The sequence below is a fragment of the Malus domestica genome, chromosome 03 (assembly GCF_042453785.1).
Source record: "Malus domestica chromosome 03, GDT2T_hap1".
In the NCBI taxonomy this organism is placed as follows: domain Eukaryota; kingdom Viridiplantae; phylum Streptophyta; class Magnoliopsida; order Rosales; family Rosaceae; genus Malus; species Malus domestica.
This window is the reverse complement of record NC_091663.1, coordinates 3,637,579-3,705,512: the sequence shown is the minus strand read 5'-3', so window position 1 is coordinate 3,705,512 and position 67,934 is coordinate 3,637,579. Positions and strand designations below refer to the sequence as shown.

General features: G+C 36.6%; 10 protein-coding genes across 20 annotated transcripts; 4 read left to right on the top strand and 6 right to left on the bottom strand.

Moving 5' to 3' along the window:
- Window positions 1–1,896: 1,896 nt before the first annotated feature.
- LOC103417807 (cytochrome P450 714C2-like) lies at window positions 1,897–4,529 on the bottom strand. Its single transcript, XM_070818805.1, has 5 exons — window positions 4,156–4,529; window positions 3,585–3,811; window positions 3,176–3,423; window positions 2,625–2,979; window positions 1,897–2,325 (listed from the first exon to the last, which is right to left on the bottom strand). Exons 1-5 carry the CDS (start codon window positions 4,439–4,441, stop codon window positions 1,900–1,902), a joined length of 1,542 nt encoding a protein of 513 aa, XP_070674906.1. The 5' UTR covers window positions 4,442–4,529; the 3' UTR covers window positions 1,897–1,899.
- A 2,732-nt stretch (window positions 4,530–7,261) lies between these two features.
- Window positions 7,262–12,690, bottom strand: LOC103417797 (cytochrome P450 714C2-like). Its single transcript, XM_008355956.4, has 5 exons — window positions 12,157–12,690; window positions 9,829–10,055; window positions 9,478–9,728; window positions 8,596–8,950; window positions 7,262–8,124 (listed from the first exon to the last, which is right to left on the bottom strand). Exons 1-5 carry the CDS (start codon window positions 12,443–12,445, stop codon window positions 7,699–7,701), a joined length of 1,548 nt encoding a protein of 515 aa, XP_008354178.1. The 5' UTR covers window positions 12,446–12,690; the 3' UTR covers window positions 7,262–7,698.
- A 14,174-nt stretch (window positions 12,691–26,864) lies between these two features.
- LOC103427085 (reticulon-like protein B4) lies at window positions 26,865–29,520 on the top strand. Its single transcript, XM_070818803.1, has 5 exons — window positions 26,865–27,237; window positions 27,333–27,513; window positions 27,815–27,956; window positions 28,057–28,126; window positions 28,640–29,520. Exons 1-5 carry the CDS (start codon window positions 27,066–27,068, stop codon window positions 28,813–28,815), a joined length of 741 nt encoding a protein of 246 aa, XP_070674904.1. The 5' UTR covers window positions 26,865–27,065; the 3' UTR covers window positions 28,816–29,520.
- LOC103427086 (protein YCF54, chloroplastic-like) lies at window positions 29,052–31,064 on the bottom strand. Its single transcript, XM_008365153.4, has 3 exons — window positions 30,591–31,064; window positions 30,261–30,493; window positions 29,052–29,520 (listed from the first exon to the last, which is right to left on the bottom strand). Exons 1-3 carry the CDS (start codon window positions 30,840–30,842, stop codon window positions 29,325–29,327), a joined length of 681 nt encoding a protein of 226 aa, XP_008363375.3. The 5' UTR covers window positions 30,843–31,064; the 3' UTR covers window positions 29,052–29,324.
- An 816-nt stretch (window positions 31,065–31,880) lies between these two features.
- LOC114823872 (bifunctional bis(5'-adenosyl)-triphosphatase/adenylylsulfatase FHIT) lies at window positions 31,881–34,010 on the top strand. The gene is made up of 4 exons (XM_070818804.1): window positions 31,881–32,016; window positions 32,859–33,004; window positions 33,453–33,551; window positions 33,647–34,010. Exons 1-4 carry the CDS (start codon window positions 31,905–31,907, stop codon window positions 33,758–33,760), a joined length of 471 nt encoding a protein of 156 aa, XP_070674905.1. The 5' UTR covers window positions 31,881–31,904; the 3' UTR covers window positions 33,761–34,010.
- Window positions 34,011–34,672: 662 nt separating this feature from the next.
- On the top strand, window positions 34,673–42,408 carry LOC103417767 (uncharacterized). The gene is made up of 20 exons (XM_008355928.4): window positions 34,673–34,794; window positions 34,897–35,009; window positions 35,093–35,168; window positions 35,297–35,439; window positions 35,738–35,824; window positions 36,244–36,327; window positions 36,888–37,095; window positions 37,280–37,365; window positions 37,513–37,744; window positions 37,828–37,951; window positions 38,374–38,510; window positions 39,060–39,168; window positions 39,378–39,420; window positions 39,635–39,806; window positions 39,919–39,989; window positions 40,123–40,216; window positions 41,028–41,243; window positions 41,351–41,560; window positions 41,729–42,121; window positions 42,214–42,408. The coding sequence occupies exons 1-20, from the start codon at window positions 34,777–34,779 to the stop codon at window positions 42,337–42,339; spliced, it is 2,742 nt and encodes a 913-aa protein (XP_008354150.3). The 5' UTR covers window positions 34,673–34,776; the 3' UTR covers window positions 42,340–42,408.
- Window positions 42,409–42,908: 500 nt separating this feature from the next.
- LOC103417785 (calcium uniporter protein 6, mitochondrial-like) lies at window positions 42,909–46,966 on the bottom strand. The gene is made up of 2 exons (XM_008355946.4): window positions 44,497–46,966; window positions 42,909–43,539 (listed from the first exon to the last, which is right to left on the bottom strand). Exons 1-2 carry the CDS (start codon window positions 44,974–44,976, stop codon window positions 43,054–43,056), a joined length of 966 nt encoding a protein of 321 aa, XP_008354168.3. The 5' UTR covers window positions 44,977–46,966; the 3' UTR covers window positions 42,909–43,053.
- Window positions 43,458–51,211, bottom strand: LOC103417774 (uncharacterized). 5 transcript variants are annotated; one of them, XR_003771937.2, is made up of 10 exons: window positions 50,890–51,048; window positions 50,372–50,515; window positions 49,661–49,749; window positions 49,396–49,534; window positions 48,600–48,674; window positions 48,207–48,328; window positions 48,050–48,125; window positions 47,831–47,890; window positions 47,540–47,728; window positions 43,458–43,539 (listed from the first exon to the last, which is right to left on the bottom strand). XR_003771937.2 is itself a non-coding variant. In XM_029099534.2 (10 exons), the coding sequence occupies exons 3-10, from the start codon at window positions 50,483–50,485 to the stop codon at window positions 47,591–47,593; spliced, it is 813 nt and encodes a 270-aa protein (XP_028955367.2). In that variant the 5' UTR covers window positions 50,486–50,515; window positions 50,890–50,953; window positions 51,069–51,203; the 3' UTR covers window positions 47,427–47,590. The 5 variants fall into 5 exon arrangements, 4 of the variants coding, with proteins under 4 accessions (XP_028955367.2, XP_028955366.2, XP_028955368.2 ...); XM_029099534.2 differs by lacking the exon at window positions 43,458–43,539 and adding an exon at window positions 51,069–51,203 and having other exon boundaries at window positions 47,427–47,728; window positions 50,890–50,953; XM_029099533.2 differs by lacking the exon at window positions 43,458–43,539 and adding an exon at window positions 51,069–51,172 and having other exon boundaries at window positions 47,427–47,728; window positions 50,890–50,950.
- A 2,766-nt stretch (window positions 51,212–53,977) lies between these two features.
- LOC103417731 (CBS domain-containing protein CBSX3, mitochondrial-like) lies at window positions 53,978–57,018 on the bottom strand. 7 transcript variants are annotated; one of them, XM_008355890.4, is made up of 7 exons: window positions 56,880–57,018; window positions 56,152–56,195; window positions 55,630–55,902; window positions 55,446–55,527; window positions 54,791–54,864; window positions 54,590–54,650; window positions 53,978–54,475 (listed from the first exon to the last, which is right to left on the bottom strand). In XM_008355890.4, the coding sequence occupies exons 3-7, from the start codon at window positions 55,891–55,893 to the stop codon at window positions 54,333–54,335; spliced, it is 624 nt and encodes a 207-aa protein (XP_008354112.1). In that variant the 5' UTR covers window positions 55,894–55,902; window positions 56,152–56,195; window positions 56,880–57,018; the 3' UTR covers window positions 53,978–54,332. The 7 variants fall into 7 exon arrangements, with proteins under 7 accessions (XP_008354112.1, XP_008354121.1, XP_028955364.1 ...); XM_008355899.4 differs by having other exon boundaries at window positions 55,630–55,898; window positions 56,880–56,998; XM_029099531.2 differs by having other exon boundaries at window positions 56,032–56,195; window positions 56,880–56,987.
- A 4,022-nt stretch (window positions 57,019–61,040) lies between these two features.
- On the top strand, window positions 61,041–65,363 carry LOC103417757 (probable protein phosphatase 2C 6). The gene is made up of 5 exons (XM_008355920.4): window positions 61,041–61,617; window positions 62,460–62,849; window positions 63,914–64,031; window positions 64,129–64,352; window positions 64,429–65,363. Exons 1-5 carry the CDS (start codon window positions 61,336–61,338, stop codon window positions 65,041–65,043), a joined length of 1,629 nt encoding a protein of 542 aa, XP_008354142.3. The 5' UTR covers window positions 61,041–61,335; the 3' UTR covers window positions 65,044–65,363.
- Window positions 65,364–67,934: the final 2,571 nt, after the last annotated feature.

Here is a 67,934-nt window from a genome sequence, read left to right as displayed (position 1 = left end):
TTTCTATACATTGGGGGAGCATTTTTGCTCACCACCATAAACTATGGTATATGCTCACCATACACCTAATAAATTGACACGTGTCGTTTCACTTAATCTTGGTTAATTTTTTTTTTTCAAAATTGAAAAACTAACATTTAATGTGAAAGTTAACTAGAGTTAAGTGAAATGACACGTGTCAATTAATTGGGTGTATAGTGAGCATACACCATAGTTTACAGTGGTGAACAAAAATGCTCCCATACATTGGTATCACACTTAGTCAAATTACCGTGAAAACCTGCTTCACCGCTTTAGTTATAATTTTTGTTATCATGAAAGGAAATGTTATTAACTAGTGTTTGTACCATACTTGACCAATCCCGAAATTACTGAGCACCGGTCAACGTTATACAGTCAAGGACCCAAAAAAGTTTCCTTCCAACCAGGAGGCCAATCACAGCGCGACACGTGTCAACATCAGAAGCCAATCACAACACGACACGTGTCTATGTCAGAATGAAACTAGAAACTCTCTTCTATAAATAGAGATCATTCTCTCACAATATTTTCTAATGTCATTTGTACTAAATCATTCACTAGTACTCATTAAAGGAGAGCTTGAACCTATGTACTTGTGTAAATCCTTCACAATTAATGAGAACTTCTCTACTCCGCAGACGTAGCCAATCTGGGTGAACCACATACATCTTGTGTTTGCCTCCCTGTCCCTATCCATTTACATATTTATCCACACTAGTGACCGGAGCAATCTAGCGAAGGTCACAAACTTAACATTTTCTGTTATACCAAAGTCCTCACTGATTTTGTGCATCAACAACTAGCATTGTATGAATTGCAGGTTAATTACTTTGTTCCTTTTATGGATCAAGAATGTAAAAGGTATGGATCTGGCAATTTTTTTTTTTACGAATTGAAGGATATAAAAGGCATGGTTCAGCGAGTTGTATTGGAAGATGCAAGACCCAGAATTTTATCTCAGAAGAATAAATTAAAAGGAAAACTAATGAAAATGGGTTGAAAACTTTGAGTTTTAACGATAAAGATAAAATAAAGAGTAAAGTAAATAGTATCATGATTGACTTTTTAGTGTAAAAATATGGTTTTTCGTTAAAGTGAACAGTACCAGAGCTTTTCGTTAAAGTTCCCTAAATTAAAAGATAAGGAAAAGTATTCATGCATTAGTGTTTAATATTGGTCAAATAGTACATGAATTGTGTGGCATGTATGCTGGAAGAGAGACACAATGGAATTTGGGGATGCAAGGATTGTGGAAAAACTGAAGCTAGCATTGCTAGTTCTTAAACCATTGAGCAAAAGAGGGGGACTTTAGTAATTAAAGATATATTAATATTTTCATATCAACTTTTGTTATAATTATCAACAACTTAAAACGATAGTTATAATTCTATACATAGACCGTATTTTGATTATTTTTCCAAATTTCTCCTGCTATTTCCATGATAACTACTTATAATCAAGCATTAAGATCATTTGGGCATGATAGCTTTTGGGAGAGACCAAAGAGAATACAAGTTCAGACTGGATTTGGCAACTTTGATATGTTGCAGGTGGGTTATCTCTGATATTATGAAAACCAAACATGTTATCATAGAGGACAAACATAGCTCTTTTTAATTGACGGGAGATAGAAGAAAAGAGAACGTGTTATTATGAAATTTCAGTATATAGTTACAAACAGTACAACTCTGACCCTCTCAAAACGGAGAGCCTTATTTGCTTAGGGTTGCCTTTTTTTAGTTACAAGCAGTACAAATAAACAAGCCGAATTGGAACCAGCGATATAAATAAAAAGCTTACAAGTGAACAAACTAAACTAGAGAGCAGGGAACCCAACTAACCCCTCTTGTTTTCCAGCAAAATTTTAGCTGCTCCTTGTCATAACTTCTTCACCAAGAGATCAACACCATGTTCTGGCTCTACGACCAATCTAAGAGTAGGCGCATGGCGGTACTTGGGAGAAAGCGAGAAGGAGAAGTTGGATACTATGAGAGCTATCAGAACCTTGAGTTCAACCATGGCAAAGTTCTGTCCGACACACACTCGAGGACCAACTCCGAATGGCATGTACAAGTGTGGAAGCTTGCAAGCGCCTGTGATCCCATTTGCAAACCTGTTGGGGTTGAACGCACAGGAATCTGATCCCCATAATTCCGGATCAGTGTGCAATGTTATCAACATTATCCAAAGATTGATACCCTTTGGAATCTGAATGTCCCCGAACCTCATGTCCTTGAAAGCCTCCCTTGACACCACACTAACCGGGGGATATAGGCGCAATGATTCATGAATCACCATTGTTAGCTGCACACATCATTCAAACAGTCAAGTTTATGGTAACTGATACGTGCAACCCAAAAATTTAAATGTAAATGTGATTTAAAGACTGGGCGTTGTATACTACTATGCAAGACTTTAATAACCGACTTGAGGTTATCTAAAAACATGCAGTTTTCGAACTTGGAAAATTCTAGACGTTGATCATGTAAAACGTATATCTTAATCAGGGAGTTAGATAGTACTATGTCTTAATAATAAAACATGGGTAGTGCTATTCACACACCCATTTTCACCTCCCACACACCTTTATTAAGATCATATACCTGTTTCATGTTGCGAACCATTTCAGCATCTGGAATGTGTCCCTGGCAAACTTGAAGGGCCTCTGCTCTCACACGTTCTTGCCATTCTTGGTTCGAAGCCAACAGCATGAGGCACCATGTGGCTGAAACTGCTGTGGTTTCATACCCGGCCAAGTTTATGTTCTTGCAGTTATCAACGATAAAGCGGTCTGTTGCCTCTTGGCTAAGGTTACTGTTTTTGGCACCCCCAAGAATAATTTGCAATAAGTCTTTCTCATATTCTGCTGCCCGTCTTTCCTTCACTACCTGCAGTATCAAAGAGTTAGCCTCCTTTTCTAAGGTCCAAACTTCACTATTGCTCTTCGTGGGAAGGTGCCTGCAACAAGATTACGGGTAAACAAGTATTGATTTTTAGAATAATGGTGCATGTAACATCTCCACAACGGGGATGCCATGACAGTAAAGCAAATCAACTATTGTTATGTGGGAATGTTAAAACGTATGGTAGCACATGATTTGGGATGCCACCACAACGGCATCCCAGTTGCAGGTACGTTTTCCCAATGGAGTACCTCATTCCAGGAATTCCGACCAGAAAAGCTTTCCTGCCCATAGCCTCCTGGAGTTGCTTTAGTTTCTGAAATATCTCCTCCCCTTTGGAATAGTTGCTTCCAAAACAAGCTCTTGAGATAGCATCGCCAGAGAAACTTCCCATGTAGCTATCTATTTTTATGTCAGAAATTCCTCCCTCTACCTCGTTTCTACTGTTCCACGAATTTATCAGAGTAACTGTAGACTCCGTAATTAAGTTAATCATTCCCTGCAAGGTGACCGTATATAACTACAATCAAAACAAAGAAGGTGGCCTAGAGATTTTTTCTTTCGACCATGTTTTGATTTCAAATATGATACCAAAGGACCGCCACTAGAAATAGTACTACACCCTTGATCGTTAAATAACGACTGCTTAAGAGCATATACCTTAACTTTCTCCATGTATAGTTCAGGAGCAATGATTTTTCGCTGATGCACCCACGAGGAGCCATTTGAGGTTAAAATACCTTGACCAAGCAAAGGACCGCGCTCTTTAAATTGATACGTTGGTTTCCCCAAGTCCAAGGATGTGCATGTTGTAATGTCCCTCACTGCATCAGGTTGGTGCACACATAATATCTGTGTGTTTCCAAGTGCAAACACAAATACTTCACCTGTAGAAAATTTTCCACTACCCTTTAGCAGACATAAACTTCATCATTGAGAAGAAAGCAACTTAATTTTGAATCCTAATGTCCATAAAATCTGAATATATAATTATATATGCATATACCACATAGCTACATCAAGTACATCTCAAATTACTTTTGTAGGCAACCTAAAAGTCTCACGTCATAAAAAAGAAAAAATTTGCAGGGGCTTATAAGGGGTTAGGCTACTCCTAATATTGCTTATGATTGAACCTCGACTTCCCTCACCATGGAAGTTGTCCTCATGTGTTGAGGAGGATCATGACACAAACATAATACTAAATGTATAATTATATGTGTATAGTTACCATATAGCTTCCTCCACTTCTCAATAAATGGAAAGAGAAGAGCAGCACAGTTGTGAGAGGTCGGGCGTTCACCGTTGTTATTGCTAGAGCCTCGAGCCTTCTTTATTTCCAAAATATTTCCCAGGAGAATAGTAGGTAGAGGTCCATTGTTTCCTTGCTTGGTTAACAAGGATCGAAGCCTCTTTGGCTTCGCAACAAGCCCGTTGTAGAGACGTGCCACCAATCCTATAAACCCTAGCAACACAAGGGACAGTAACACTTTTGCATCAAATTGGAGGAGCTGCATTGATGCAATTAGACTTGTTCGTACAGCTGGGAAACCGTTGCAGACTTTTTGGAATTTTGACAAGGAAGAGAAGAATAAAAAAAATATAAACTTTGAAATTCAGACTTGCTTCTATTTGTCTGATGATTTGGTTGTTGTTTCTTGGAACTCAGAGATCGACTCTATGTTTAGAGTCTAGGCTTGCTTTCAACTCCACACCATTTTACATTTCAACACTCTCTCTCATACATGGAGAAAGCAAATGGCTGAAGATATTTTCCAAAACACTACGTGGCTTCGCTGCTAAAATCAAATAGCTGAAAATAAGACACTACTTGACTGTGTTGAAAGTTCAATCGTCACCCCTACTGATATCCAATCACATTTCAAATACGTGTTGAAGTAATTAAACTTGTAATTACAATATGAAAATGTATCCAAATGTTATTGAATTTCAGTGGCTAATGAACTTTCAGCAGCCCTACTGATATCCAATCACATTTCAAATACGTACCCAAATAATTAAAATTATAATTACAAAATGAATACGTATCCAAATATTATTAAATTTCAATGGTTAGTGAAGTTTTATCATTCAAGTGTTATCCTTTTTCAAACACACTCTTCTTTCAGACGGCTCCTTTGCTTAGAGGTGATTAACTCTCTCTCTTCTCAACTAAAGCTGGCAAATGTGGCCTCTTCTACACCAAGCATTTGTCATGGGGACGATACTTGCCTACTCACCAGTGAGGACCAATACACTGACATGACCATGTGGTCTAATCAAACAACCAAACAAACATCTCTAAGATTGCTCTTGTAACCAAACAACCAGTCTCTCCTCTGTTCCTCTGTCCTCCTCAGCCCATGCCGCAGATCTCATGTACATCAAATCCAACTCGAATTTCTCAATCAATCTCTCTCCTCCATCAAACTGAACTTGGCGCCGCTTACTCTCCTTGCCGCCATGGTTGCGTCGGGAAAAAGGCGGTCGATTTGTGGCGGATTCGACGGAAGAGAGATGAAGGAGGAGGATAGGTGGATGCGGTCGACGGAGGTGTTTGGTTACGAAGATTGTAATACTTTGAAAAATAACATAAACAGGTGTCAAATTTTTATTGGTGGTCAGTGAAATTGCTTACTGACTAATCAGTAGTCAAGTATTCGTATCTGAACAATGACCGCCTTAGATAAAACAAGCCTCCTCGTTTTCGAAGATTGAAAGAGAAATGTCTATTTTACGTAATTTTATTTTTACATTGTTGAGAGATTATTTTCGCAACTTAATTCGTTACATTTTAGTCAAAAATGAGCACTCGCACTCCTAAACTATAAAACATAGTCAATAAATTTTTAATAGCAAATTTCATAAAATAAAAACCTCACACGTTTGTTGTGAGCCATTTTTTCTGCCTTGAGGCATCCATGTTCGTCGGTTTTCTTTTCTTCACAAAGCCTGGCAACAACTCTTTTACAAGGAGAAACTTATGTATCTGGACACTAAATTATGTTCTAGTTGATTACAAAATACTACCATAAAAAGTGGCGGAGTGGATAGAGTGGGTTGAACTTGGTAGGAGGAGAAAACTTTTGAGCGACAATCACGACATCATGTAGTGTTACGGTCATGTGTAATTAACATAATCCAAAATAAATTCCAAGTAAACAACTGAATTGGGAAAGTTATAAAACTATATACAAAGCTTAACTAACAGCGGCACAGTGGTTGAGACGAATTTCAAATCCATATTTCACATGGCATGTCCTGGGTTCAATAGTTAGGGGGAGGCTGAAATGTCTCTGCAAGTATTTTCGGCCCCAAAAAGGTTGACTATCGTGACGAAGCCACTACCTGATCCTTAAAAAAAAAAAAAAATTCAACATTAGCAAAACTTTCAGTTGTCATTTGCAGGGGCGTGACCCTCCATCAGTTCACAGTTACTTCAACCTTCTTCTCTTCAGTTTGTTGTATTGATATTTTGTTGTTTGGTATGTGAGTTGGTTATCTTTTTATTGTTTGGTGATTGTTTATGTATAGATGTGTATTTTGAGGGGTAAAGCTGACTACGTCCCCCCAATCGTGTATGTTTTGTTTATTAATAAAATTCACTTGTACCGTCGAATTTTCTTTAAAATTTTAAATCTGATTAGGCTTGTAATGTTCCCTGGTGTGTGCGAGTAATGAGGAATTTATAAGAACGGCAAATAGTAGTGAAGCTTTTAGTTGCCATATTTGTTTCCCGGTGTATGTCATGTGAACACTGAACAATAGTAGTATGAGGAATTATAATAAGATGCCAAATGTCGTAGTGAAAACGCTCATATGTGTTTTAGTTGAAAACACTTTTATCAGAAGCATGTCAAATAATTAATTAGAAATCAAAGTTATATCATGAATTAACTCACTATGAAGCTTTTGCTTTCATCGGCACTAAAATATGCTTCTGTAATTCATAAACTCTTTTGACTTAATTTGTCAAAGCGTTTTTTATTATCTCAACTCTTTATTAAAATACTTTCAAACAAACCATATACCAAGGTATAAAATATCGATGATATCGGAAATATCGTTAGTAAAAAAAAAACGGAAATTTCGATGGAAATATCGGGATATTATCGATATCGATAAAAATTGAATAAAAACCACGGAAATTGTAAGAAAAACTTGAAAATTTTTATTGAAACTTTGCAGGGTGTTTATTTAGTCAATTATCTATTAGTTTATCACAAAAAAAAAAATGGAAGGAAATGCATTGCATGATGGATTTAACTGATTTAAGTTGATTATATAGCGAGCTGGCAAACATTGTGAGTGTAGAAAATATGTAGTAATTAATGAAAGAAGTTTAAACACACCATAATCATTTGTATATAATAAATTAGTACAATATTTTACACTTTATACATTGCATGGTAAGATACATAAATGACTTAGTACCACATAGAGTTCCTATCAAGGTCTAAAATATCGATGATATCGGAAATATCGGTAGTTCAAAAACACGAAAATTTCGATGAAAATATCGGGATAATATCGATATTTTAGACCTTGCCCTATACACAGTAGCCAAAATATAAAGGCAACATAAAATACTTTATCCCAAATTCCTATCGAAATTTGAAATCGAACTTTTACATAGCTTGAAAGTTAAAACTAGCCCCCACCATCTGGGCTAACCGATCATGGATATATTATTTGGGAAAACAAATACAGGCTTAAACAAGTGAGCAAACTAAAACCTAAAAGAAATAATAAGTTGCTCATAATCTTTTTAAGTTCACAGCTTCCTCACTAGGAGATCGACTCCATGCTCAGGCTCTATAACCAATCTAAGAGCAGGTCCATGTCTGTACTTGGGAGAGAGTGAGAAGGAGAAGTTGGAAACTAAGAGAGCTATCAGAATCTTGAGTTCAACCATGGCCAAGTTCTGTCCAAGACACACTCGGGGTCCCATCCCAAATGGCATGTACACGTGTGGAAGCTTGCAAGCGCCTGTAATCCCATTTGCAAACCTATCTGGGTTGAACACATAGGCATCTGGGCCCCATATTTCTGGATCAGTGTGTAGGGTTGCCACTGTGGTCCAAACATTGACACCCTTTGGGATGTTAATGTCCCCAAATTTCATGTCCTTAAAGGCCTCCCTTGACACCACGGTAACTGGAGGATATAGGCGCAGTGATTCATGAATCACCATAGTTAGCTGCACAGGTTTAAATGTGTTAATCTAATTTACATGGCAACACTAAGTAGTGCATATATATTGACTACACATATAGTTAAAGATAATCACCATTGTGAGCTGTACAAGGTTAAAAAGTTAATCAAGCCAATATAGTCATGATTCACAAACTAACAGCTAACAAAAATTCCATAATATGTCACATATTGAGTATAGATAGTTAACTAATAATTATTAATTACTCCTCAAAACTGATTACAAGAAAAGGGGCACTAGTTACAAATCACAAGATAGCTGATACAAAATACGTGACAAAAGTACAAAAGTGTGACTTGTTCTGTAGTAGCACACTTTTAGTATTAGCTACTTCAGCAACAACTACGTGTTTTCTTAGTGGTTGTTTCTCATTTTTCCATAAGTGCTTATATGATACACACACACACACACACTCACACACACACATATATATCTTAATCATGTGAAACGCCATACCTGTTTCATCTTAGGAATCATATCATTATCCGGAATACAGCCTTGGCAAACTTGAAGGGCCTCTGTTCTCACACTTTCTTGCCATTTTGGGTTTGAAGCCAACAACATGAGGCACCACGTGGCGGAAACCGCCGTGGTTTCATAGCCGGCCAAGTATATGTTTTTGCAGTTATCAACAATGAATCGATCTGTAGCCTCTTGGCTGAGGTCACTGTTTATAGCACCCTCAAGAATCATTTGCAACAGGTCTTTCTCATATCCTGCTGCCTGCCTTTCCTTCACTACTCGAAGTATTAAAGTGCTGGCCTCCTTTTCCAATGCCCAAGCTTCCCTGTTGCTCTTTGTGGGAAGAAGTCTTCAAAAATATAGCAATTATTTAAGACTATGGGGATCTAAAGGTACTAATTTAAGATCAATATAATGTTACACGTATAGCAATGCTTAAGGGGTCTGAGTTAGCACTTTAACACAATGCTTAGGGTGACTACATCTAGGACTTTTGACGAAGGCCTCGTTTTGTATTGGTTTTTTCACCAAAAGATGTTTAGATTATTTAAACAATAATGGTCTCCAAACAACAATTCTGCTTTCATAAGAAGCGGAACTGAGTCTTTAATATACCTTATCAATTCCCATAACACTGTAATTAGGTTTTTAAAAAGACATTGTCTACCCTTGTCTTGTATAAAGCTATAGCTACCTTCGTTAGAAGTAAGGGCTAACGAATTGAATATTATATTATGAGAAAAATTGAAACTCGGGTATAATTATGTAAATACTATTTGTTTGTTCAATGACAAAACTCTACTTTCCAAACTAATAACACTTCAATTTGCTCTAATAAATATAATTATGTAAATAAAAAAACCTTAGGCGAAGTACCTCATCCCAGGAACTCCGGTGGAAAAGACTTTCTTGGACATAGCCTCCTGGAGATTTCTTAGTTTATGAAATATCTCTTCTCCTTTGGAATAGTTGCTTCCAAAACAAGCTCTTGAGATAACATCACCAGAGAAGCTTCTCATGTAGCTATCAATTTTTATCTCAGCAATTCCTCCTTCGGCTGTTTCAATCTTACTGTTCCAAGAATTTACCAGGGTAGTTGTAGACTCTGTGATTAGGTTAATCATTCCCTGCACGATCAGTTACCACAATTCAATCACAAGGTAACGATCATCTCTGCATGGTGATATTAATTTTCCATGAGTATTATATAATTATATATAGAAATACCTTGACTTTGTCCATGTATAGTTCAGGAGCAATCACTTTGCGTTGGTGAACCCATGAGGGGCCATTTGAGGTTAAAATACCTTGACCTAGCAGAGGACCTCGCTCTTTAAATTGATATGTTGGCTTCCCCAAGTCTAAGGACGTGCATGTTGTTATCTCTCGCACTGCATCTGGTTGGTTCACACACAATATTTGTGTGTTGCCAAGTGCAAACGCAAATACTTCACCTGCGAATAATTAATTTAACATAAAGTGAGACAGAAATAGACAAGTGTAGAAAATGGATGTGAACAAATCATTTCCCAGTAAAGAAAGTAATTAACTGTATGCATGTTAAAGCCTTTGGCCCAAGAAGGTCTCTTTCCCAAAGCGAAAAGTTTACATATTCCTAGCTAGTGAAAAGTTTTTTACACAGTTGTCTAGTTCTGTTCTCTTAACTGAGATTTTGTAACGAGAAATGTCAAGGGCTCTCAAAAGTGGTTCTCTATGGACTCTATAACACCTCACAGTTTAATGTTAAGAGTAAACTGTCATTTAACCCCCTGAACTATCACGTGAGTTTCAATTTCCCCCCTGAACTATTTTTTCAGCCAATTGACCCCTTAAACTATGTTAAAGTGGCCAATTAACCCCCTACCGTTAAGTATCTTTAACTCCATCCAATTTTCTGTTAGAAAGTGTCATGTGCTTGGCACATGACCACCTTTTTACATTTTATGTCTAAATCTTTACAAAGAAAACATATAAAACAAATATTAAAAAAAAAATACATACAAACCCTAAACTTAATCATTCAAAATAATAGAAAAGGTAAGGCTTTTTATATTAACACTCCACAAAATGTTGAATGCACCCCATATTAAAATTTAATATTAAATGACTTATTTACTCCACTATGCAATGACAATTTTGACCTTATTAGGTTTTAAAAAAATATATATAAATACACTCCAAATCACTTTTAACGTAGTATTTATCTTCTCAACTATCAAAACCCTCTCATCCTCCATTGTTGAACAAAATCCTAACCAATGAAACTACAAACATGTTGATTGAGAAAAATTGTTTTTGACGAATGAAACACGAAATTGATGTTTCTGAAACGTCACATGAGGTAAGACTTCACATTTTTCATTGTTTTAGTGATTTCGATGACATCGATAATTATTTAATCTTGCGTTTGCTGCATTATTTAAACTTATATATTCATATTCATATTCATATTCATATTCATCTTTTAGGGTTCATATTGAAAAATAATGCAGCAAACGCAAAATTAAATAATTATCGATGTCATCAAAATCACTAAAACAATGAAAAATGTGAAGTCTTACCTCATGTGAAGCTTCAGAAACATCGATTTCGTGTTTCATTCATCAAAAACAATTTTTCTCAATCAACATGTTTGTATTTTCATTGGTTAGGATTTTGTTCAACAATGGAGGATGAGAGGGTTTTGATAGTTGAGAAGATAAATACTACGTTAAAAGTGATTTGGAGTGTATTTATATATTTTTTTTTAAAACCTAATAAGGTCAAAATTGTCATTGCATAGTGGAGTAAATAAGTCATTTAATATTAAATTTTAATATGGGGTGCATTCAACATTTTGTGGAGTGTTAATATAAAAAGCCTTACCTTTTCTATTATTTTGAATGATTAAGTTTAGGGTTTGTATGTATTTTTTTTTTAATATTTGTTTTATATGTTTTCTTTGTAAAGATTTAGACATAAAATGTAAAAAGGTGGTCATGTGCCAAGCACATGACACTTTCTAAAAGAAAATTGGATGGAGTTAAAGATACTTAACGGTAGGGGGTTAATTGGCCACTTTAACATAGTTTAGGGGGTCAATTGGCTGAAAAAATAGTTCAGGGGGGAAATTGAAACTCACGTGATAGTTCAGGGGGTTAAATGACAGTTTACTCTAATGTTAATTTATATATCAACAACTATAAAATATTGTGACAAAAATATAAGATGGTAGAGAGTTCCTTTAGCATTTCTTGTAAGTAACATAATGTATGTACGGATATTTTACTAAAAAATGCATGTATGTATGTTGTGTATGCATATGAAGAAAAACACTTTCCTGTCCCGGAGATGGTATGTATCCATTTATTTTTGAAACGTAATGAGTAAGATAGAGACAAAAGGGATATATACATCCTTTACATGTAAATGTTCCTTGTATATATATGTTGAGGAGATCTTGGTCATAAACATGGTATACTCTATATAAATTTACGTATGCTAAACATGGTATGCTCTATATAAATTTACGTATGCTAAAAATGGTATACTCTATATAAATTTACGTATGCATACCATATTGCTTCCTCCACTTCTCAAAAAATGGAAAGACAAGAGCAGCGCAATTGTGAGAGCTGGGGATTAGTCCACTGGTAGAATTGCTGGAGCCTCGAGCCTTCTTTATCTCCATAATATTTCCCAGAAGAAGAGTTGGTGGAGGTCCATTGATGCCTTGCTTAGTTAGCAAGGACCTCAGCCTCTTCGGCTTCGCAACAAGCCCATCATACAACCGCACAAACAACCCTACAAACCCTAGAAACACAAGGGACATCAACATTTTCGCATCAAACTGAAGAAGCTCCATAAGCAAACCTGCCCTAATTCTCTGAACTCTCACATGCAATAGGAGACTTTTGGTAATTTTATTTTCTTGGTAGTTAGCAGATTGCCCATATGTATAGTGTTATGCTAGCTGATCACTGTGTGTAGTCCCGTATCAAAGTGGGAACTTAAAATTTTTTTGTCAGAGGAAAAATTCAAGGTTACGGCAGCCGATCCTGTGGGTTCTACTCGAAACTTAGATCGAGTATGTATGTTCAAACTTGGGATAAAATTCATATATATACACATGCATTTATTTATAGATACCACATTTGCAAAGGCGGATGCACACTGGGACCTAGGTGGTCCCCGTGTTCAGAAAATATACATGTTAAGGTCTTCCGATGACCTTCCGAATGTTTTGTACGGGTCCTTTTGTACCTACCAAGTGTTTGATGTAATACCTGCTAAGCATATCTCGATAGATTGCGCGGACTACACTTGACAGGTTGCGTAGACAACACTCGATAAATTTTCTCGATATCGCTCATCAAATGTTTGAGGAAATGCCTCAGTGAATAAACTAAAACTGTTTTTGCATGCTTTGTGCTTTGTTTCTATCTAAAAAACTTGGACCTTTAACATTGGGACCGCCCAAGATTCAAATCCTAAATCCGCCATTGCACATTTGTACCACCTATCTAATAAAAATAGAACCAAGATGTGTTGGTGCATGAGGCAAATGGCACATGCCAAATCTTCAATTCCGTTCAGATCATATATACAAAACATAGATTTTAATCAAAGTGTTAGGCATCTCCACTTAATGTTGGTTGCAAATAGGTACCCATTCACAAAAATGATGGGACCTTTTTTCTTAGTTATACGGCTTTGTCTTTGATTTCATGTATTGAACCTCACCATACTATGTTACAGATTACAGTACTATACCTGACTTTGATCATCTGTGGCCAGCTAGGTTGAGACTTTTGTGTATATATTAGTACATGGGTGTTGTGAAAGGACATAGACAGTCAAGGGTTCCCATGGAACTGCCAATTATGTATTGACATGTTATCACTAGCTTGCCTCCATGACCTCAAAGCCAAAAAGATTTTAATAACTAGCGCAGGCAATTTTGAAATTTTTATGAAGTGTTCATATATTACTTGAATGAAATCAGTTTTACCTTCAAAAAAAAAAAAATTGAAACTTCTAAAATACCAAAACATATCCCCCTTTTCTTTAAATTTTTGTAGAAGGCAATTTAATTATAAAGGGACAAAATTGTAAATTTCAAATCAAAATTACCTCACCTGCTTCTTCAGATGAAACATGTATATATTTTTTAGAGAAATGCTAAGGACTCTCTCAAAGTGGGACTCTCTATGGATTATCTACCACCTCATGGTTTAATGTTATTTCTCGTGCCAACATTATAAAACATTGTGCAAAAAACATGAGGTGACAGATAGTCTATAAGGAGTCCCACTTCTTATGGAGTCTCCTTAACATTTGTATATTTTTTATTAACTAGTTATGACATGTAAAATTTTTTTGTGGTCCCTGTGGTGACACGCGACTTGTGACCCTTATGATGAAAAAGTTATTAATTAAACTCATGTGGTGAGCCCTATTAGCAATTGAGGTCCAAATCCAAAGTTCCTTTAGTCTTCCGTTAAATAAAATCATGTGACTATCACCTGTGGATCGGTCAAAATTAAGTTTATTTATTTTGAAAAATAAAAAGACAAAAACGTGAATTAAAATAAAATTACAAATAAAAGAAACTTGTAAAGATAAAAAAACCCAACAGTTCCCATATCTCATCTCATAGCTCCTAGCCACCGCCATAGCCACTAGTGGGCCTCCTCCACCGTCACTAACCATCACCCAATTTAATAGCACACGTATCTCAACCTATATAATGCAGAAAAATCACATATGCACAAGAATAATTAACTTAGAGAGTTAAAGACAATGGGTGAAATGCAGTATATAGGCATTCAGACAGGTGAAAGGCATCGTAAAATTAAAGACAATGAGTGAAAGGCATTGCAGAAAATTCAATCTTCAGGTCTGCCCTCTGCATATGAACTTCAAGAGCGTAAGAAACTTAAAGAATTAAAATTCAAAAAAGATTAAGGAAAAAATTGAAAGGTTGTGTATTGGCCAACTAGGGCATGCATAAAACCACATTACCAATTAAAGACAAAACTGAAAGGCATTTATGCATTCAAACTGGTACAAATTGATACAAGAATGAAAATTCAAGTAAGAGTAAGATTCTAACTCATGATCAAAGACGTGTTGGCATTGAAAAAAAAAACAAATGGTATATTAGAAGTATTAGGATTTCCAAACGAAATTAAATCATACCTAAGAAATTAGGTGTGACTTCACCTTCACCTCTTCTCCTAGCCATTGACGTGGTTTTATAGGTTTAGTTTCAGTCTTCGCGTTCAAGCTTTTTTATGTTTTATTTTCTGTAAAATCTAATTTCAGTTAAACCCTAAATTATACTAGATATCCATTGAATAAGATGTAATTTGGATTGAAATGACGAAGTTGACCCTTCATGTGATAGTCACGTGAGTTTATTTAACGGAAGACTAATGAAAATTTGAATTTGGATCTCAATTGCTAACAAGGCCCACTATAAAGGTTTAATTAAAAGCTTTTCATCACGAGAGTCACATCAAAAGTGGCGTGTCACCACAGAGATTACGAAAAAAAAATTTGACCTTTCATTCAATTATATGAACTTATTGAAGTCACTGCACATAAAACAGCAATCGCCACAGAAGAATGTTACTACTTTTCCGTAGGTGGATGTTAATTAGGACTGGAAACGGTGCCTAATAGTCAAAAAGTCGGTTGAAGTGATATTAGCCACGGTACTTTTGTCTACGCTTTAGTAAGGGAGCAATAGTACGGTTTGAGTATTGTCGTTCTTTTCACCAGCTCGTCATGTCTAAATCATTATCTAATTTTTGCAATGTTCAGCTGACAGTGGTGATTCATGAATCGCTGCACCTTCATCCCCTGACTACCGTGGTATCAAGAGAGGCTTTCGCGGACATGAAATTTGGGGACATTATGTTTGGACCGCTAACACAACATACTGATCCGGGAATTTGGGGACCAGATTCAACCCGTAGAGATTTGCGAATGGAATTGCAGGTGCTTGCAAGCTTCCTCAGTTGTACATGTCGTTCGGGGTCGGACCACTAATGTGTATTAGACAAAATTTGCTATTGCTGAACTGGAGGTTCTCATATCTCTCATATTGTCCAAGTTTTTCTTCTCGCTTTCTCCAAACACAAACCTTCTCTTAGATTGGTTATAGAAGCAGAACATGGCATTCGTCTTTTGTTCAGGAAGCTATAAAGAGAACAATGTCTCATCAATTTCTTTTTATGGAAAAAGAAAAAGCAAAAGCAAATATTGCTATTTTTTTTAACAAACGATATTATGTACATTAAGAAGATGAGAGAGTAGACTAAGCCTCACAATGAACTAATAATAATGTGGTTCAAATTCGCCTTTGACAAGAATCGAACCTAAGACTTCTCACTTACAAGCAAAGAAAAATATCAGTAGACCGTAGTACTAAGTAATAGATATTGCTCGTTTAGCTTGTATTGTTTGTGCCCCTTTGTAATAATGTAACATTACTATAGATACTGCTAGTCTCTTCTTTTTATTTATTTAACATTGGATATGTCCGTGTGTTTGCAACATATGAGCTAATTTCTTAAACCTTAAGAACAATTAATATTGACACCCCTCTGTAAGGTTAGCATATAGTGTTACTATTACTACGATCTAACGGTGTTCATTGAGTAATAGGCCTAGATCACATCAACACACATTTTCATACATTTATTGGCCATCACAGTTCATAATTTGCGTAATTCTTTGTAATTATATTGGTGTTGATTTTTGTTCAAAAAAAAATTATTCGTGTTGATTTTGTTTATTTTCAACATGGTTGATATCGACTTTTTATTTTATCCGGACTTTTTGTTGTTCCTTTGGCAGCTTGGGGTTTGTTGGTTAGCTGATAGGGTTTGGCAGCTTTTTTTTCTGGTTTGTGGCCCCCCCCCCCCGGGGGGCGGTGGTTATGGAGGTTGCTGCAGTCGGTCCTGTAGGTTCCACTCAAAACTTAGCTCAAGTACGTATGTTCAAACTTGGGAATAAAAAGTCATATTTTGGTATAGCACTCCACGAGCAGAGAATTAATAACTACGTGCTCTCTCGTTCTCTTTCAATATTTCTAGTTTCTAGTAGACTTTTTTTATCGTATTTTTTGTTCAATTCGAAACTATGTCAGAAAAGAGAAGAGCATTCTACTTATCCTTATTGAAGTGTTCTAAAATTTATTTATATTAAAATACATGTATTTATTTATGGGAACTTTAACAAAAAGCACCCGGTACTGTTCACTTTAACGAAAAACCACATTTTTACACTAAAAAATCAATCATGGTACTATTCACTTTACCCTTTATTTTGTCCTTATCATTAAAACTCAAAGTTTTCAAGCCATTTTCATTAGTTTTCCTTTTATTTATAGATACAACATTTGTACTATCTCTTTAATTAAAATAGAACCTATGAAATTTGTCAGAAAAGAAAGGAGCATTCCACTTATCCTTATTGTAGTGTTCTAAAATTTATTTATATTAAAATACATGCATTTATTTATAGATATCACATTTGTACTATCTCTTTAATAAAAGGGAAAATTAGGTTCACATCCTTCTTTTTGTTACTCCATTGATTAAAATCATATTCATTTTCAATTTTTAATCAAGGTCCTTGGGTATTAATAACATCATTAATTATTTGAATAATAAAATATTTTTATTTTTAAATATATTCCTTTAGTGTTAAAAATGTTACAATTAGTATATTTATATTTATGGCTAAATTTTTTATCGTATATTTTTATTTTTAGTTTGTACCTATTTTTAATTTGCAAATGTTTTTTAATTTGTACCAATTTTCTTTTTATTTTTAATTTGTACCCATATATTAGTTTCTTTTTGTGCCATATTTTTTAAAGTTTTATTTGTGTTTGTACCCATGTGTATACCGTCACGTGACATTGTATATTTAATCAATGATAGAAAAATTACATATGGAATATTTATGTTTTATGCCTAAACTTTATATCATATATTTATATTTTTAGTTTGTACCCACTTTTAATTTACAACATTTTTTAAAAATTTGTAGTATTTTCTTTTTAGTTTTATTTTGTACCTATGTATTAATTTCTTTTAGCGCCTATATTTTTTTAAAATTCATTTGTACTCATAATTTTTTAATCTTTTATATGTACCCTAATTTATTTATAATGTACTCATTCTTCTTTATTAATGTACCACTTTGTTATATGTGAAATGTACCAATTTTTTTAACATTATGGATACCTTCTTTTGCCATTTATTATTTCTTATTTTTACATAGTTTTTATCCATTTATTCAATGAAAATGTTTGAATTTTTTAATTGTAACCGTTTCTAATAGTATTATAATGAGGGATTTTAAATTTATAGGATTATAAATCTCATAAAATATCAAACAATTTGTTGATGCACAAAACCAGAGGTCTTGGAACAACGTAAGTCCGACCGTGAATCTGCAAGTAATGTAAATAACACAAGATGTATCGTGGTTCACCCCAAGGTTTGGGCTACGTCCACACTGATTATTGTATTTCTGAGGGAGCGAGAACCTCTGTAATGTGAGAGGGGATGTGAGATGATGAAGGAGCTTATGGCCTAAGAATTGGCCTCTCCTCATTGTGAGGGTGATGAGTCATTTTATAGAATAAGGGCTCATCACTTATTACATATTTGCCTCTTCCTTTATTACATAATTACATTTAAGTCCTCTGCGTATTTGTACGAGATCTAAATACAGAGGCCCTAAATATGGTATAAACAGTAGTCCCCCAAGTCTTCAGTCAAGAGAGTCTTTTGGCTGGAAACTTGAAATTCAGTCCATGTGTGGGCCGAAGTAACTAGATGTTGTCTTGAACTGATGCTCAATATGAGGCGGTGCTCAACCTGAAATGATGCTCAACTAGAAGTAGCACATGTTGCGAGGCTGCTCGGCTCGTGGCTTATGTTGCCTTGGTTAGCTCGGCTTGTGGCGTTGAAGGTGAGGGAGTCTTTTTTATAGAATAAGGGTTCGCTCCTCAATATATGAATGATGGGCTAGAGTTAATGCTCTCTAATGATGGTGAGGGAGTTCCTTTTATAGAATAAGGACTCGCTCCTTAATACATAAGTGATGGGCTAGAATCCCCCAAGTATTTTTCATGAGTGCTCTCTAATGAAAGTGAGGGAGTCCCTTTTATAAAATAAGGGCTCGTTCCTTAATGCATAAGTGATGGGCTAAGTTCCCCAAGTATTTTTCATGAGGCCCAATTGAGGCCCAATATATGGTACATAATGTAGTCCCCCAAGTCTTCGGTCAATAAAGTCTGTTGGCTGGAGACTTCAAATTGAATCCATGTATGAGCCGAAGTGGTGGTTGTTCAGAGGCGGTATTTGTATACCCTGCATTGAAACTTTGTAGGTGAAGCTTTGAAGCTAGAGCTCTGTAAATGAAGCTTTCAAAGCTAGAGCTTTTGTAAATGAAGCTTTTGAAGCTGTAGCTCTGTAAATGGAGCTTTTGAAGCTAAAGCTTTTGTAAATGAAGCTTTTGAAGCTAGAGCTCTGTAAATGAAGCATTTGAAGCTAGAGCTTTGTAAATGAAGCTTTTGAAGCTGATTGGCATGAGTGATGCTCATGAATGTTTATGTTGATTGATATAAGTGATGTTCATGGATGTTGACATGAGTGATGCTCATGGATGTTGACATGAGTGATGCTCATGAATGTTGACATGAGTGATGCTCATGAATGTTTATGTATGATTGATATGAGTAATGCTCATGAATGTTTATGTATGATTGACATGAGTAATGCTCATGTATAATTTGGGAGTACTAGACGTACTCTTAATCACCTGGTTGGTAGTAATAGCGGCAGGTTGCCGAATAATTTTGGAGTACTGTGCGTACTTTTGATCACCTGGTTGGTGGTAATAGCGGTAGGTTGCCGAATAATTGTGAAGTACTGGCGTACTTTTGATCACCTGGTTGGTGATAATAGAGGGCCTGGCTCTTATGGGCATATGGGCCTTCGCCATCCACACAACATTCCAGCCTATAATTTTGGGCTTTGCCGTTTTTTTTTTTTACCTTCTGATGGGGTTTATACAGATGTCTCCGAAAGATAAGAAAAATAAATCACATCATACATCTGCCAAGAAAAGTAAATCACATCATTCTGGTGGGGTGTTTATTCCTTGCTTTTGCTTTCTCTTTTCTCTTTTGGCTGATGGCAGACAACGTTTCTGTATTGGTTAAGGAAGTGCGCAGACAATTATCAACTATTACAGCTGGGTTTCTTGGGTCATCCTCGGGAATTTTTCTTTCAGCCTTGCCGACAAGATTTGCACCGACATAAGCAGCTTTGGTATATATGCCTCCTCATTTTTCTTTTTCTGCTGTTTGAACACAAGCTGTAAAAAATCCCATCATAATGTTTTTCTTTCTTTTCCTGTAGCTTTACTGGTTGCTTTTGTTTTTTTGCTTTCTGCTTTTGATCATTCCAGATTAGCGTAACATGTGAGGAGGCGCACTGCACTGGATTCCTTCTCCCTGCAGAACTTGGAAAAAGGATGCAAGTAGCGTGCACACTGTTTGAATGTAGCAACCATGGACTTCCCCTTAGCAGTTCTCCTATCCACCTCGCTGGTTGGGAGATGTCTGGCACCTCGTTTATTGGTGGGAACAAACAAAATAACAAGTACCCGAGAAGAGCACTAATTAGTTCCTGCATGAGCAACACGATTCCTGCTTCTTGTGAATCCAATAGACGAAGGCCAGTTTTGACTCCACCTCCTTGATCCTACCATTTCGTCGTTCTTTTACAAAAGTCAAGGTAGTGAAACCAGAGTTCAAGATCGCCAGTGAAACTCGTGACAGCAAGCCTATAAATGTCAAGAATCCTCATGACACCAGCAAGGTCTGAAACCGACTTCCTCTTCCTCTTCTTCTTCTTTGTCTCCGTTTTACTGTTGGCTTCTCCACCTCAGCTGGATCTGGCTGCAGCCCTGAAAAAGAAAATAAGATTTTTCTAGATGGGTATATGTTTCCAGTGGGCTAAACACTTGGCGGCAGAAAGCTCACGGAGCTCTGACCCGAGTGTATATGCGGGTGTGTGGAACCCGAATCGGATCTTGTATTACCCGGTTTGAAACTGCGGGTGTTTCCGACGGATCGGACGCTTTCGACGGCGGTAGGACTGCTCTCGCTAGAGCTAGATAACTCATCGGAGTGGTTGTTAGGGGCTGAATTGGCCCTTCTGGTAACTTGGTTGGGCCCATTTCGGCCGGAAACCGATCCTGGGAAGCTAGAGCTACTACTTGTAGGAGTGGCGATGTCGCCGCTCTGGCGAGTCCGAAGAGGTGAAACGGGCGAACCTGGATCGAGTTCTCGAAAATTGGGCTTGTTGGCTTTGCAACTCAGCGAGTCACGGAATCGATGAGTCGAGGTCGAGCTGCTCCGAAATGGGCTTCACGGAATCGTCGTCTTCCTCAGCAATGTATGGGTGTGAAGCTGCTCTGAAAAGAAGAAGAACGAACAGTGAAGCTTTGCAGAAACAGACGCTGAAAACTCCAGAAGCAGCAGAAGAAGAATAAGAGGTTCTGATGGGGATCTCGTGATATAAAAGAAGCCGAGATGGGGATCTCGTGATATAAAAGAAGGAAGCAAAGAATGAATGTGAATGCTATCCTTTGAGAGAGAGATCTAAGAATTGTGAAGCTTGTTCGTAACTGTTGCCGTGATGGGGAGGTGTTGGGTTCTTGGTTTCTGCAGATTAACGGTGGTGAGATTTAATGAAAAAATGAAAGAAAACCGACATAGTTTTTTATGTCGTTTCCCACAGACGGCACCAAATGTTGATGCACAAAACCGGAGGTCTTGGAACAACGTAAGTCCGACCGTGAATCTACAAGTAATGTAAATAACACAAGATGTATCGTGATTCACCCCAAGGTTTAGGCTACGTCCACACTGATTATTGTATTTCTGAGGGAGCGAGAACCTCTGTAATGTGAGGGGATGTGAGAGGATGAGGGAGCTTATGGCCTAAGAATTGGCCTCTCCTCATTGTGAGGGTGAGGAGTAAGGGTGGGCAAACGGGTAGAGGAACCGCGGATAGGGGCAGGTAATGTAGGTTCGAGGCGGGTACGGGTCGAGTCTTTTTTTTTTTGGGAACAAACGGGGCGGGGCGGGGCGGGGTGGGCCATGGTTATTTACGGGGCGAGCCGGTTCCTAAACCTTAGAAAAATGGGGCCCCGGACCGGCCCATTTCTAATTATAATCAACGATCGAGATTGAATGATAACCTATCATTCAATCTGAACCGTTAATTTGTAACCTAGGTTTCCAAAATCCAAATCAGTTTCGGACTCTCAGTAACTCTCGAATCTCGATCTCTCCAACACTCTCTAACCCTTTCAGCTCTCTCGAATCCGCGGCGCCACTCCTCTGTCCACCTTCTCCGACACGACTCCGGCCAGCCACAAGCAAACCACACACACAGACAAGCACACACACCTTGCTACTCACTCTCTCACTCCCCACGCCCCACCTCTCCAGTCTCCACCGTCACTCCCTCGAGCCTCGACTCCCTCGACGGCTACTGTCTACCATCGGCGTAACCAAGACTTTCTGGGGTGGGAAAGTCTTTCTGAGGTGGGAAAGTCGAACATGCTTTCCAGGTTCACCAAGAACAAGTTTAATTTGGAGTCCAAGTCTACCATCGGTGTCGAGTTCGCCACCAGGAACGAGTTTATATTTTTAGTTTTTCTGATTTGGGTTTGATTTGATTATCTAGCTGATTACTTGGAAATATTTGATATATATAATATCTTGGTTTGAGTTTTGATTGAATTGTCTGCGCAGCTCAATTGTTCATTGCTGTCGGTTTTGAATTTTCTGGGATTCGGTGGAGATTTCATTCCATGAGGGTCTGCTGCTCTGCACGTTCAGGGTAATTTTGTGGGGATACTGTTTTCTATGTAATGCTAATTACTAATGCCAGGTGATATTATTGATTGCAATGAAAACTTTGATAATGCCATATCGATTTTGATTCTTAATACGAGTGTTATTTCAGTTTGTGTTTTCTGCATTCGGTTTTGTATGTCAAGTGTTATGATTATTTCAAAGAACACCGATTCTATCACTTGCAATTTTGTAGATGGCTAATGAAATACTGGCCTACGATTCTATCACTTGCAATTATGTGCAATTGCTGCAATATTGCTACAATCTGTGCAATTGCCAGCATTGCTGCAATCTGTGCAAATGTGCAATTGCTACAATATATCTTTATCTTTATGTAATATCTTTATGCAATCTGTGCAAATGTGCAAATGTGCAATTGTCAATAGTGATACAGGTAGAGAGCAAACAAAACGATAAACAACAAATTAAGCAGACAATATGATGAGCAACTTGCTGGAGCAAATTAAACAAAACGATAATTGTTTTTTCCCCAACAAAAAAAAAAAGGGAACCGTAGACCCGGCCCAGACCGGCCCGTTTGAAACGGGCCGGGTTCGGTTCAATTCCTGTAATGAAATATGATGTACCCGGCCTAGCCCGGCCCGTTTCGTTTAAGCTCCGGTTCCTTCAAAATTAGGCATGGCCCGGCCCGGCCCGTGCCCAGGCCTAGTGAGGAGTCCTTTTATAGAATAAGAGATCATCACTTATTACATATTTGCCCCTTCCTTTATTACATAATTACATTTAAGTCCCCTGTGTATTTGTACGAGATCTAAATACGGAGGCCCTAAATATGGTATAAACACAATTAATATCAAAACTATAAAAATATAAATATTAATAGTAATATAATGAGGTGTACAAAGTCAAGGGACTTTGATCAAACTTTGAATACTATTAAGGTTTTAATCAAAGAATGTTAAGGATTAGGGACCGCATCCAAAGTATCCCTTAATAAAAATAGAACCTAAATTTGTTGGTGCATGAAGCAAATGTAACATGCCAAATCTTCAATCTCGTTCAGATCGTATATACAAAACATAGATTTTAGTCAAAGTGTTAGGCATCTCCACTTAATGTTGGTTGCAAATATGTACCCTATTGTTCACACAAATGATGGGTCCTTAATTCTTAGTTATACGACTTTGTCTTTGATTTCATGTATTGAACCTCACTATACGTCGTATACGATATTCCAGATTCCAGTACCATAGCCGACTTGTGATCATCTGTGGTGAGGTTGACACTTTGTGTATATATTAGCACATGTGTGCTGTGAAGGGAGATAGACAGTCAAGGGCTCCCATGAAACTGCCAATTATGTATTGACATGTTATCACTTGCCTCCATGACCACAAAGCCAAAATGATTTTGATATACCTCCCGCAGGCATTTTCAAAATGTTTATAAAGCGTTCATATATAAAGTGAGAAAGCACAGGGTGAAACTTTTATAATACCAAAAAAATATCCTTTTTTTTTCTTTAAATTTTTAAAGAATGCAATTTAATTACAATGGGATAAATTTTTAAAATTCAAATCAAAATGATTACTTGCTTCTGGAGATGAAGGTATATATTTTTTAGAGAAATGCTAAGAAGACTTTCTTAAAGTGTGACTCATTATGACCTCTCTATTACCTCACAGTTTAACGTTAATACTTGTACCAACATTGTATGACATTGTGTCACAAACATGAACGGCAGAGAGTCCATACTAGGAAATCTAGTACACTAGGAGTCTCAAGTCAAATTAAATAGTTTGATGAGCACAAGTCGATCGCAACAAAAAAATGAAATACATAATCAACTCAAAAACTTGTTACTGCATCAAAACATCACACTATCAAGTTTCCTTCCAACCTTTTTCAATAGAACATAACTAAGTCACTCAATCTCTATTGAAGGCATTACACTATTTGATCAACTTCAAATAAAAACTAAATTCATAGTTTAAAAATTAGATTACCTAAAATTCCAATCTTCTAAATTGTGAGATAATTAATTTACAAATCTATTGAGACAGTGATGTGAAGATGGAGTTGTAGGGGAAGGCTCAAAGAAATACCAAACCCTAGGCCCTAGGCCTCAATAGAATGTTTGAAAAAAAAAAAAGGCTTCAATAGAATAGCTTACTTTCTTAATTTTTTTTATGTGTAATTTTATTTTTGTTAAATGATGAAAGGATTAGAATTATAGAATGGATGGACTAAACTAGGATTGACAATTTATTGCATGACCGGTTAACCCAACATAAATGACACGAAAAATAATAAGTTTTGGGTCAATCTGTTAACGAGTTGAGTAGTTATGGGGTCACTCGTTAATGTGTCAAGTTATTATCAGGTCACCCGTTAATAACCCAATAAGATGCTGTTTGTCTAATCTAGACATTAGGCAAAACAATTTTTGTATGACTCGTTAACCCAACATGAACGCGACTCGTTAATGAAACGGGCTTGTTAAGAACCAGTTAAGATTACGAATTTGACACAACACGACTCGTTAAGATAATTAGTAGGACAAAAAATGATACGAACACAACAAACATGCTCGTTTGCCAGGCCTAAACTGAACGGATGAAAAAGAAATATAAAATAAGGAGAAACAACAGCGTTGGTGGGATCAAACTCCTGCCCAAAACATAAACTCAAACTCGTGCCCAGAACATAAACTCAAACTCGTGCCCAGAACATAAACTAGCTTCAAGTTCACCAATACGGTAACAATAATTTTGTTAAAGCTCTTAAATTTTTATTATTTATCATAACCTTACACATAAGGCACAACATTTTCGGGGCCCTTCCACTTGGAAGCCCTAGACGGTCACCCTGTGTTAAGGGCCGGACCACGAGTATTGGACAGAACTTTGCTATGGCTGAACTCAAGGTTCTCATATCTCTCATATTGTCCATGTTATCCTTCTCGCTTTCTCCAAATTACATACACACACCTTCTCTTGGATTGGTTATAGAGGCAAAACATGGAGTTCGTCTTTTGTTCAGGAAGCTGTAAAGAGAACAATGTCTCATCATTTTCTTTATATGGAAAAAGAAAAAACAGATATCGTTCTTTTTAGCTTGTACTGTCTGTTCTCTTTTGGAATAATTAATATAACATTACTATAGATACTGCTCGTTCTCTTCTTTTTATTTATTTATTGCAATTGGACATGTCGATGTGTTTGCAAAATATGAGTCGCTAATTTCTTGAAACTCAAGAACAATTAATATAGACACCCCTAACTCATATCATAAGTGTCACTATTATTACGGTCTACTTGTATTTACATATTTACTATTTTTTTTTAATTATAACTTTATAAATGAAAAGTTTTAAGTTTTAATCACTTGAATGACGAGTTTGATACCTGAATATTATGATTAGCCCCATTAATTGTATGGTTGAGTCCAAATCCCCTTTGGTGTAGAATATCGTTGAATCAAGATTAAATGTAAAAAAACTATATGGTCTAGGAAGAATAATTTATAACAATTTATCATTTATACAAACTATATTGGGAGAGATATTTGAGCAAACATTGAGTTTTAGAACAAATACTTTCAATCAATTCAGTTATAGGCCTCTAATTACTTTATAACAATGTCTTAAAACTAGTGGTCATTGCAGATCACATCAACACAGAATAAATGCGTGACACATTTTCATACATTTATTGGCCATCACATTTTCATACATTCATTGGGGATCTTTTTAGTATAATAGGCCTCTCTGCATTTAAAGAGGTAGGTGTCTCGCATACAATTATTATCGAAGAATTATTTTATTCTACAGTTTAATATATAAAAAAATGATGGGTTTCTGATTTTCAAATTAGTGGTTCTATTACTTCATCTTGCAAGGCTTTGGTAAATGATGTCCCAATTGTTGTTTTATCTTTACGTTTCTATTATCAATAACACAAATTTACACGAGGGACCAGGGGGATCTTTTTAGTATAATAGGCCTCTCTACATTCAGATAGGTAGGTGTCTCGCATACAACTATTATTGAAGAATTATTTTGTTCTACAGTTTAATATATAAAAAAATGTAACTACAAAGAAATTTTTAGCCCAAATATATGATATTCTTAGAGCAATACTATCCACACACCCGTTTTTACTTCTCACAAACTTTCTCAATTTTTGACTATCATATAGAATGAACCGAAGAAGATCAATGATAAAAAAAATTAACAAGAGAGTATCAGAAATAAAAATAGGCCAGTGTGAATAACACCATCGTATTCTTATTCTTTCACCCGAACTTCAATTGCCCCTTTCCAGAAACACGTGGCCACAAGACAAGAGGTGTTGTGGAGGGTAGAGAAACATGCACCACGCCAGAAGATCAAAGCCTTCCTGTTCCTCATATTTAAGTTGGGATTCAGAAGAAAGAATGAGTGGAATGGAGGTTGTTTGACGTGATTTTTGCATGCAATTCGTAATCTGTTTTGTTGGTGACATGCATTGCAGGTTACGTGATTAAGAGAGTGCATACAAACATCAAACGTACACATAAAATGTTGGATCCGGTGGACGTGGATATTGCAGATTCTGATTTTCTCACCAACCAATCAGATCCAGGTGACTCTTCCGACTCCGACAGTGATAATTACTGCTTGGCTTTTACATGCAAGAACCGATTGTTTGGTCGCCAGAAGCCTCTTCATGTTGTCCTCGGCGCTGGTGTATGTACGTAAACTGTAATTGGAATTTTTTTCTTCTTATGCTTGCTGTGAATTTCATGCTTCTATTAACCTTAAAGTGAAATTAATTAATTCTTTCAGCTGCTGATATTATACTTTGGAGAAATAAGCAGATCTCAGCCTACATTTTTATGGGTGCAACACTCACTTGGCTTCTCTTTGAGAGATTAGGTTATAATTTGGTTGTGTTTCTTTGCCACGCTTCATTGCTTTCCTTGACAGCCTTGTTCTTGTGGTCCAACTTTGGTTCTTTCATCCATGTGTGAGCTCCTGAATTTTGCCTAATTTTATTTTTGTTTAGGCTAATATGCACAAAAAAACAAACGGTTAGTTACAAATTATAAAAAATAGGGCTCGGAAGACACTGAACACACAATACGCCGTACATTAATCATGTTTTAATGCCCCTTATTATATATTTAGGGTTCCTCTAATTTTATTATTTTATTAAGAATTTATAAGCGCCTTAGCGGTTCTTCTATCTGTCCGTATTTCCCTTTTTTTAATTGGTTTTTTCATGTGTCTGTGTTATGATTTCTGGATAGAATATGATGATGAAACAGGTCTGCACCAGAAATTCCAGAGATTGTAGTACCACAGCACCTGTTTATGAGGACTGCTATTTCCTTAACAACTACATATAATCAAGCGTTAAGATCATTTGGGCATGTAGTTTTTGGGAGAGACATAAGAGATTTCCTCGCGGTACCGACATTTTTTCATACCCCTCTAGGTTTTGTTTATGCTGCAAGAATAGTAGGTTTTGATTGAACATAAAACTCTAACGTGATGGACTCGTTTGCAGGTGGCGTCGACTTTGTGGGTTCTCTCTGTCATCGGAAGCTGGTGCACTTTCTTAAGCTTCCTTTACTTAGGTTTGCATCAGCTCCAACTGTTTCGTCTCTGCCATGAAGTTTTTAGTAGTCCTTGGCAATCTCTATGATCAACATTTACAAACGTTGATGTTGTTTGCAATGTTTACATGAGATTCCTCTTTCTTATTCTTAAACAAGTTCCCAAGAGGCCTTTGTTGATCCACGATTTATGTTTCGACTAATTATTATAAATAACATCTTGTTCTTGCATCGAAAACTATAAATGTTGACTAATCTACTAACATTGCATTTTGTAAAAAGAAATGGTTGCTTTTGTTAAGTTGTATAATTCCATTGTGATTGTACATGCATAATTTTTACCCGAGTGTTTATTCATCATCGTTGCTTCTCTCGTTTATATGCTTACTTTTTATCAACGGAGGAAGGGGGAACATAACTTGCGACTTTTCTGACTTTGTGAAAGAAGTATCATTCGACTAAAAGCTAATTGATCGTTGTCTGCTAATTATGTTATCAAGATGGGTACTGAATTTTTCGTTTTGGTTGGTGCAGTGTTTGTCATACTGATGATAGTGCCGACGTTGTACGATAATCTTGAGGATAGCGTGGACAGCATTGCAGAGAATGCACTGATTGAAATAAAGAAGCAGTATGCAGTGTTGGATGAAACAGTCCTTCAGAAACTCAGAAAGAAAGTAATTTCTAACAAGAACAGAAAGCAACCCTAATTATTTGCCTGCCTGCCTATTTTTGAAGTTCTGCTGGACTCTTCCTCTTCATATAGTCGGTACAGTTCATATTCCGTTCTTGCTGGTTTCGTTCCCTCGGGTTTTTTCTGATCAAGGCTGTAATGAAGATGTGGAAAATATGTTGCTTTCTATGCGTTTCACTAGTAGTCTTGTTTAATTAGTTTTCCTCGAGGAGTATTGATCAAGAAAAGTAATCATTCATCTTCCTTGCTCGATTGAAGAAAATGTATTCGTTCATATTTCGGTTTTCTGATGTGAATGCAATGTCGAAAGCTATTACATTAATCGCGCATGACACAAGCAAATTTCTTCATCCTTTCGGACAGACAACTTCTTCAATACTCTCTCTTCACACATTAATGGGCAACTACGAAAGTTTATTACATGAGGTGCTGACCTTGCAAAACTTCACATTACCTACATGCATCAACTTCAGCTCTAGTTAGTAACAGATGACGAAATCCACGTTGAGAACGGAAAAAAGTGATTTACGCTTTGCTCTCCTCTTTCGTTCTTGGCGGCAAGAAAGGCCCCCACCACCCGGATTCATACTTGGAATAAGGTGCTACCCATTTCTGTGGCTTCTCAAACTCGATAGTGGTTGGATTGGAGGCTAACGCTTCTTTTAGACTCTCGGCTTCAAAACTTTCTGCTAACACTCTGTCCAGTCTCAGCTTCATAAACCTGCAGCCGCAAAACATGATCAGATTCAGAGACATGCTACCATTGTAAGGGTCGCAACTTTCATATTTCTACTTCTGTACAAACACAAGAAGATATTTCTTATATCGAAACATCAGGTCATGTAGTTCTTTTAGCTGAGGAGTTGTTGTTAGCATATCTAATGGTGTAAGCATACGCTTCAATCGTGTAGAATCTCATATTTACATGGTTGTTAGCTTGGTCGACAATGTAATCCTTCTCAAGAACTTCAACTTTCGAGGATTATTGGTTTTCTAAAATCATATCGTAGCTCTAGTTGCAGGAGATGCTGGATTCAAACATCACTCTAAACCCCCCTTCCACCACTTATTTCTAAACTTAAAAGATGCAAGGTGAAGATGCACATGTATGAATATCTACATCCGCATCTCCACACGCGCAGGATAAGGCTGCAAACTAGAGACAGTGTTAGCTAGATACACAATTCTCGACTCATCTTCAACAACTTAAAACTTTCGGATTCTTGCAGTTTTCAGCGTTCTACCATAATGATCGATCGAGTCTAGAATCTTAGCATCATCAAACATTGTCACAAGAGAATTGGACACTAATACACAACAGAAATTCCCAATTGATTCAACCTCTGATTCTGCTACATCACTACTTAACTAACAAAACATATGAAGCTCGAAACAAAACAGCAGTCAGAAAACAACAAATTGAAACCGAGCACGTTCGCAATAAAAAACAGGGAAACTTACGTAATCCAAGGACCGTTAGTCGAAACCAGAGCCACGGCAGGCCTTCCTAATCTCTTAGTAATGTTAGGAAACTTATCCAAGAACTTAGGCTCGATCACAAGCCAAAAGTCCTGCTCTTTGTTCTTCTCTCCATAGTATCGAAGCCTCTCACACAACTGCTCCTGGAAATGCTCTTCGTCATCGAGCATAAACTTTGCATTTGCAACCACGAAATAGTACCTGCTCGGCTTTTCCTGCATTCAGAAACAAAAAATTTCAAAATTTACAGTCTTGGATGAGAAAATGAAAATTAAAAGGAAAACTTTTTATGGGTTGAAGAGAGAATTGGACCTTGTCAGCGGAGTCGGAGGAGCTGAGCTGGTCGGATTCAACGGCGGCAACGAATGTACGGACGGAGGAGGAGGATTTGAGGGTGGTTTTGGGATTGAAGGAGAAGAAGTGACCGCAGCTGGAATTGGCCGAGAAAGGAAGAGCTAAAGATTTGGGCTTTGGGTTTTGGATATGGGAAATGGCGGTGTTTGATTTCGGTTTCACGACGGCGGCAGCCCAGCATGCCTGACTGAGAGTTGTCACGGCTGACATTTCTCCTTCTGGTTCTTCTTCTTCAACCGTGTCTTCCTTCCTTCGATATAACAAGCAGGGCCAGCCTTATCTAGTGTAATCTACATTACTTATCTTTTTCATGATACAAATACATATTATATATGTTTTTTACTTTCAAGAAAATTAGACATAGGAAGCAACTTATATGACATAGAGACACCACTATTGTAGTGTTTCGTCTTAATAATATAATATCGTGCGAACAAAAAAACATAGGCCCAAAGGGAAAGTCGAAACCTAAAACGAAAATGGTGATGCTATCCACATAATCATTTTTACTTCACACACTTTTTATTAATTTCTGTTCATTGATTTTCTCCAATCATTTGATCCGACACAGAATTTGAAGGCTCTAAGCGAGCCTTCAAAGTGGGGTCCTAGAATAAAATAGTGTGTTTATGATTTAGTGTTTGTTTGGGAAATACGACAAACGCGAAAGAGTTTAGCCATTCAAGTTCAGTGTATGGCAATCTATAGTACGATAAAAGTAGTAAACAATTTTATTTTTAACTGTTTTAAGTCAATAAGAACATATTTGAGTCACTTAACGTTTTGCCTTTTACCAAACGGAAAATTCTGATTCTTGAGATTCTAACATTCGAGGAATATTACTATACAAATGGGGGTGTGCTATCCACACACATTATTTTGCTTCCCACACACTCCTTGTTAATTTATGTTTATTGATCATTTTTAATTCGTCCGATCCGATGGCCGAAAACTAAAAAATGTAGGAGAAGTAAAAAGAAATTTGTGGATATCAGATCCCTACAAATACTGTAATTGGCAAGTTATTAAAAAAAAAAGAAAAAAAAAAGAAATAGCATTAGCTCACCTCAAAAAGCTAAAATTCTGTTCCCAACAGTGGCTTCCACCGTCAGATCTCTCATTACACGATCGTCCTCCGTCGCCAGAGCCGCCTTCCTTCGTCCTTCCTCCTTCTCCACCCCCGCAAAGAAACCACCAATTCCAGCCCTTTCCTTTTCCTTAACCTCCGCCGCCGGCACTATTCATTATAGTTTGTTTATAAAACGCAGACAGATGGCTTCGGAGAGCTTCAAGTTCGGGCCGTACAATATCGACAGTAGGGAAGTGTTCTACTCCACCAAGCTATCCTACGCCCTGGTTAACCTGCGCCCTCTTGTTCCTGGTACTTTTCTCTTACTCTTAACACTGAATAATCAAAGCATGAAAATTGGATGTAGAAATTGCAAATTTGATGACCCAACTCTCCTTTTTCTTTGCAGGTCATATCCTTTTATTTGCTTTGGATATGAATTTTGTTTTGAGATCGGTGAATAAATGCATTTTTAATTTGTTATATAAGAAAAAAAAAAGTTAGGAAATTTTCTGTTTTAGTAACAATAGCCTTAGTGGGTTAAATAGTTAGTTGTTATGGGAAAGAGAATCAATGGGGATCGAACCAGCACCAGTTGCATAGGTATGATTGTTGTTCGCCGCTACGGTAAAGAGCTATCTGCGGGAAATTTCCTTGTTTTAGTGCCCTTTTTCTTGCTTGGAGAATTAAGGCAGTATATGAGTTTTATTACTGATTGATTGGATCATGCTAGTGAGTAATGAATATGGATGTCAAAGGAAAGGGGTGTTGGTTTTTCGTTCTGGACTCGAAAAGGAAGAGTCTTTTATCCAGCTTGATTTTGGGTCCGAAAGGATTTTCTGTGGCACCAAAATGTAAGCAGCAGATAGTAGATTCAGCTGGTTGCAATGCTTGAGTCTTAAGAACATGCTACTAAGTGCATCCCTTTTTATTAGTAGATATTGATTATTGACTGGTCTCTTTCGGACCACGGCTCTGTATATGGTTTATCATGGACTGATATTTGTGCATAACTTCCTTTCTCATCTGCATGTGTTGAAAGACACCAGAAGAAGGATGACCAAGCATTGTGTGTAACTGTGTGTGCAAATTATACCCATTTTATTGTGGAACTATAATGTGCTCAATTCAATCTTGCTTGACTTGACATCATGTACATGTCCTTGTCTGCCCAAGGCGTGAAGTGAAGCGCTTTGTTGATCTCACTGCTGATGAGACCAGTGATCTTTGGATCACAGCACAAAAGGTTGGTAGCCGGCTTGAGAGTTACCACAAAGCATCATCTCTCACACTCGCGATTCAAGTAAGAATTTTTAGACTAACTTTTTTTTATTAGTGAACAATATTTCTGTGTTTGGCCTGGTTTTCAGACAGTTACTTTGCCCTTGAGATCTGTTAATGATGTTACTATAAACGAAGTGATCACTTGATGCCTTATATTCATCAGTCAGTCCTGTTTATTGACACATAAAGCGTACATTGGTCATATTTCGAACTTCCTCCAATCTATTAGGTTTCTTTTCACTTCCATATCACTTAGCAATTATGCCTTGAACTCATTATGTGAGGCAGAGCGGGTTACCTACTTTTTGTGTGGTATTTAACGGCAACAATTTTGCTTTATGATGTTTGTTGGGAGACGATCCTTAACGCTCAAGTTCACATCTTTGCCTCTGAAATGTTCGCTGCTGCACATTGTAATGGTTTTATGTCCCCTGAAGCTAACTTTGTCCTCTTTGTTTGAACCTTAGGATGGACCCGAAGCCGGACAGACTGTACCCCATGTTCATATTCATATCCTCCCACGGAAAGGTGGCGACTTTGAGAAGAAAGATGAGATTTATGATGCAGTAAGATTAGAACATCTGTTTCAGGTTTTATTAACTCTTACTAATTCGTATGTTTTAGCCTCGAGTATTTACTTTTTCTGTGTTCAATGCTATAGCTGGATGAAAAGGAGAAGGAATTAACGCAAAAGCTTGATTTAGACAAGGAAAGGAAGGACAGAAGCCTCGAGGAAATGGCACAAGATGCCGAAGAGTACAAAAAGTTGTTTTAGAATGTAGATGTTCCGATATGCCGCACAATATGTAATGTTTTTCTCGCCGGATGTTTCCATTGTGTTTGGATGGTTTACTATAATTGTAGCTGGATTTGAGTCCGAGCTTGATAGTTGTAGCTGGATTAGAGTCCGAGCTTGATAGATGTGCTAAGTTGTTAACGTCCGTCGGCTCCCGGTGGTTTATGCTCATTTGTTTATGTTATCTGACAACAGTTTCATCATACATTCCAAACAGATTCAACCACAAGTTATCTAAATTTCAAAAATGTACCATTACACAACATGGTTTTGGAGAAAATTTCAATTTACATTGTAGCAAAAACGACGCGGGATCGATAGATTCTGTTTCTTCAATGGTAGGTTACTGACCAAGTTATGAGACAACTGTTTTAACAACCAAAGATAAGGAAGAAACTTGCAGACGTGCGCCTAGCCACATTGTAAAAAAACCCGAGTCCAAATACCTCTTTTTCGGTGCTTTAGTACGTTACGTTGGTTTAAAGTAGAATATTGCCTAAATGGGTCTTGGGCTACAGTGGTTTGAATATGTGAAACGAAGGCCTATTGATGTTCCGGTTAGAAAGTACGATTACGGTGACAGAGGTTCAGGCTCGAAGGGGTAGAGAAAGACCTAGAAAGACTTTGGAAGAGACTATAAGAAAAGACTTAGAGTACTTGAATCTAACGGAAGACGTGACACAGAATTGAGCACAGTGACATTTTAAGATATATATAGCCGATCCCACTTAGTGGAAAATGTTTTGTTGTTGTTGTGGATGTTGTTGGGTCTTGGGCTGCAGTGGTTGGTTTCTGTGGGCCTGGGGTTCCGAAGTTTCTTCCTCAAAGAAATGGCGGGAGAAGTTGGGGATTTCTGACGCTATATATATGTATTATTATCTGTTTAATGAAAGCATAAAAACATTTCTCAAAACTCCAAAAAAAAAGCAGCTAAAAACTCAAAAGTGCTTTTCCTTCCTCCATAAAATCCTTGCCGACTGAGTGTCTCAGCAGAAATGCAGTCCATTCTCAAGGTGAAGGACCTTATCTTCTTCTGCTTCTCTTGTTTTCTTTTCTTCATCTTTAGTCCTTTTTTTTTTCTTTTTTTAATAGTTTTGTTGAATTTTTGGGTGTAGAAATATTTTGGGTTTTCTTCGTTTCGACCATACCAGAAGGAAGTGATTGAGAAAATCATAGACGGAAACGACTCATTGATTGTGATGGCCACTGGCAGCGGCAAGTCGTTGTGGTAAAAGCTTCTTCCTTTCCTTTCTCTGTCGTTTGAGTAGGGTTTTAGAAGTGTTTGATTTACTGGGTTATTTTTGTTGACAGCTATCAGGTGCCTCCGTTGGTTGTCGGAAAGACTGGTGTTGTTGTGAGCCCTCTTATATCCCTAATGCAAGATCAGGTGAACCAAAGATTGTTTCTTTTTGTTGGGTTGGTTTTTTTTTTTTTTGTTTTTTTTTTGTTTTTTTGGGGTTAAATAATGGTATGTAATCATGTAATTTAATTCTGTTTCTGGATGTTTGTTTAAAGGTAATGTCTTTGAAGCAACGAGGAATTAGAGCCGAGTTTATGGGAAGTAGCCAAACTGATTCCACTGTCCAGAGCAGAGCTGAAAGTGGTCAATTTGATATCTTGTACATGACCCCGGAAAAGGCATGTTTGGTTCCTTCAAGGTACATTGCTAGTTTTATTTGCCATATATCAGTTTCAAGTTTTCTGTTCTATTGTGCACTTTGTGTGCTGTATTACAATTACAAACATGAGCTGGGAGTTTGGACTAGTGAACTAGGACTACTATGGACATGGACGTACGATGATTGTAGATGAGAACTTTATATTATAGTCTGCTATTATCAAGATTTTGTTGGCATATGGAAGGAGTTTAGTGGATTTTTCGATGTCAGTATTATATTCTAGATTATTTGTGTTTCTTACAGAAATTGGTATCCTGACTCTATGCCTTTTTTGCAGTTTCTGGTCCAATTTGCTAAGTGTTGGACTCTGTTTGTTTGCTGTTGATGAAGCACATTGCATATCGGAGTGGGGCCATGATTTCAGGTTACTGATATTTAGTGGTTCTTTCTAACGTAAATCGTAATGACTTGATTTCGTAGTCTTTGTTTTTGAAATGTTGGGACTTTGGCCTGTGACATTTATTTTGGCATCATTCTCCAATTTCTGGCTGGAATGGGATTGAGATCAACAAAATCTCTAAAGCTTAAGTTCCTTTATTGATCCTACTTCAGTTTTAAAACAAAGTTGCCTAGTCTTTGGGTGGTGGTACTATGGTTAGTTTCTTGTTTTCCAAATTACCATTTAATGCATATTCGTCCAAAAGTGTTTTTTCAAGTCAGAGTTTCATGTGCCAATTTTGTTCCTTGTATATCTATTTCTCACTTTGTTTTATGCCTATAATTATCTTATTGTTACATCACTAATCATCATCATCTAAGCATTTCTCGTTGTGGACTTTACAGGGTAGAATACAAGAAACTAGACAAGTTACGAGGCCTTCTTGTTGATGTTCCATTTATTGCCTTAACTGCAACTGCTACTGAAAAGTATCTCTCTCTCTCTCTCTCTCTCTCTCTCTCTCTCTCTCTCTCTCTCTGTGACTTTGATGTTCTTATCAGCTGTTGCATTTCTATTTGGGTATTGCTTCCATTTATTTAAAATCCTCAGAATTCAACTGATAATATTTACAAACATTCTTTATTTCTGTAAGCTGCTTGTATTATCTGCTTTTGGTGCCTTATATTACAACAGAAATATTTTCGTTTCTTGTACTGGTTTCTCTAATTCTGCTTACCCCTGGAACTTCATAACTTGGCATAACAACCGTGGGAACTAGGAAGTGAGCTATTGTCATCTAATATTTTTTATGTTTGCTAGATCCTAGAGAACAGTGGCACAAAACTATTCCTTACTTGACCCATACTCTTATGATTTTTGTAACTTAACGTATATGACTATAATTCTCTTTCAAATAGGTGAAAACTGTAACGCACTTGGTGAAAATTGTAATGCACTAGGAGACCCTGCATTATTTACTTTGGTTTTAAGTTTTTTTTTTTTTTTTTAAAGACTTCAATATTTATCTTTTCTCGTATTCATATTTCAGGGTTCGGATGGACATTGTTAATTCCTTGAAGATGCAAAACCCATATGTTGCCATAGGCTCATTTGACCGGACAAATCTGTTCTATGGTGTCAAGTCATTCAATCGTGGTCAGTCATTTGTTCAGGAGCTCGTTCAAGAAGTTTCAAAATTTGTGCGCTCAGATGGTTCAACTATCATTTACTGCACGACAATTAAAGATGTTGAGCAGGTACGTTCTTTAACTTCGTTTTTTTAACATGTGTATTTTTATGCATGCACTGTATCTGTGTAACTTACTGTCCGCATTATATCATGTATATGATAGTTTTTATCAATGTCTTGTTTTATTCATGAATGAATTTTCTGAAGAACCTGGCTTACATTCTTTTAATGTTTTTCATTACCTTCCCTAGGTATTCGAGTCACTCAAGGAGGTAGGTATTAAGGCTGGAATCTATCATGGTCAAATGGACAATAAAGCTCGTGCGGAGTCCCATAGGTTCTCATCTCATTCCATGTATATTTAAAGTAGAATATATAGTTGCTCCTTGTGTTATCAATGTAATTGTTGAGTACAGCACCCTTCCATTTCTTAACCTTGCATTGCATCGTATTTTACATGATGCTTATCATTCTTTCTCATCAGATTGTTTGTACGAGATGAACTCGATGTCATGGTTGCTACAATTGCTTTTGGAATGGGTATTGACAAGCCAAACATAAGGCAAGTGATACATTATGGTTGCCCAAAGAGCTTGGAGTCTTATTACCAGGAAAGTGGACGATGCGGTAGAGATGGTATTGCATCTGTCTGCTGGCTTTATTACACTAGAAGTGACTTTGCAAAAGCTGACTTTTACATTGGAGAGCTACATTCTGTAAGTGCTTATTTTGTTTCTGTTCTAGGATATGGCTAAATATTTTTCTGCCTCATGAGTTTTTGTGGGCTTCTAATCACCAGGAAAGTCAACGTAAAGCTGTTGTAGAGTCGTTGATGGCAGCACAACGGTACTGCTTACTGACAACTTGCAGAAGGAAGTTTTTGCTTGGTCACTTTGGGGAAAAGTTTCCAGCTGATAAATGCGGTATGGATCTGCTTTCTTTATTGGAATTCCTGAGTTCAGACTCCCCTAATTTTAGCATTGAAGTTTCAAACTGCATCCATGTACTATAGTTCAATCATCTGCCTTATTTACCCACTGCTAGCTTTTGATGCTAGGATTTAAATTCAATGCTTTTTGTTTCAATAAAACATTGGAACTTACTGGTGATGAACTTGACAGAGATGATATAATTTCATGTTAATATTCAAGGGACTGCTTAGATTAGATAGATTGAAAGTTTTTATGACAGTTGGAGATTCGTAAAATGTTTTTAAATTATAATATTAAAATGAAACATAATTGTTTTTTTGCTTTAGCATCAATTCACCTGCATTCCATGGTAGATAATCTTTCAACTTAAGCTGAACCAATTATTATGCGGTGGCTTAAAATTGTGTTTGTAGGTAATTGTGATAACTGCACTTCCACAAAGAGGGAGCGAGACATGTCTAAAGAAGCATTTCTTCTAATGGCTTGCATTCAATCATGTAGGGGTAAATGGGGTCTCAGTATGCCTGTAGACATTCTTCGTGGCTCTCGAGTGAGTTTTAATGCATTTTGATTTTGAAACACAGTATACCATGTTTATCATTGATAAAAAGGTGCACAATTAATTACTACGAGAATGTTTAGCATTCGATGATCTGGAGGTCCAAAGAGTTGAACTGTATGAATAAAAGTTGGTTTTCCGTGGATTCATTCTTCTCTCTTCTACATTAGGTGATGTTCAAGGGCAAAAATGTGAATCTTTAGGCTTGTGTTTTAGCTTTAGTGATATCTCTGTTTGCGGTTTTCAAAAGACAGTTATGTTCTTGCTAACATTGAAGGAATAAAATTCAAACTAACTTAATGATATAAGGTTATAAACAACATGTGAGTGATACAAGCTGAAAGTTGTAACTAAAAAAGTTAATAAGAATTCCTAGAACCCAATTGTTTTATACAGTTAGCTTCTGTTAAACGCTGTTCTTCTGAAAGCTCCTGGTCCTAAAGTTCTTTAAAGTGTCATTTTTCAGTTGCTGTTTTTTTTTTTCCTTTCAACTTTTACATCGTTGTGTTACTTATGGTGATCTTTCCATGTGGCATACAGGCTAAAAAAATTATTGATGCCCAATATGACAAGCTTCCACTGCATGGGCTTGGGAAAGACTATTCTTCGAATTGGTGGAAAGCCCTTGGTTACCAATTAATCTCTTCTGGTATATAAGGGACACTTTCTATCAGCTGGTTCCTTGCTCTGAGTATTACTTTTGACATTTTAATACCGGAGGCATATGAATGCTCAAGACGTTCACCAATGCTTACATGTTATGCTTGTATCTTTGTTTACATAAGCTGATATGCTTGCATTTGAGTTATTAGCTGATAATTGGTCTGTTCATGAGTTAAAATGCTCTTTTTAATACAGGTTATTTGAGGGAGACAGTAAAAGACATATACAGAACTGTAAGGTATATTCTTTTCGTTTATTCTACTTTTGCAGAAGGTAAAACTTAATAATGAACCTCTTTTTCGACATCTATTTAGTTTTTATATGATACTAAATTCCACCAGAAATGACCCTTCTCTGTCATTAATAATAGGTCTTCTTCTTTTTCTTGAATTTCAATTGCAAAACTTGAAAAGAAAATGATTGAATTTGAATTTTCTTTTTTCATGCATCAGTCTTGGTCCAAAAGCTTACCAATTTCTTAGTTCTGCTGGACCGGATCATCAACCACCACTATTCTTGCCGGTGACCAGTGAAATGGTCGATGATGAGGACAATAAACATGCATCAGGCGAAGTTGGAGAAATTAAGAGTTTGGCTACTCTGGAATGTGAAGGATTCTCAGAGGTTGGCAATTTAATTGTTATTGTGTTTATTCACCTCAGTTACTCAATATTTTATCCGTATGTTATCAACATTTACAATAGTACCTTTTTTGCACATTTTCATTTTCTCTCAGGCAGAGAAACAACTCTACCACATGCTTTTAGAAGAGAGAAGGAAGCTCGCAAGAAGCCTTGGAACTGCTCCGTAGATCTCTTTTTAATTATATAGTCAAGACCACAAATTCCAAATATTCTCTCTTAATGTCTTAAAAGCAATTTTCTTTTTCTTTTTTTTTTTACCGAAAACATTGAGTTCATCCAAATTTTACTCTCTGCAGATATGCTATTTGTGGTGATCAAACGATTAAAAAAATTGCTTTAGCAAGACCATCTACCATAGCAAGGCTAGCAAACATCGATGGCGTCAACCAGGTATGTCTTGCAGAGAGCAATAGCAAAGTTTTCTTTATGTATATGTCCATTCTCCAGTGTGATTAGTTAACTAGATTCTTAATTATAATTGGCAAACCAACTAAACCCTCGTAGTTTAACTAGTAAAAATTTTCTTCTCAAAATCTTTAGTTCTTAACAAGGATTTGATACATTGCGTTTGTGTTAAACAAGTTTTGATGCAGATACGTCTTTTGTGTTTTTCCGACTGAATGTAATCTGTTCGTACAAATCATGTCCTTTGGCTGGCAAAGGACTTGAATAAGTACAGATCAATACCTGGTTCACTATTCTCAAGCAAACACTTTTCTGATGGCTTCCAGTGCTATCCAGAATATTTACTGGACATAGGCACGAGTAACTGGTAAAAAAATTGTTGCAGGATTGAACATGACAATGCCTTTCCACACGCCATAATTCACGACAATAGAAGCACTTTTCGTAAAAGTTGATTTTATAATGGCTGAATGCTTCTCAAATGCCTCAAGGGAGATCAAAATTCAAATCTAGAAAAAATTAATTAATTTTATCCAAGATAGCATATAATCTATACTACCTCTATCTCGTCCTTAACAATATCCCGGATCTGCTTCCTGCACTCAACAAACAGTTGGCTGGGGTTCTAATTCCACCAAGTCACAAATAGCGCATTCAGCAAATTTTTTTTATCTAACTGAAGCTTCAATGAATTATCGTAGCAAAGTAAATGATATTTTTCGTTGTTTCATATAAGTTTTCCTGCTCTTTTAACTTTTCTAAATATGAAGGCTGAATGTCATCTTTATACATGCAGCACCTTGTAGTGACTCATGGAAACAATTTTCTTCGGATCATTCGGGATCTATCACAAGGACTAAATCTTTCATTGGATGGAGAGGCAACCGTACAAACTACTGCTATTACGAGAAAAGTCTATCCTGTACCCAACCAACCAAGAAAGTTAACGCCAGCAAAGTTTGAAGCCTGGAAATTTTGGCATGTTGAGGGTTTCTCGATTCAGAAAATTGCTGTATGTTCTCCAATATTCAGTATTTACTATGGATTATTATCTTTTCCTTATACTTCAATTCTTACATACCTTCAATTCTTACATACCTTAAATCTTTTTAATCACAGAACTTCCCTGGTAGATCTGCACCTATTAAAGAGCAGACTGTTCTTGATTATGTGGTAGAAGCTGCTCAAGAAGGATGCGAAATTGATTGGATCAGGCTATGCAACGAGGTTGGACTAACGCATAAAGTTCTCTCCGATATTCAGTGTGCCATTTCAAAGGTTGGCCCTACGGAAAGGTTAAAGCCTATCAAAGACGAATTGCCAGAAGATGTGAGCCTCAAAACCTTTGCCTTGATTTTGGAGTTCATTTTTAGTTATGCTATTAATGTGTCTGTTATATGTACGTGAATTTATATTTTATACGTGCTTCATACTCATATAGACAGACCATTTGCGTGCATTTTCTTTTATCTGTTTGAACATGTTTTACAATGACAGATAAGTTATGCACACATCAAGACTTGCCTGGCAATGCAAAAGCTTGGAGTGTCTCTGGAAGGGACTCCATCTAGCCCCCATGATGCACAAGAAGCTGGTCAACTTCCAAGCAAGGAAACAGAATCGTCACCATGTTCTGCTCGTAAATGCCCCATGGAAGAACCTCTTGAAGATAAAGCCTTGGCCCAAGATTCAGTTGCAAGCTCGGGTAAAAATGAAGAAACCCCTTCTCTTCCCTTGACCAGGGGACAAGGAGTAAACCAACCTGAAGCACATTTCGAGGACTTACTCCCAACAAAACGCCAAAAACTTGGTAGTCCAGATGATGAAAGTTCCCTTGCATTGAAGGCAACGGAGAGTTCCATATACGATTGGCTTAAGAACCAAGACGGGGTAAGTATAGTGTCGTGAAATGGTAAGCGTTATTATCCTCACTTTTCAAGCAAAGATAAAACTAACAAGTTTAAAAACTTGGATGTTTGCAGATCTCTCTCTCTCAGATTTTGGAGCACTTCAGCGGATCTGAAGAACAATCTGTGATCGATGTACTTAGCTCCCTTGAAGTTGACTTTCTAATATATAAAAAGAACAACTTGTATATGATTATCTAACTGTAAAAGAACAGGCTGTCTAGTTACTGAATAGACTCGGTATGTTACACATGGTTGATCTGAAGTTTACTACCGGCTGTCGGAAAAGAGTAAACTGTTCGTACAGCGTTTGTGAATCCCTGAAATTTTAGGACCGATTAACAACTAACCCGCCTGATCGAGAGACGGTACGGTAAAGTTTGAATAGATTGGCTTCAGTTGCCTATGATGTGCGATTCTCGTTCTACTTCCGAACTGAAATGCTTTAAGTAGCAAAAATGAATTTATTCTTACAACACAACAGAAGCAGTTTTTTTTCTTCAAAGCACAGCAATACCAAACCAACCCTTACTGGCTAGACGAAAGGCACTTCGGGCTCACATTATGAAACCACACCTCCATAACTCATCTGGCACAAGCGGCCGGCCGGACTTCTGTTAGAGAGGTGGTACATAATGCGATCCCTCTATTACTCTCCGAAAAGATGTGAATTAGAAAGCGATGAGCCAAAAGCAGTATCCATTGCAATTTGCTTCAGTTAAAAGCAGCTCTGCATGAAATCAAGTATTTGTGCCAAAAAATTTGGAAGGTAGGTAAGAAGCAACATGTTAAAATCAATATTTCTGGGCCCTACCTACATAAAACCAGGAGGGGCCAGATTGTAACAAAACAGAGGAGTCTGAGTTAATCTCCGGCCTTTTCCCTACCCCGGCCAAAAGTACAAAATTGGAAGTGTTAATTTCTATGTAAAGAGTCGTCGAGCTCTATTTCCAGGCCTACCCGATTCTTAAGCGAGGCACTGGCGTGTAGAGGTATGCCGCATTTTCTCTGGATCTCCTTGAACTTTTCGACATCAAAATTATGACGCTTGATCAGTTTCCTCTGCCTCCTGATAAAGAGCCTCTTCATCAGATCTTGGTAAGTCGGATCTCTTGACGTGATCAAGAAGTAGGCATAGCCTATGCCAATGTAAGAAGTCGTTGTGAAGTACGCGAGTGGTTCCACTACGTCCCATGAGAAGTCCCAATATGTTAGCCTGAAAAAGAGCCCGAGCTGTGCCAGGACAACCCCCAGGCCAAACCAGAGAACGCGCCGGACATGCTTATGTGCCAGTACATCAAGTTCTTCCTTCTTCTTCTGCAGCTGTTTTAACTCCTCCCACAAGGGGTCATCTTCTGGAGTCAAAGAAAGGGGTACTGCTTTTCGAACTAGCTCCACAACCTGGAAGTTAAGAATGAAATGCAGCGGTATGAGTCAATGTAATGTAAGGCTTCTAAACATATATATTGTGTTCGAGAAATCTCTTGTAACCAGCTCAGATTCTTAATTCATATCCAATGCAAGAATCACATATCAGATCCTATATTTGATCAATTCCAAATCTCTGCATTAGACTTGAAAGATGAGATGTCCACACAACTGTCAAGTATTAAAATAAAAACTCAAACAATCACATTTGCAATCACGAACGAAAAACAGAAGCTAAAAGCAACTAGATTCAACCCCAACAGAATATCGAAATCCTATGCTGTGTTTGGATAGGTAATTTTGGAAGAACTAGAAACCTTCACCGCCATGTAAAACGCAGCAAAAAGTCAAAAAAGACAGGTTTATGGGATATAACCAAATTCTGAAGCACAAACAACAACAACAACAACAAAGCCTTTTCCCACTAAGTGGGGTCGGCTATATGAAACCTAGAACGCCATTGCACTCGGTTCCATGTAGTAGCTAACTTATTTGAGCTGTTTGATGGCGTAATGAAGACCTAACAGGGAATTAAATAACACGAAACCCAGTGTATCTCCTCCTACAGATGATACATAATTACTTGAAACTTACTAAAGTTTCCATGTCGGAAGATAATCTAAACTTAATTTCCTCTCCCATCAATTTGGAAGCCGAGAAAACATGCGATCCACACTACTTATTAATCCCGTGATTAGAATTAGTATTTAAGGCAGGCAGTGAAAAACAAACAGCAGAAAAAGTTAAGGGAATTAGAATAACAATTGGAGATAAACATGTCCCAAAAACAAACCCTTTTGCACCCGAGTTCAAACCTCCCTTCTCCGCGTAAATTAGAGTAGTTTAGAATATCGTCAAAACACGAAGGCAAAATTTCATTCTGAACAAGCTAGAAGAACATTTAGAAGTTGAGGGGAGGAGGTTTCATACCCTATTAGGATGGAGGAGAACCTTGTCCCGGAAGAGGATGATGACGCCGGCCTCGTCGAGAACCCGAGCAAAAGCCGCAGCCTCCTCCGGAGATCTGGCAACCCCAATGCTCTGGCACGCCTCCAGAAGATCAGAATACGGTATTGCCTCTTTCCCTTCTGTCCCAAGCTTTGCCTTCAAAGCCTCCACATTCACCAGCCTCATCATCCTCTTGGCCTCCGAAGACGATATCGTCTCTCCTACTCCTCTGCCCAGATCTGCTCCTCCTCCTCCTCCTACTCCGCCACCCCCACCGCCGCTGAAATCATTAGAAGACGACATTCTTCTCCTCGGAATCAGCGCCAGAGACGAAGTTGCAGGAATATTCAACAACCCACATTTCCGGTTAGCAAAACCCTTGAATCCAAAACATGGGTTGGCGCCGTTGGGCTTCCCCACCCCCAAATGCCTCACCAACACAACACTGCACCACCTCCACATTCTGCCCAAACCTTCAAAACTTCCCACTCACCTCACCTGTCTGTGAGTCACAGCTCCCCCTCTATCTCTCTCTATAATCCTATTTCCTATTCAAAACATGCAAACCTACGCTACCCATGAATCCTTTAGGGAACTGAAGAAATGGGTTTTGGGAAACGAGCGATTTGGAATCGAAAAGGGAAAGAAAGGAGCAATCTTTAAGCCATGGAAGGATATCAGAAGAAAAAGAGGGAAACTTGAATAAATAATAGGAGGACAGGAGGCAGAAACGCTGCAGTTTACAGGGCAAAGAAGCAAAAACGGACCGCCAACTCCGTTGGTTCATATGTCTCTCCCGATACAAAAAAAAGGACGAGAAAAGAAAATTACTTAAAAACTTGGTTTCCTCTTCATTTTCTCTGTCCTTGGTCATTGTGGTGGATAAATATAGCACCAGCCAATGGGGCTCTCTCTCTCTCTCTCAGTTTCTCGAGTCGTATTTTTTCCTCTTCAAATCTCTTCTCATTTACTGTTTTTCATTTTTTATTTTGTCTTTCTCTTTTTATAAAAAAAGAAAATCAACAGACGTCGGCACGAACATTTGAATAAGAGACTATAAAAGAATCAACTGACATGACTTAATGACAAATTTTTAAATAAAAAAAGGCTAGACGAACGAAAAATAGAAGGAGAAAGAATCCGAATCCCTCTCTCTACAACTCTCTCTCTAAGGTTCAACGTTCCTATTCCAACTAATAGTCTCCTCGGCCACCATTCTCTCCTCACACACACATGGCACACTGAAAGAGTTTGACTTTTGAATGACCCGATTTGAATTGGGAATTTGGGAGTTAGCAAAAAGTGAGTCTAGGTGGAAAGTTGGGAGCTTTTAGCCTTTCTCTCTCACTTACTTGCCCATAAGTTTCGTCATTACCGGAATAAAATTTGAGTATGCTATTTTAGTTAAGTTGTGCAAATAAAACAAAGATACGTGAACAAAAAACTTATGTAATTTTTTATTTTATTAGCGCATGATGTCACTGTAGTGTGTGCAAGGAACCGACTCTCTCTTTCGGGCAATGACTTACCCTTTTCGTTTTCGGTAGTTTATTGCTAACTTTTTTATTCCTAATATTCTCTTTCTAACCAAAAGAACAGATGGGGCGGCATATATACTGGAGGTGTATTATTCGAATCACATTGTTTATTAAGGTAAGAGTTTGTTACTTTTGGAGGTTCTTTCTATACATACTAACATATGAGCACACATAAAGTGTGTGAGAAAATTTTTTATTTTTGTTTTTCAAATAGAATGAGAGAGGAAGAGAGTATGTGGGAGTGGGAAATTTTTTTTTTTTTAATTAGAGATATGTTAGGATTACACATAGGTGAGGCTTTTAAAAAAAAAAACAAATTTTGATTGTGTTAAATTACATTTAAGCCTCATATTTCTTATTCATGTTCTATTTTAATTAGAGGGTTAAACTAGTAATTTCATAAGATTTTGATTGACAATAAATGTTTTATTAATTAGTAGAGATATATATATTGGGGAAAGGGAATCCGAATAGTATTTCAACCTAGTGGACTTTTGCTTTATGGATGAGTAAGAGGGTAGTTCTATAAAAAAGCATGCGTAATCTATCTATATTATTATTATTAAGAGAACCCTCTTGTCAACTTTGTTTTCCCTTTTTTTTCTTATTTTGCCCTCACTTCTGATACACTATTGACAAAAAGGAGGGCAAAATAGTAATTTTGTACCTTTTGACAAAATGAAAATCATATCTTTATTTTTCTTATTTTACTCTCTTTTTTCTTTTGAGAAAATGACAATAATATACTTATTTTTTCAATTTTACCCTCACTTTTAATACACAATATTTACATGAGGACAAAATAGGGAAAAAAAAAGGGAGAAAAAGTTGACAAGGAGGCTTCTCTTAATAACACTTTTGATACACAATATTTACATAAGAAGCACAAAATAGGAAAAAAGGGGAAAGAAGTTGACAAGGAGGCTTCCCTTAATAACACTTTTGATAAACAATATTTACATAAGGAAGACTAAATAGGAAAAAAAAAGGGGAAAAAAGTTGACAATGAGGCTTCACTTAATAATAGTATAGAAAAAAAATATGCACTTTAAGAAAAATTGTTCACACGCACACAAAGTGTGTGCTCTCTGCTAGTCCTAAATTAAACCAACATTTGACCAGGAAAACGAACGAAAAATAATTTCTGCACAAGTCTATTTATTTCTATCAATTGAGTTTTCTTAGTTTTATTCAATTCAAATGCTAAAAGTAAACAAGTTGTACATTGAGAGAAAATTGGTGTCTGAAAATCACTCGATATTTGACCCGAAGGTCCCGAACTCTTCGTGAAAAATGGTGCAGTATATGATTTCGTCGGGTCTAGTTTTTGAGTTTAATCTCCAATAGTAACCAAAAAAATGACATAAACGTTGATTTGAGAACCAAAACTTTGTGGCAGATATTTATGTACCATCAAATTATCCACATCTAGTGATTGTTCTATTCATCTTTCACATTCAATCAAGAAACAAGGGAAGAAGACGTACGACTAATGGACATCGGGGTACGTCGAATTCCCGACTCTCGAGATAGAAGGATCACTGACTGTGTTTGGCCTTGGAAACAGTTTTGATCAAACCTTTGGTGATCTTCCAAAACCAAATGAGATTCATTGTAGCCAGCATTGGAGCCACCACGAGCACGCTGTAAAATCCCAGAGGGAAAATTGTCTTGACCTGAAAGAATGCCGAGATAATAAGTACCGAATTTTTCATAGGTTGGAATCTTAAGTTGTTCTGTTAACAAAGAAGATGAAAGGGTATGCAGAGCGAACTCACTTGATCGAAATGGATAAACATGTGGACGAAAAAGTAAATGAACAAAAGAATCCTTGCAACCTGAATGAATTGGTGGAAATCAACCGTTAAGACGTTACAAATTACGTTACTTGATGGAAATGAAGTAAATTAAGTTAAACAACGCACGAAGATGTTAACTCATATAACAACGCACGAAGATTAAAAGGAAACAAACGTATTGAGTTAGTTCGCCATTACCAGCCACCCCAGGAACAATGCTGCGCCATTGACGACGTACAGGTTAGAGTTCTTCTTACCAGCAACATCCAAGTACCTGAGTATGCAATCGCATGAATCATCCAATAACGACAACCAAGAACAGGAGATTTAAGGGATTACCAAATGTTACACTCACCATCTCATGTTTACGAAAGGAGTCGTGCTCTCAGAGAACAGAACCATTAGTATGTAAATGTGGCCTTTTCCACTTAAAAGGGAGAGAAAGATCGAGTACATAGATAGTGCATGATGCAAAACCTAAACAAGATAAAACAGATGAACATCATCGTACCAGTTAATACAGAATTTGACTTGCATTCAAACTTGAATGGTAAGATAACCTCCCGAAATTATTAAACCACGATAGTGATTCAACTGAGGCGTTAAAATGCAACTTTTTTTTTTTTTTACCAAACTTCACCGAGTTAATTTTAGAACCAAAATATATGGTTTAAGGTTTTAATAAAAATAGCCTAGAAGAGACTGTTATGTTTATCAAACAGGCAATATCCTTCATCTAAGTACTCACATACTCCAGTCCACCTAAAGCAGGAAAATACCACAAAATCATTCCCAAGTCTGACAGAAAATATCCGATGGAGATCTGCAAAAAGTACCCAATAAAATTAGTTACAATAATAAGTGTCTGCACCCAGAAAATTGTAAATTACAGTAGGGGCATTTGAAAGTCGCTTATTGATTGAGAAACTGTCATTGTGCATAGAACTGAACATGAAACATGAAGAATAGGAGCTGCAATTTTTCATACGAACCGAATACTACACTCAAACCAATCTTCCATTAAGAGGTTCATGTTAGTTTGATTGCATTTAGGCTTAACTTGGGTCAAACAACCCGGCAGATGTAATTGACATAAGATGTTAATGTTCAGTTGCCTAACCCATGTGCATGTAGGTGTGCACTTGCGCATTTGCAAAAACATGCGTATGCAGAGCAAAATGTAAAAAATTTCTGCATTAGTGAAAACAATTAAGAACAAGTTTTTGGGTTTTCTATTATCAGTTTAATTTAGCTCAAAGTAATCAATTCGGGTTGTAAGAGGATGTGAAGAAAACTTCACACGAGGATGGTACGGGTAGACACAGAGTCGCAGATGAAAAACGTAAGAGATAATTTAGCTCATTTGTTTTGATGTGCTACAGAACATGTTTGACAGTCAACAAAACCAACTGTATCAGAAGAGTAATTGACATGTTGCAGCACAGTCAAATTGATTCAAAATTCATAAGCGGAGAGACATAAAATTTTCTGGGAGTAGATAGAAATTAAGCCATGAATGAATGCTTCTTTCTGCATTTGCATACCCCCAATGTTGTATTTGAAAAGGTAGATCTTCTGCTAATGATTGGCTCATCACGATGATCCTCATGAAAAGTACCTGACAACACGACAAGGTAAAATGATGCAAATGCTACGGCAATAGCATGAACAGTTGAGAACCCCCTGTACAGGAAAGGAGGAAAAAAGAATCAATACTAGTATTCTTGACGAAATTCAAGAGAATTCTTATCCCAAAAAGTAAAAATCAAAATCAAGAAACTCAATCTGTGACTCGCAGAAGATATTCACCGGTTGTTCCATTCAACTTTTTCTGCTTTGCTGAGTTTGTCATATCCCTCAACGGTGAGAAGGCTAATAAGGCGCGTTAATCTGTAAACCTTCAAGATTGAATTCTCATCAAATTCAAAACTACCAAAAAGAAAGATTGTAACTTTTCATAGTTCAGAATATTCATTGAGAACACAGAATAGACCAAAATAACTACAGCATAACAAAAAGAACCTAGATTTGGAGCCATCAACAGAGAACAGCCGGTATTAATCTATCCATTATTCGAACACTCAGGTTCAGACTTCCTATATAAAAGACTCATCCAAAACTTGTTTTTATTTTCATTCTCCATTCCAAATATTGAAACCGCAAATGGCTACTCGTGTCCCTTTAAATGTATTCAAAGGTGCATGTTCATGAATCCTGATTTCTTACATAATCCTTAAGTAAATGCAACCAAAGTTTAATTTAGCAGCCAAACAATGACACTATCAACTTCGGGAAAAGTTAGTTGAATCATTCGATCAAAAGCCAAATTTAGGAACTTGTTCAGAAAACTACTAGTGCAAATGGAGTTGAAAGGCAATAATAGAAAATTTGAACCCAAATATTAGTTTACTTTCGACCACGGAGAATATAGTTCAGCAACTCCCTCAACTATCAAGCAAAGAGGTTCAAAGAAAACTTTCAGACCCACAATAAACAACTAAATTAGAGATTGGAACTTACAATATCGCAGAGAAAGATGCCAAAGAGGACAGATGCCAGCAAGTGAAATTCTTTCTCAGGGGCAAGATAGCCAGATATGGATACTAAACCAAAGGGAAAAGAAAATCCCAACATACTTCTTCCTTGTTGGATTAAACGCTCAGACTGTTCAAAAAATATATTCCAGATCAAACCCTGCTCCGCATACACAATAAAAATGCAAGCAGACTCCTTTTTCTTGATAACAAAGAAACCAATTTGACTCAAAAGATTGGACAAAAAGAAAAGAACCCTTTTGAAAGCAACTTTCATCAACTCCAATTCCAAGTTTATAAGCGCTTCTGAACTCAGAAGCAAAAGAAGCAGCAGATTTTCCAGATAGAAATCAAGAGGAAAGACCAGCCAGTCAAACAAAGACCAATAACAAAAATGCAAGCAGCCTCCTATTTTGTTCATAGCAAAGAAACCAATTTGACAAAAAGCTTTCAACTTTCAAAAGATTGAACAAAACGAGAAGAACCCTTTTGAAAACAACTTACATTAACTCCAATTCCAAGTTAATAAGCGCTTTTTAGAACTCAGAAGCAGAGAAACCTTCTTCTGCTTTTTCCAGATAAAAATCAAGAGGAAGGACCAGTCAGTCAAACAAGGACCACAAAAACAAAAAATATATGCAAAAGAACCATATAATATTAATTGAGTAAGGATTAAAGGATACCAGAGATTGGCTGAAGAGCCTTGACCGCGGGCGGGGAAGAGCAAAGAGATGAGCAAATGGATATTTTATTTTGGAATTTTATGCAATATTTTCTAATTTTGTGTAGTTTTTTTGGAAAGCTACTAGTTTTGTCTCGTTTTTTTTTGGAAAACTACTAGTTTTGTCTAGTTTCGTCACCTGTGGTGGGGTTTGATTTTGAAAGCATAAAAAAATATTAAAAAAAGAAAAAAAAGGTGTGTTGGCGAGCAAGATGACACGTTTTGAGTTTTGAGTTTTGAGTCTTTTGACGTTGATGGATTGGAAATTTGTAATGCAGGGTTTATCACATTCATTGACATTATTGTCTTTGTCACAAGAAAAGTATTTGTCTTTGTTTCCTGTTTGTTACTCTTAGGGCTAAAGCTTATTTCACGATATTTACGTTTGTATCAGTTTCAAAATGAGTAATGAAGTTTTAGTTTTACACGTCGGTATTTTGATGTTCGATTAGTTTACGTCTTTTGTTAGATTGATTGTCTAGTTAATCGTTACTTGTTAACATAATTATCAGAAAACCACCACAGACACCAACTAACTATTCAAAATATAACACGAGGAGGCTGAAGTGAGTCTCACGTCGCTAAGTTATCAATTTGTCTTACATTACACTTTGGTGTTTTTAACATTTGACTAATTTACAGCTTTTATTAGATTGATTGTCCAATCAACCATTAACTGTTGACGTAACTATTAAAAAACTACCATTGAAACCTACTAATTTGATTTTTGCTATTTCCAAAGGCATTCTATTTGCCTTACCTTAAATGCTAACATATTTATGTATTATTTTATTATTTTTAAAACAATAACAACCCAATTTTTATTATTTTTGTTTAAAAAAAACATAAATGAAGTAATAGATTTTGACATATCGGGTGAAAGAAAAATATTGACAATATGTCAAATTACTAAGTCAGCCATCAAATTGAAATTTAATGTTTTGAATTTGATGTCTCATTTGGAGATGCTCTAATCATTCAAATTACAACACAAGAGCTATTCTGGAAAGAGTAATATTAGTGAGACTAAATTTATAGACTAAATTTGCAAACTAAATAATGTGTCACCAATCGAAAATGGGCACGCTTATCAATGTTGAAGTAATAATCAAATCATCAACTTCCATATCATTTAGTTTACAAAATTTAGTCTACAAATTTAATCTCTTTAGCGTTACTCTTCTGAAAAGTGAGCCCCACGTCGCCATGCCATATTTCATGTGAAAAATGATTATTAAATTGTTACTCAAAAACATATATTAAGTTTTTCATTTTGAAATAAGAATGTCTAAGGATGATTGCTCCAACACATACTTCTACTGTCATCAATTAGTGCGGATGAGTTTAATTATGCATTAACAATTAGCAATCACTACTACTTGCGTGAACGACTGTAACTAGCAACCTTCGTTTACAAAATAAAATTCATTTTCGGTAATTTCATGAGAAAACTTAATTCTTTTAAGCCATTTATAAGCTTAACATTTTACATGAGTAAATGTTACTCCAAGCTTTTACTCACTCACGAGTCGCGTGAATAGATTCACATGTAAAGGTAATGGATCACGTGATTAAAGTAACATAAGGTTTCCCTTCATGTGAAAAAATTAAAGTAAAAACTAAAATTTAAAGTGATCCACGTGATTAAAGGAACATAAGGTTCCCCTTCATGTGAAAAAATTAAAGTAGAAACTAAGAGCCATGTTTGGTATTCTACTTGAATCCAACTTTTTAAAGTCGAAAATAATTTTCAAGTTTTAGGCCTTGAAAACTTGTTTTGTGTGATTATTTTAAAAAACTGAATTTAAGACTAACTCAAAAATATATTATATTCTCTAAAAATACAAAAACTATGTTTTTAGAGTTTTTTAAACTTAAACTTACTCATTTCTTTTCTCTCCCTCCCTCCTCCTCTCTCACTCCAAATCTCTCTCTCTTTCTCTCGTTTCTTCTTTCTCTCTCCCCTTTCTCTTTCTTTTTTTTTTTTACTTTTTTCATCTCACTTCCAATCCATTTGGTTCTTTCTCTCTCTCATCTTCCTCTCTCGGATCCTCTCACTTATTTCTCTTTCCTCCAATCATCTATTACTTTATTTCCTCGTTTCTCCTCTTTTTCTCTTGACCTCCTCTTTTTCTCTTGACCTCCTCTTTTTGGATCTCTTTGTCCAGTTTAAGTTGTAAGATATAAAATTTTTAAATCGCACACCAAACAAGTTTTTGAGTTTAGAAAATTGTTTTCAAGAGAAATTCTTAAGAAATGTTTTGAAAAATTATAAAAAATTTCAAATAGAATACCAAAAAAAAAAGGTCGTACCCAGTGCACAAGGCTCCCGCTTTACGCAGGGTCTGGGAGAGGTGAATGTCGGCTAGCCTTACCCCCATTTATGGAGAGGCTGCTCCCAAAAAGGTCGTACCTAGTGCACAAGGCTCCCGCTTTACGCAGGGTCTGGGAGAGGTGAATGTCGGCTAGCCTTACCCCCATTTATGGAGAGGCTGCTCCCAAGTCTCGAACCCGAGACCTACCGCTCATGGGCGAAGGCACTTGCCATCGCACCAAGTCTCAAATAGAATACCAAACAAGCCATAAAATTTAAAGTCTTTTCCAATGATTGAAAACATTTTTTTTTTTTTGTGAAAATGCTTTGAGTTCAAGATTCACTTACATTTTTACTAAGAATTAGTTTCAAAAGCACTCTCATAAAAAACATTTTCAATCATTTTAAAAACACTTCAAACGAGTATATTTGAACACTAGCTTGATTTGCATGCTTAAACACCAAACGAGATTCAAGATTATGGTTTCGACATAAACGTGTGCGATGCAAAATACAAGGTACGCACGCACTACCATCGACTGGAGAAAGAAAGACGATTTAAGCAAAACATAACATTGCTTATTGTTAAGTACTTGATAGTCCCCACAGGTTTGTAATTAGACAGTAACTGGAAGTACAGAACCAAACAACAACCGGAGGTGCACAAACGAACACACGATATATACAGGCACTCGAGCGAGGGTTATTACTGTCTGTCGAACAACCGGAGGTGCACAAACGAACACACGATATATACAGGCACTCGAGCGAGGGTTATTACTGTTTGTCGAACAACCGGAGGTGCACAAACGAACACACGATATATACAGGCACTCGAGCGAGGGTTATTACTGTTTGTCATTCCGGCATGTCAACTAAAGCAGCGTCTCACTTCTTCGTCATCATCATTATCTAGTAACCACCTTGAATAAAAGCATTCAAGCGGTTTAGCTCCTCCCGGTGCTCACTCACCACAGCACGAACCACGTCACCAATGGACACCATTCCAACCATTTTCCCGTTGTCCATTACTGGAATGTGCCTGATTCGGTTATCTACGCATAATACACACCAATTTCAAGTTTGAAACAGCTTCCTTGCATGGAAGGAAAATATAACGTAAAGGAACATTAAGTTAGAAAGTTCTGTCAAGAAGCAGAAGATAATACCTGTCATGAGTTGCATTGCCCACAAAACTTTGGTGTCAGGGGTGACAGTGATAAGCTTGTTCTGCAGGCACCGCGTTTTTTACATTTTCAATCAGATGTTAAACATTCATGAAACTTCAACAAATGTAAAGGGATGTAAATCCTAGTAAGATTACAAGGTTTCCTGTAAAAGGAGTACGAATTGGGTATAACAAGTTATACCTCCTCAGTCATGATATCCCCAACTTTTGTTGACTTGGATGATCTTCCCTGAACTATGATCTTCCTGAGATAATCTGAAAATTATCCGCCAAACAGATATACAATTAATTATGGAGAACCCAAATGTACCTTCCGATCATTGTTAGTGCAACGCATATCATGTAATCAAAATTATAGACAGTCATTATCCCTTCAAACTTTCCCAAATGTTTGCCCAACTATTTGTGCTCACCAAATTTACCATTCCATTTTAGCTTATTGTTCAGCAACAAGTGCATGCATGAGCTCATTCAGTCTGCCCGGTGCCTTTCTTCAACCTTCTAACTTATGAATTTGTTCCTATTTTCAAGAGTAAAGCTCGATACCAATTGTATAATAGATTAATAATGAATTTCTATTGGTGTTATCCTTACTCAAAGTGATCTAGACCATTGTTTCCAAAAATAATTCTCAGAAAAACGAAATTGAATCTAAACAAGCTTCCCTAGGGAGCTGCTGAAACATTTGAAATTGAAATGCATAAATTTCTCACAGCTGGCATGTTCCCCTAACAAATTTCAGGCAAGAATAATCCAGCTCCCAATACAAAGACCATTCACATCATGATCTCAAACAAGTGCGGCACGGTATAAATCAGTATATTACATAAGCCTACCTCTCTCTGTTATGATTCCTGCGGGAGATTTTTGCTCTCCGGATTTCACAACAACTAAGGCTCCAACATTGTGCTGGATCATCTGCAAGGGAATTTTTAATTATTTATGACTTAAATCCTTCATTCCAAAGATTGTAAAATCATTGCACGAACACGAACTTTCATAAAGCTCGAATATGCTTACCGACTTAACAGCATCATAAACAGAGTCATCGGTTGTGCACCAGAGCCAGGAACCATCAGCACCTTTACCTTTTGCATTCAAGACATCTGCAATTCTGGTGCTTTCAAAACCCTGCTCTTCTATGTGGGCATTGGCAGGCGTAGCAGACTCAAAACGTGAAAACGCAACAGGCTGGAGCAGGGGATTCACAAGACGGATGTGTCTCAAAACTCCATTTTTCACAATGCTTCCGTGTGATGTAAAAGTTTTGAGTACTCCTTGCATTTTACCTGTCTGAAGAGACAGGTTACATTCATAAATAACATAACATTAATTTGCCACAACGGATGAATGATTTTCGTCATAATGAAGTACTCTATTTAATTAGTATCAATCAGCATAGTATTTGGTTCGTTCAATCACCTTACTTTCTCAGCTTTGCATTGTAAATTCGTAATACATAAAACACTTAGGATCTCATACTCCCATGATATAGCTAAGACTTCATGAACTAAATATTCAAGGAAAATTATAATAACATACGGTAGTTTCTTGGAAGCCAAACACACCACAAATGGAACTGCGTCCTGCAACATAAACCAAAATAAGCACTTTTCAAATTACTTATTTATTAAGCACTTTTGAGTTTCAAGGGTGTAGGTGTAGTAGTCAATCTAAAGTCTAGAATTTGATGAATTTGGTTAGAAGTAAGCTTTACTTTTAAAAACATATTTCTAAAACTCCCAAAGAACTCAATTTAATCAATACTTTCTTCTTTCAATAGAAAGACTTGACTAAGTCAAAATCTTCACAAAGTGCTTTTGACAAACTGATAAAAGAGAGATCCAAAATTGTCCCTCTCCAAATTAATAAATGAATAAATCCCATGATAGAAGTTTCCCCTATAAATTACCAGCTAGCAGTACAAAGTGCCCAAGAGTTCACACACACACACACACACACACACACACACATATATATATTATGATTATGTATATATCAAATACACACTTGATTCGATCAGATGAAGTCGCTCACTTCAGAACCCAAAATTTAATTTCCTTCAAAAAATATGAAGAATGAAAAGAAACTTGAAATCTTTTGATATATCACAGTAAAGTTTCAATCTTTACTGAATGAAAAGAACTTCAGAAATGATCAATCAATGATTTATTTCAGCCATGGAAGTTGCAGATGAGATTTGGTAAGCTAGCAAAAGATTGAAGAAGAAGAAGAAGAAGAAGAAGGTGGAGTTAGAGAGAGAAAATTACCAAAGAGGAGAATGAGAGAGAGAAGGGCAGCTGCAAATTTTCTTCGGGCTTTCAGATAGAGATGGAGACCCGTCTCAAAACCTAGTCTTTTGACTTCTTATGCCACCTGAAGCTGCACAGGCATAGAGTACTGGGTACTGGGTACTGGGTACTTTAACGGCGTTTTTAATGGATAAATTAAACCGTTAGGTTACGTGGATCTCTCTGACACGCGTCTGAAAAGGCGCGAATCTGAAATCATCTAACGGTGCTTTTTTTTTTGGGCGAAACTAACGGTTACTGTCTTTTTTTAAATTCTTTTTTTTTTTTACTTTTTATTTTAAACGATCTTATCTAAACTAAATGAGAGAGCAGTTTAATTTGACAATGGATTGCAATAATGTGATTGGTCTCTAGCGAAAAATTGAACCAAAGACTTTTTACTTATGAGTGAAAAAAAAAATCACGAAATTATAGTACTAAGTGACTTTTTACAATTATTTGTTTTTGTTTTTTTAACCAAAAGATGGTTCTCACTTTACTAAAGTCAAGAAATTCGCATTTTAATATCCTTAACAAGTATCATGAAATCTACACGTTGCTATCCTGCGTTGTTTCATCTCACTTTCATTTCTAAAATTACATTTTCTCACAAGTATATACTTCTCTTAGCCCTTCCGTTAAATGCGTTGTTAACTGATGACGTGACATGCTACGCCCATCAAATTTACAGACTTGACAAACAAAATAATATTAAAAATTAATTCGTTAATGAAAAATTAAAACAAAGAATAATGCTCTCCCTTCCCTCTTCGACTCTGCAATGCTCACGAGCCGTTGGCTGCCTCACCTCCATCAACAGATGCATAAACCACCATTATCGCCGCTGACAAGCCTCCTCTCTCTATTTTGTCTCTTCAACCTCGTCAACGAAAAAAGAAAATATATTATCCAAATTGGTTTCTAGTGGTCGACTGTTTGAATCGAAGAATCATATTGATTTGATTTGTCAACTACGATTTAATTTTGTATTATTTTCGATTCCATCTCAATTCGATCGATTCAATTCGATTTCTTGACCAATAATTACTACAAGTTGAAGGAATCAATGTTTATTCTCGCCGACGACGAGTCGACAACCATGAAACCTAATCTGGTGTGGGGGTGTGAAGATAGATAGAGATGGAGGTTGATTTTTGGGACTTTGCTATTGGAGGTGGGATATTAACATCTTTCTTTTCTTTTTTTTGAAAAAAAAAATTTAATTTTTAAAATTGTTTCGTATGTTCTCGTGGGACCCACAATGTCATGTCACCAGTTAACAAGAATTTGACGAAAAATCTAACAGAAGTATGAATTTACAAAAAAAAAAACTCCAGGTATGAAAGTGTAACAAAAAAAATTAAAGGTAGCAGAGTGCAAATTTTACAGTATTTAAAAGTAGTAAAGTGAGAATGGTAATGGAATAAAATACATTGATTCTTTTACTAGTTCTCACTATCAACCAAACAATGGAATCGATTACATTCCCTTTCTTATTCACATTGATTTTATTCCACTCCAACTACCAAACAAACCACCTTTGCACAAATGAAACCAAAACCTAGATGAAGTGCAAGGGCAACGCTTTTTTTTTTTGGGAGAAACAAGGGCAATGCTTTAGTGTATTTCATGTAGCTACTATTTGTCTCCATGCGTTGTGCTTGTATGGTAGAGACTGGGGATGCTCTATAGAATTTGCCAGCTCGTAAGTACGTGCAATTGTATCTGTACCAAGCATAAAATATTACTCTACACAAGCACGTGGACAACACGTATTGGATGACGTGAGATCTTGTGTAACTGTAGGACTTCATGCATTGGCTTAACATGTGGGCCAACTTACGGTTTGATACCATGCATAAGCTGAGATTTTCCCATAAAAGCAATTGACAATTACTTTTTATAAGCCCTTCAAAGTGTGTCTGGCAAACAGGTCGTGTTTGTCGTATTCGTGTCGTACTTGTTATCTTAACGAGTCGTGTTATGTCAAACATGTTACCTTAAAGGGTTCTTAACAACTGACGTAATAATGACCTAATTTGTTAACTAGTTGCGTCGTTTCGTGTCGGGTTGACAGTCATGCAAGAAATTGTCATGCCTAATATCTATATCTGGCAAACGATATCGGATTCTTAACGGATGACCTGATAACGACCAAACTCATTAACAGATTCTTAACTGGTTACAAGATAATGACCCGACTCATTAATAAATTGACCCGAAACCCATTATTTTTTGTATCGTTTCATGTCGAATTAATGGATCATTTAAGAAATTGCGAGCCCTATTTACAAGGTGTGTTCCACCACCCCATGTAAAACTTTATTCTTCACATTGTCACAACGGTTACATACAACTCACTTATGTGTCTTTTATCACGTAATTTTGTTACTTGAGTAATAATTTACTTGCTTTATACATTTTGTTATCTCCCTTATTACATGATCAAAGTCTCGAGAAAAGACTGCAAGTTCCTGTCCGGCATCTAGCTGCCTTCATTGTCAAAGTGATTTGCTCCACATAAGCATACGACAAAATCCATGTCCAATGAAACAAAAAGCGTGTCATATTATCAACCCTGACGAGTCACTACCCACTACCAGATTAGACAGTCCATGAAAGTAGAGAGTTTAACTCTTCCGGTTGCGACGGAGATGACTATGCCAAAATGTGGAATCTCAAGGACTTAACTTTGCACAACGACAGTTCAGAGTTCCATATGTCGTTTACAACAAAAGTCAACTAGTTATTTCTTCGATTGCATCGGAGTCGGTGGATTCTTTTTTATCTTGTTATTTTTCTTTAGTTATGCTCATACGCTAATTAGCTAGTAAATTAATATAAAGTTAATCACTCGTTTATAATACTTATGTTTATATGGACCGGTAGTTTTGAAAGCCATCATTAAAAATCATCTTTTGCACCAATTCGTTTGAATCAAAAAGTATTTTGTTACGTATAGTTAGAAGAAATTGAAATACTTTTGGGAGTTTTGATGATCCAAAAATGATGGATTGTTATGACAAATGCACCATCTAATCTCTTTAAAAAAAATATTGTTTTGTTATGTAACTGTGACCACATAGACAAACGAACAAAAAAGTTGTCGATTAACAATAAATTGGTTACGCCGTTAATTAAATGGCTAAAATGAATTTTGAATTTAATAAATTTGGAAATGAGGTATTTGGCACACAAGAAATGATATGATTAAGAATGAGAATATTTAAGATATAGTATGAATGGTCGCAGTTGAAGATAAGATGAGAGAAAATCAGTTAAGGTGGTTTAGAAACTTGCACTGAAGACCTACACATGCTCCGGTTAGAAGTTGCGACTATGAGACAAAGACTCAGAGCAAAAAGGGTAGAGAAAGACCTACAAAACTTGAAAAGAGAGTTTAAGAATATATATAGAGTACTTGAAGTTAACGAAAGACTCGGTGCAAAATCGAAAGCAACAACTTTTTAAAATTCATACAACTGATATCACTTATTGAAACAAAGCTTAATTGTTGTTATTAAAAGAATGAACTTGATCGATAACCTAAACATTAAATGATACGAAACATTAAATTAAATCCCGAAAACGAACCCAAACAAGTGACGGTCTCTTTCAAATTTGCCGCGGGGGTATTAACAATTCAACGGTGTCTTTCTCGTGCATGTCACACGATTCAACCGATTATTAAATGTTAAGCAATGGACCAGTTCAAGTGGTTGAAATATTTATACAAAAACTTTATTTTATTCCCTGCATTTTTTTTGTTCTTCCCAAAGGTGGAAATTAAAGAAATGGAATAAAAGAGACTATCTTTTTGGGCACAAATTAAAAAATGAAACCACTTTGAATTAAAAACAGAAAGAAGGTGGATGAAGATTGAAGAAGGTCAACAAATTATTGCAGATGGGTTATTGTTGTCATGAATATTTATTAAATGTATTAGCTTTTTATTTTATTTTTGAGATTTAAAATGCATAAAAATAATTTTTAAGATTATTCACCGTTAATTATTATAATATTTTAATAAGAAATGTCTATTAGATTGAAGGTTTTTTTAATTAATTCCCTTAAACTGATATTTTTTTAATTCAACGAAGTTTTTTTACATAATAATGAAAATGACATGGACAATTTCAAAGACTATTTTTATCGAATTTATATCTAAGATATCAAAATAAGGGTTGTGATAATTTCAAGAACCATTTTAACTAAACAAAATTAATTATTTATATTAGTATTAATGTTATTAATATCTGTTTTAATTTATTTGAAAATTATATGGCTCTGTGACTCTTGTGACAAAGCGTGCACCTACCCATCGTCCTCCACTGTGCTCCATTTTTTGAATTGAATCTCTGCGACAAAAGAATCTCCGGATCCGATTTGGCGAATTGGGTTTTTTTCCGGAGCACCGCATAAATTCGAATACCAAATGGGTTCGTGTTGTTCGACTCAGAAAAGCTTGGGGCAGAGGAGTGATATGGTGGAGCAGAGCAAAGTGGACTACGCCGACGACGCTTCTCCGAAAGCCAAAGGCGGCTCGAAACGGTGGAAGAGGAAGAAGCCGGGAGCTGACAAAGCGGGTTGCGGAGATTTGGGCCATCAGATTGATATTCCGGGCAGATTGATCGGCAATGGAGGCAGCAAAGTCGCCTGCTTGTATACCCAGCAGGGAAAGAAAGGGACCAATCAGGACGCCATGCTTGTCTGGGAGGTTGGTTTGCTCTTCACTTTCTCTCTCTAACTTTTTACTGCTGTTTTGCTGCTTTATCATCAGCTGTGACCACATGTTTGACCGTGATCTGACCCCAATGTCAAAACCCATTTCTGCAAATTTACGGTATTTTTGCAGTTGGGTTTGGAAGATTGAGTAGAAAAATGGACCTTTTTGCAGCTATTTTTTTGGAAAAAAAATCTGTGGAAACTGGAAAATGTGGGTTCATATTTTGGCAGGATGGTATTAATAGTAAAGGGTTTTATGGAAATGGGGGGAAGAAAGATTGGTGGTGTTGCTTCAATTGCACAGTTGCTAGGTCACTTTTTGTTGGTATTGGTACTATTTTATTCAGGGATTACTTTAATTGTGAGTTACATTAGTCTGTTTATAACTGTGTTCACACTTCAGAGCAAAGATTTTGCTAATCCAGTTGAGCTCCTGTACTAATATATTTGACCTTTGTGTGATTTTGGAACGACCCTTGCGAGGAATTTCGGGATGAATGCCCTGCATGTAGGCATACCGTACTCAGTTGCCCTTTTTACGTTCTTTTTAGCTGGTTTTGGGAAGGACCCTTCTTCAATCTTCCATATCTCTGTGAGGCTAAGGAGACGTTTTTTATCAATTAAAAGATAAAGAATATATTTGAAATTTGTTACATTTTACTACATAATGATTTGTCAGTGAAATGTTGATTTCCCCTACGTCATTGAATTAGTATAGTCAAATTACAAAGCTTTTTGGAAGGTTGTTCCTTTATATGAAATGTTCTCTATTTTTTCTCTTGTTCATTTTTTGGGATCAATTTGTGCTGATTTGTTTGCAAGTTTCTGCTGTAGAATTTCGCCACAAGAAGTGATACAACATTTTGTGGGGTGTTTGATGGCCACGGTCCATTTGGTCACGTGGTCGCTAAGAAAGTTCGGGATTCTCTTCCTCTTATACTATGTACTCAGTGGAAAGCTAATTCAAACAGTGATCTGAGCAATCTCGATAAGGCTGAGAATGCGAATGGGAGCTCTAATTTGGAGGAACCTGCGTCGCCAAGCATTGATGATGAATGGTGCGAATCATTGGAGGTTCGGGAAAATGAAAAACTACCCGACATGTATCTCCCACTAAAAAAGTCATTCTTAAAGGCTTTCAAGTTAATGGACAAGGAACTAAAATTGCATCCAACCATCGATTGCTTCTGCAGTGGCACGACTGCTGTTACATTGGTAAAGCAGGTGATTGTTCATGAAACATCCTCAAAGTGTGTGTGCGTGTATTTCTATGCATCATTGTGTATTTGTATGTGACATGGTGTTTGTGTGCTTACATGGGTACGTACTTGTGCTTACATGCATATATGCGTATGTATGTACATATATACATGAATATATGATAGTAAAAAAACTTGGATGGGTACTGTGTTGATGATAACTTAAAGCATCACACCATCCCCTTCTAAAAGGAAAAAAATGTCTGAAAAGTTAGGGGTTGTTTGGTACTCAATTTGAAAGCAATATATAGTTTTTAAAAATGATGAATGTAGCTAAATTACCTAGTAAAAAGTTTCAAAAACAAATATTTGGATCTAAGAAGGATACCAAACGGCCCATAAGTTTTAAGAAGTTTATGTGCTGATGCTTTTTGTCATCAAGGGAAACATCAAGAACTTTGGGAAAAAAAATTTAAATGTTGTTTGTCATTTGAGAGGTCGCACTTGATGCGATGGCAAGTGCCTTCGCCCATGAGCGGTAGGTCTCGGGTTCGAGACTTGAGAGCAGCCTCTCTATAAATGGGGGTAAGGCTAGCCGACATTCACCTCTCCCAGACCCTGCGTAAAGCGGGAGCCTTGTGCACTGGGTACGACCTTTTTGTTGTTTGTCATTTAAACATTAACATTATGATCAACTAAATTGGTAAAATATGTTGGAAAATAAGTTTAAAAATGATTTGTATTTTCATATCATTCATATAAGTGATCATTCTCTAACCAAAGGTTTCTGGAAACTTTGAGATTATACAGTTTTTTTACACAGAATTTTCTTTTTTATTTGTTCATAATCTGTTTTCTTTACTATAATAACAAGAAATCTGATCCTTCGGTAAGTGCTTTTAGTTTTTTATCGTTATTATGAGTCTGTTCTATTCTTCTTTTCTTTGAAATTAATTTATTACGGGAATTCTTATCATAATGGCATTTCTTGGAAGCTGTCCTGGTTGAAGGCTGAACTAGACATTCTCAGTATGATGAAATTTCCTATCACTGTTGAGAAAACTAATCTCGAGGTTTACGGTGTTTTAGGGTCAGAATCTTGTAATTGGAAATGTTGGGGATTCAAGGGCTGTGCTAGCAACGAGAGACCAAGACAACTCTCTGATTGCTGTACAATTGACAGTAGATTTAAAGCCAGATCTTCCTGGTATCTCTCTCACAAATCTCATGTACAAAAGCTGATACCTGACTGCAAAGAAAAATAAAATCCGTTGATGCAAATTTATTGACTCTTCTGTTTTTAGCGGAATCTGCTAGGATCCAGCAATGCAAGGGAAGGGTATTTGCTTTGCAGGATGAGCCAGAGGTTGCTCGTGTATGGTTGCCGAATAATGATTCTCCTGGTTTGGCAATGGCTAGAGCCTTTGGAGATTTCTGTCTGAAGGATTTTGGTTTAATTTCTGTGCCTGATGTTTTCTATCGCCATCTTACTGAAAGAGATGAGTTCATAATTCTTGCCACCGATGGGGTATCTTTCTTCTTTCCTTTTTATATTTTTGGTTTCTTGCGGCCTAAAAGTGCTCAATAAATTGTACATCATACAGGTCTGGGACGTCCTTTCAAACAAGGAGGCTGTTGAAATTGTAGCTTCTGCCCCCGGTCATAAAACAGCAGCCCGGGCTCTAGTGGACTGTGCCGTTAGAGCCTGGAGGCTCAAATACCCTACTTCCAAGAATGATGATTGTGCCGTTGTATGCCTTTTTCTAGAACAGTTGTCTGAAGCTGGTGAGGCTGTGACAGAGAATGATATGATGAAGATTAATGAAGAGACGAAGGTTAATGAAATGATTAAGATTAATGACGAGACAAAGAGTAATAAAGAGACAAATATTAACGGAGAGGCAATGGAGAGGATGGCAATAACAGAAGAGAATACTGATGATTCAGAAAGTGGTAGTTCTCATGCCGTTGTTCTTGAGCATTCGGGTACCATACGAAGCTGCGATGAGATTGTGCCCGTATCTGATTCAACAGAACAAAAGCTTCCAACGAAGTTCGAGGGCCAGTCTAAAAGAAGTTTAGCAGAATGCATTTCAACAAAAGAGGACGAGGACTGGTCAGCCTTGGAAGGTATTACCCGCGTTAACAGTCTGTTAAGCATTCCCAGACTCTTATCCGGTGATAAAAGAGCCGCCAGTTGGAGAAAAAAGTGGCTATGAAACATCGAAAGGATCTCCTCTGGTTTCAATCTCAGCAAAAAAGTTCATAAATGATACCTGTTACACAGCTACATTTCCTTTCTCAAAAGATTCATCGTTCAGATTCACGGTTAGAGAATCGGGCAGTTTCATTTTGCCAGATACAGTGATCACACAGGTATCACACACTTCCTAGATGTATCAGTAAGCCGTCATATGTTAAGCAGCCTCTATTTTTGTTGACTAGTGGCCATGCAGATGTTGTTAGTGATATTGCTTTTTGGAATATGGATGAACAACTATATTGTAGTCTAGTGAAATCGAGCCGTCGTTTTGTTTTATTTTTCACTTTGAAACCTTGTCTACAGATAGCGAACCACAACGCTTTCCTCGTTTGTTTTCGTGATTATTTGTATCCCTATTTTTCTCCTTCATTGGCTCTTTAATCTTTGCCCCTTGTTGCTTCCTTGCATATTTAGACCCAAACCAATACTGGACTATGAAAGTCACCGGAGCATAGTAGAATTTTCACGCTTTTAAATGCACAGCCCAAGAATCAGCTTGTTGATATTCGGCGCATGCCATTCACAGGAGCATAGTAGAATTTTCACGATTTAAAAGAGTTTTCTAGCATGCATTATACACTACATTCATCACAAACATGTTATACGAAGCATAGTAGAATTTTCGAATCAATTAATTATATGTTTCTTTGGGTGAATTCATTAATGCACTTGGAGAGTATTAATTCTATTGAAGCACCTCACCGTCCATATTTGCTGGGGGAATAGGTGCTATTTATTTTGGCTGAAAGATTATTTGGTAGGGTAGGTCAAATGTCGATTGTTGTTGCCATAACTGTTACGGGTTGCATGTGGGATTGGACATTCCAATCCGTACCAAAAATTTCCATCTAGAGTCCGAACATTTCTGAAAAATTTGTATGGCGTATCTATCGATCTGAGAATTTCAACATTCTGATCCAAAATTTCTCAAGCTTAGTATTATAAAAAAAAAATATGCATATTCTTATTTTATCATGTTTAGATATGCTTTATTTAGTATTTTGTATATTTAATCATACTATCATATATTAAAAATGAAGAGTATAACCAAACGTACAATTTTATCTTGTCTAATATGATTTTATGACATACACACACGTAACAGCCAACAAATATAACAAAAATTAAAAAAAAAAGAATGATGGATACATAAAAGTTTGAAAATTTTCAAAATCTTGCAAATTGTAGAATTTATGAATTATGTTCAAAAATTCCAATATAAAACCGATTCCAAAATTTCCGATAACTTCTTATAATCTAAAATTCCGAAATGAAATTAATATTTGATTCTATATTTGAATTGGCACTGAAATGTTTGTTTCCGATCTGATCCGAACCAAATCACCCCTAGTCGAGACATCATTCCTCACCACCCCTTTTTGTAATGGGGGTAGTAAAGGCCTCTCAAATGAAGCAAAGATGCTGATACCGTAATGGATTTAGGTACAATTATGGGTTTTATTCCATGGTCCATCTCCTTTGTGCTGAAGAGAATAATTCACTCATTTGCAATTTTGATTCATACTCTGATGGAATTGGGTGGAGTCATTTAAACTTGAGTAAAACCTACAAATACAACCGATTACAAACTTTCAATCGAGAATAGAACAAGATAAATATTAAAATGACAACGAATCCTATATAAATTAGGGTCAATTTAGTGTACTTTACATTCCATTTTCTGTTAAAAGTTTGAAAACGGTTCATTTGTGTATATTCCATATAAACTTAGCCAAAATAACATATTTATGATAGCTTGACAAAACCCTTTGTGATTTGAAAGGAACTAACAAGAATAACAATAACTTTATATTTTTTTATATTCGGTACAAGTAATTTTTTACTTTAAACTAATCTAAATGGAAAAAATAATTCAAACTCATATATAAAGAAGAACACATTTGCTTTAACCAATGTGGCTACGTCCACATATGCAAATAGAAAAATGCTAAGGTGACTCTCTTAAAACCCAGGAACTAACAAGAGTAACAATAATTTTATATTTTTTTATATTCGGTACAAGTAATTTTTTACTTTACACTAATCTAAACGGAAAAAATAATAATTCAAACTCATATATAAAGAAGAACACATTTGCTCTACCCAATGCGGCTACGTCCACGTATGCAAATAGGAAAAAGCTAAGGTGACTCTCTTAAAAGCAGAACTCTCTGTCACCTCATGTTTTTGGCACAATATTTTATAATGTTGGTACGGGAATTATGCCAAAAACATAAGGTGGTGGGTAGGGGTGGGCACTTGGAACTGAAACACGAACCAAATTAAACCACACCAAATGGTTTGGGTTTGCGGTTTTGAAATGGTTTCGGTTTGAAACCGAACCGCAGTGTAAGAAAACAGTTTGGTTTTGGTTTTGACTTTTGAAAATCTCACCAAAACCGAACCACACCACAAATATTTAAAAGACATTTTATTAAATATCCAAACGAGATGAATATTGTTTATGGTTAAACCAAACTTTAGTATTGGATCTGCAAAATATAATTGCAAGAGTAAAGCTACAAAACAGTCCAATGAAGTGATCAAGTCAAAGTTTAAAACTTACATTTGGGAAGTAACTGCAGAATCCTTATCAACTTAATTTGCCGCATAAGAATGGGGAGCAATGTAATTCTCATTGCCAAAGCTTAAGCAGCAATTACTATCCACCTTGTTAGCGTAGTACTTAGCAACCTTATCTTGGGTTGTTACATATTTGATTTACTCACTTATGTTGTAATTATCAGATTATGATCCCGTTACGACTCTTTGTATAGTTGATAGACATGTATCTATATATACAACAAATGAAGGAATGAAAGATTGTCACTTCCACAAATATATCTC

Bases quoted from the DNA above. Each gene is read 5' to 3' on its own strand.
- LOC103417807 (XM_070818805.1), bottom strand. From the start codon at position 4,441: ATGCAGCTCCTCCAATTTGATGCAAAAGTGTTACTGTCCCTTGTGTTG. The intron at 2,980-3,175 runs GTACTCCATTGG...ATCTTGTTGCAG, and splicing joins GTCGGAATTCCTGGAATGAG to GCACCTTCCCACGAAGAGCA. The intron at 2,326-2,624 runs GTATATGATCTT...TGATGTGTGCAG, and splicing joins TGGTTCGCAACATGAAACAG to CTAACAATGGTGATTCATGA.
- LOC103417797 (XM_008355956.4), bottom strand. From the start codon at position 12,445: ATGGAGCTTCTTCAGTTTGATGCGAAAATGTTGATGTCCCTTGTGTTT. The intron at 9,729-9,828 runs GTATTTCTATAT...CTGATCGTGCAG, and splicing joins TATACATGGACAAAGTCAAG to GGAATGATTAACCTAATCAC. The intron at 8,951-9,477 runs GTACTTCGCCTA...ATATTTTTGAAG, and splicing joins ACCGGAGTTCCTGGGATGAG to ACTTCTTCCCACAAAGAGCA.
- LOC103427085 (XM_070818803.1), top strand. From the start codon at position 27,066: ATGTTGGATCCGGTGGACGTGGATATTGCAGATTCTGATTTTCTCACC. The intron at 27,238-27,332 runs GTACGTAAACTG...TAATTCTTTCAG, and splicing joins TGTCCTCGGCGCTGGTGTAT to CTGCTGATATTATACTTTGG. The intron at 27,514-27,814 runs GTGAGCTCCTGA...ATGATGAAACAG, and splicing joins TTTGGTTCTTTCATCCATGT to GTCTGCACCAGAAATTCCAG.
- LOC103427086 (XM_008365153.4), bottom strand. From the start codon at position 30,842: ATGTCAGCCGTGACAACTCTCAGTCAGGCATGCTGGGCTGCCGCCGTC. The intron at 30,494-30,590 runs GTCCAATTCTCT...TTCTGAATGCAG, and splicing joins CCTCCGACTCCGCTGACAAG to GAAAAGCCGAGCAGGTACTA. The intron at 29,521-30,260 runs GTAAGTTTCCCT...TTGCGGCTGCAG, and splicing joins ACTAACGGTCCTTGGATTAC to GTTTATGAAGCTGAGACTGG.
- LOC114823872 (XM_070818804.1), top strand. From the start codon at position 31,905: ATGGCTTCGGAGAGCTTCAAGTTCGGGCCGTACAATATCGACAGTAGG. The intron at 32,017-32,858 runs CTTTTCTCTTAC...GACATCATGTAC, and splicing joins GCGCCCTCTTGTTCCTGGTA to ATGTCCTTGTCTGCCCAAGG. The intron at 33,552-33,646 runs GTAAGATTAGAA...TCAATGCTATAG, and splicing joins AAGATGAGATTTATGATGCA to CTGGATGAAAAGGAGAAGGA.
- LOC103417767 (XM_008355928.4), top strand. The intron at 37,366-37,512 runs GTTCTCATCTCA...CTTTCTCATCAG, and splicing joins GCTCGTGCGGAGTCCCATAG to ATTGTTTGTACGAGATGAAC. The intron at 41,561-41,728 runs GTGAGCCTCAAA...TTACAATGACAG, and splicing joins AAGACGAATTGCCAGAAGAT to ATAAGTTATGCACACATCAA.
- LOC103417785 (XM_008355946.4), bottom strand. From the start codon at position 44,976: ATGTGGAGGTGGTGCAGTGTTGTGTTGGTGAGGCATTTGGGGGTGGGG. The intron at 43,540-44,496 runs GTATGAAACCTC...CTTAACTTCCAG, and splicing joins TTCTCCTCCATCCTAATAGG to GTTGTGGAGCTAGTTCGAAA.
- LOC103417774 (XM_029099535.2), bottom strand. From the start codon at position 50,485: ATGTTGGGATTTTCTTTTCCCTTTGGTTTAGTATCCATATCTGGCTAT. The intron at 48,675-49,395 runs GTATGCAAATGC...TACTTTTTGCAG, and splicing joins TTTCAAATACAACATTGGGG to ATCTCCATCGGATATTTTCT. The intron at 48,126-48,206 runs GTGAGTGTAACA...TTGCATACTCAG, and splicing joins CCTTTCGTAAACATGAGATG to GTACTTGGATGTTGCTGGTA.
- LOC103417731 (XM_008355890.4), bottom strand. From the start codon at position 55,893: ATGCAAGGAGTACTCAAAACTTTTACATCACACGGAAGCATTGTGAAA. The intron at 55,528-55,629 runs GTAAGCATATTC...ATTCCCTTGCAG, and splicing joins TTTATGATGCTGTTAAGTCG to ATGATCCAGCACAATGTTGG. The intron at 54,476-54,589 runs GTATTATCTTCT...TATTATGCGTAG, and splicing joins GGCAATGCAACTCATGACAG to ATAACCGAATCAGGCACATT.
- LOC103417757 (XM_008355920.4), top strand. From the start codon at position 61,336: ATGGGTTCGTGTTGTTCGACTCAGAAAAGCTTGGGGCAGAGGAGTGAT. The intron at 61,618-62,459 runs GTTGGTTTGCTC...TTTCTGCTGTAG, and splicing joins ACGCCATGCTTGTCTGGGAG to AATTTCGCCACAAGAAGTGA. The intron at 64,032-64,128 runs GTATCTCTCTCA...TTCTGTTTTTAG, and splicing joins TTTAAAGCCAGATCTTCCTG to CGGAATCTGCTAGGATCCAG.